General features: G+C 46.6%; 2 protein-coding genes and 4 non-coding genes across 6 annotated transcripts in view; 4 read left to right on the forward strand and 2 right to left on the reverse strand.

The window, feature by feature from the left end:
* Positions 1-3,642: 3,642 nt before the first annotated feature.
* Positions 3,643-10,334, forward strand: LOC137312261 (transmembrane emp24 domain-containing protein 10-like; the record flags this gene model as incomplete). Its single annotated transcript, XM_067978878.1, has 4 exons — positions 3,643-3,769; positions 5,986-6,059; positions 6,666-6,792; positions 9,508-10,334. Coding segments are annotated over 4 exons (543 nt in total), but the record flags the coding sequence as incomplete, so codon positions are not given.
* Positions 10,335-41,519: 31,185 nt separating this feature from the next.
* Positions 41,520-41,591, reverse strand: trnaa-ugc (transfer RNA alanine (anticodon UGC)). Its single transcript has one exon. It is a non-coding gene; the product is annotated as a tRNA-Ala (tRNA).
* Positions 41,592-52,337: 10,746 nt separating this feature from the next.
* trnak-uuu (transfer RNA lysine (anticodon UUU)) lies at positions 52,338-52,422 on the reverse strand. Its single transcript is given in 2 exon segments — positions 52,338-52,373; positions 52,386-52,422. It is a non-coding gene; the product is annotated as a tRNA-Lys (tRNA).
* A 3,176-nt stretch (positions 52,423-55,598) lies between these two features.
* Positions 55,599-55,670, forward strand: trnaw-cca (transfer RNA tryptophan (anticodon CCA)). The gene has a single exon. It is a non-coding gene; the product is annotated as a tRNA-Trp (tRNA).
* Positions 55,671-60,016: 4,346 nt separating this feature from the next.
* trnac-aca (transfer RNA cysteine (anticodon ACA)) lies at positions 60,017-60,089 on the forward strand. Its single transcript has one exon. It is a non-coding gene; the product is annotated as a tRNA-Cys (tRNA).
* A 7,473-nt stretch (positions 60,090-67,562) lies between these two features.
* The window catches only part of LOC137312259 (uncharacterized), a 100,953-nt gene continuing 96,426 nt past the window's right edge, over positions 67,563-72,089 (forward strand). Inside the window, exons 1-2 of the mRNA XM_067978876.1 lie at positions 67,563-68,116; positions 68,608-68,868. Of these exons, the coding sequence (XP_067834977.1) occupies positions 67,563-68,116; positions 68,608-68,868 (815 nt within the window). The remainder of the gene's footprint in view (positions 68,117-68,607; positions 68,869-72,089) is intronic.

A 72,089-nucleotide genomic window follows, 5' to 3' on the forward strand; every position in this document is an offset into this window, starting at 1 on the left:
TTCAGACCAGGATGGGAGCTGCTTCTCTCTCTCTCTCTCTCTCTCTCTGTAAACACCCTGAGGCAGTGAAACACTCTCTGACAAACTGTTCACAGGAACCAACCCATCAGACATGGGGAATAGACAAATACCTGGGACTGGAAATGAGCCTCCCACCAACAGAGCAGAGAGAAGAAGGAAATCATCACACCTTCAAGATCTGGATCGGTTTTGTCTTTGGAGCAGGTTCTGGTTAATTTTACTGCTTTAAAGTTATGTTATGGGACCAGTGAGACTGAGACACACACACACACACACACAGACTGTCCGGTCAGGAGACACGTGTCCCTTGTACAGACATTGGGTTTGAATTGAGCTGAGCTGTGCCACAAATGAATATGGGATTAAAATCTCAAATTCCAATCAGTTTGCTCCCGAGCTTCCCCATGTGTCTGTGTGGTTCCATTACAATACAATTTCACATGGGGGCCCAAAATGGCTTCGGAATTAACACGATTTCTTTCTGAGTTGTCAGTGACCTTTTCAAAAATTAAACTTCAAACTAAGAAAACATTTGGAGGCTGTTTTCACATTTCGGCCCTCTGGGTGCTGCAGGACGCTCCCTGAAAGAGCTTTTAATTTCAATTAAGACCCGAGATATGTCACATTGTCAGCCTCTGAATAATAGTTTGATCCACTTTGTGTTATTTCTGAAAAGTTGCACTTGCAATGAACGAAGGGAAGAATTTGGGCTCGAACAGATGGTAATATTCTGTCGGACGGTCGGTACTGAGGGAGCGCTGCACTGTCAGACGGTCAGTGTGTGTCTCAGTGTCAGCTCCTGTACAATGTCCCAGTGATCCCCCAATGTCCCCTGAATATCCCAGTGATCCCAGAGTAACCCAGACATTACTCACGTGACCCCCATTGGGTCCAGGCCGCGGTGAAGGTCTCAGTCAGTCAGTCCCCAGCGGAGAGAACGATTCTTGGCCCAGGATTCCCCCTCATCCTCCTCCTTCTCACAAAATGTCTCTTTCCTGGATCATCTCCTTGCAGCATTTCATCGAAAAGTTTCCTGAGGGGAGAGAGGGAATTGATTACAACACAAAAGCAAGGGATTAAAAAGGCACAGCAAGAGCCCAGAGCTTCCTCTCCTCCCACTCCGCCTCTCTCTCCCCCTCCCTCCCACTCCCTCTCCCAGTTACACCGACAATCCCTCAGCCCCAACACTGAAACACAAATCCCGGTTCCAAACAAGAGAATCTGAAGAGAGAGAAAAGTTGGGAGAGAGACAGAGAGAGAAATACACTCAGGACAGGCTGGAGGACCCCGGCAGACTGAGAGATTGTCCCCGCCCCTGGGGAGGGTTTGGGACGAGACACACGGCCATCCCCTACCCCCGGGAGCTCCCTGCATCAGCCTTTGAGATATTATGTAAGGAATCTTACAACACCAGGTTATAGTCCAACAGTTTTATCTGAAAATCACAAGCTCTCGGAGGCTTTCTCCTTTGTCAGGTGAGTGTGGGATTCCATAGTCAGAGCACAATGCCTGGTGATTACAGATAATCTTTCCAACTGCCCGTTGTCAAGGCAATCAAAGGAGTCGAATAGTGTTCAGACAGAGAGAGACGTTACATACGGGACTACTGAATATACTGATTGTCCCGTATGTCGTGTCTCTCTGTCTGAACACTATTCGAATCCTTTGATTGCCTTGACTACGGGCAGTTGGAAAGATTATCTGTGATCACCAGGCATTGTGCTCTGACTATAAAGCGGTGCCTTTCATGGAATCCCACACTCACCTGACAAAGGAGAAAACCTCCGAAAGCTTGTGATTTTCAAATAAAACTGTTGGACTATAACCTGGTGTTGTAAGATTCCTGACATTTGTCCACCCCAGTCCATCACCGGCATCTCCACATCATTTGAGATATTAGACTGAATCTCAATGTGTCTCCCTCAGGGACCTGTCCGTTCTCATGTTAATCCAGGGACAGCCCAGGGCAGGACTGGTTTGACCAGGAGACCTGTCTGCTGGAATGAGCCACATTTCAAGGACCTATTTTACTGATTTGAACCCTCACAGCCTGTCTCCCCCTCTTCCCTCACCCCAAACTGAGTCCCCCCACCCTCAGCCTGTCTCCCCCTCTTCCCTCACCCCAAACCGAGTCCCCCCCACCCTCAGCCTGTCTCCCCCTCTTCCCTCACCCCAAACCGAGTCCCCCCCACCCTCAGCCTGTCTCCCCCTCTTCCCTCACCCCAAACCGAGTTCCCCCCCACCCTCCGCCTGTCTCCCCCCTCCCCTCATGACCCAAACACCCCGGGACCTCCGACACATCCCACCCTGCCCGGCGTCCACATTGAAAGAACTAAAGTTGGGGACAGGCCTCTCCCTCCATCCCATAATACCAGGCCGCCCATAGTAACGGTCGCTGGGCCTTGACCCGGAATCCGTTGCCCCTGGAAACCGCACAGGAACCGAGCGACCCGAGAGCGGCCTCAGGCCCGACTCCAGTCCCCGGCCTCAGGCCCCTCCCCGACTCCCAGTCCCCGGCCTCAGGCCCCTCCCCGACTCCCAGTCCCGGCCTCAGGCCCCTCCCCGACTCCCATCCCCGGCCTCAGGCCCCTCCCCGACTCCCAGTCCCCGGCCTCAGGCCCCTCCCCGACTCCCAGTCCCCGGCCTCAGGGGTGGGGGGAGAGAGGGGGGAGGGGGGGAGGGGGGAGAGGGGGGAGGGGGGAGGGGGGGGAGGGGGAGGGGGAGGGGGGAGGGGAGAGAGAGGGGGAGGGAGGGAGGGGAGGGGAGAGAGGGAGGGAGGGGAGGGAGGGGGGGAGAGAGAGAGGGGGGAGGGGGGGGGAGAGAGGGGAGAGAGAGAGAGGGGGGGAGGGAAGAGAGTGGGGGGGGGGAGCTTGTCCCCCCATTCAGTCCGACCATGTCCCCCCATTCAGTCCGACCATGTCCCCCCATTCAGTCCGACCATGTCTGATTTGTATTTAACTCCATTTCCCCCCTTGGTTCCATTCCCTTTAATCCCCTCACCCAACAAAAATCCATCAATCTCAGTTTTGAAATTTTCAATTCACCCCCGGCCTCCCCTTTTCCGGGGGAGAGAGTTCCAGATTCCCACTCCCCTTTGTGTGAAGAAATGCTTCCTGACATCACCCCTGAACGGCCGGGCTCTAATTTTAAGATTATTCCCCTTGTTCTGGACTCCCCCCACCAGAGGAAATAGTTTCTCTCTATCGACCCCATCAAATCCTTTAATCATCTTAAACCCTCGATTCGATCACCCCTTAATCTTCGACACTCGAGGGAATACAAGCCTCGTCTCTGCAACCTGTCCTCGTAATTTAACCCTTTTATCCCCGGTATCATTCTGGTGAATCTGCACTGCACCCCCTCCGAGGCCGATATATCCTTCCTGAGGGGACGGTGCCCAGAACTGGACGCAGTGTCTCCAGATGGGGTCTGACCAGAGCTCTGTCAGCTGTAATATAACTTCCACCTCTTTGTATTCCAGCCCTCGAGATAAAGGCCAACGTTCCATTATCCTTTTTAATGATCTTTTTGTACCTTTCCACCATTGGGAGGGTGGTGTGGGGAGGGAGCTGGGGGACAGTTCCGGGCTGGAGCCAGGGTGTAACCTCTCTGTTTCCCCTCCCCCAGGTGACGGACTCCTCCGGCCACATCCTGTACTCGAAGGAGGAGGCGACGAAGGGCAAATTCGCCTTCACCACTGACGACTACGACATGTTCGAGATCTGCTTCGAGAGCCGCCTGCCCCCGGGTGAGTGAGTCCGAGGGGGGGATCCTGGGGTACGGGGAGGGCTCGGGCAGAAATAATAATAAAAGGGAAAATAGCTCACTGATAAGAAAAAGGGATGAGAACAAAGTCCAGGTCACAAATAGTGTCACAGGTAATATAAATACTTCAGGTTCATCAAAAAATACAGGAAATAATAAAATAACTGATTAAAAAATAATACAGCAGTGATGAAAAACAAGTGTGATATATTTAAGAAGTGAGAAAAACAGCATCAGAACCTACGAATTAAGAGCAGGAGTCGGCCATTCGGCCCCTCTGCCATTTGATAAGATCAAGGCTGATCCGATTGTGACCTCAACCCTGCTTTCCTGTCCATCTACTGTAACCTTTGACTCCCATGTTAATCAGGAATCTATCTAACTCAGCCTTAAAAAGATTCACTGACCCGGCCTCCACCGCTCTCTGGGGAAGGGAGTTCCACAGACTCACCACCCTCTGAGAGAAAAAGTTTCTCCTCATCTCCGTCTTAAATGGGAGACCATTTATTTTTAAACTGTGGTCCCCGAGTTCTAGTCTCTCCCACAAGGGGAAACATCCTCTCAGCATCTACCCCTTCTAGTCTCCTCAGGATCTTATCTGTTTCAATAAGATCACCTCTCATTCTTCTAAACTCCAGTGTGTCCAGGCCCAACTTGTCCAACCTTTCCTCATAAGATAACCCCCTCATCCCAGGAATCAGTCGAGTGAACCTTCTCTGAACCGCCTCCAAAGCAATTATGTCCTTCCTTAAATAAGGAGACCAAAACTGCACACAGTATATTCGAGATGTGGTCCAGTAGGTCTGTTGCCCAAATAAGAGATCTCTCCACAAGTGCAGATAGCATAAGGAATAAAACAAGTGAATCAGACAGTTAAAACAAGTATAAAAGGACTGTTCGCAACATAGCTGCCAGACTGGGCCTGCGGCAGGTGATGAGCAAACCAACACGAGGGAAAAACCTACTTGACTTTGCCCTCACCAATCCACCTGTCACAGATGCATCTGTCCATGACAGTATTGGTAGGAGTGACCACCGCACAGTCCTCGTGGAGACGAAGTCCCGTCTTCGCACTGAGGACACCATCCAACGTGTTGTGTGGCACTACCACCGTACTAAATGGGATAGATTCAGAACAGATCTAGCAGCTCAAAACTGGGCTTCCATGAGGCGCTGTGGGCCATCAGCAGCAGCAGAATTGTATTCCAGCACAATCTGTAACCTCATGGCCCGACATTTTCCTCACTCCACCATTACCAACAAGCCAGGGGATCAACCCTGGTTCAATGAGGAGTGTATAAGAGCATGCCAGGAGCACCACCAGACATACCTAAAAATGAGGTGCCAACCTGGTGAAGCTACAACTCAGGACTACATGCATGGTAAACAGCGGAACCAACATGCTATAGACAGAGCTAAGTGATTCCACAACCAACGGATCAGATCAAAGCTCTGCAGTCCTGCTACATCCAGTCGTGAATGGTGGTGGACAATTAAACAACTAACGGGAGGAGGAGGCTCTGTCAACATCCCCATCCTCAGTGATGGCAGAGTCCAGCACGTGAGTGCAAAAGACCAGGCTGAAGCGTTTGCAGCCATCTTCAGCCAGAAGTGCCGAATGGATGATCCATCTCGGCCTCCTCCCGGTATCCCCCACAGAAGCCAGGGGGTTCAGGGACCCGTGTGGGAGTACGTCGTCCCCGTGGGTTTGGGGGTTCGGGGGCCCGTGTGGGAGTGCGGAGTCCCCGTGGGTTTGGGGGTTCAGAGGCCCCTGTGGGAGTGCGGAGTCCCCGTGGGTTTGGGGGTTCAGGGGCCCCTGTGGGAGTGCGGAGTCCCCGTGGGTTTGGGGGTTCAGGGGCCCGTGTGGGAGTGCGGAGTCCCCGTGGGTTTGGGGGTTCAGGGGCCCGTGTGGGAGTGCGGAGTCCCCGTGGGTTTGGGGGTTCAGGGGCCCGTGTGGGAGTGCGGAGTCCCCGTGGGTTTGGGGGTTCAGGGGCCCCTGTGGGAGTGCGGAGTCCCCATGGGTTTGGGGGTTCAGGGGCCCGTGTGGGAGTGCGGAGTCCCCATGGGTTTGGGGGTTCAGGGGCCCCTGTGGGAGTGCGCAGTTCCATGACCATGGACCAGTAATGTCGGCGGGGGCGCGGGTCCCACACGGGGTGTCGGTGGGGGCCGGTCCTAAGCTTGGTGTTCTCTTGTTCTCAGGCCATTTTCGAGTTCCTGACCAGCTGATTATTCTCAACACCAAACATGGAGTTGAAGCCAAGAACTATGAAGATGTGAGTGTCCGTGCTTTATATCCCCTTCCCTGCGGTAATGTAGAATCTACAGCAGAGGAACAGGCCATTCGGCCCAGTGGCTTCATGCTGGTGTTTATCCTCCACACGAGCCTCCTCCCACTCTGCCCCCATATCCCTCGATTCCTTTCTCCCTCATATACGCATCAAGCCTCCCCTTAAATACTATTCGCCTCAACCACTCTGTGTCGCAGCGAGTTCCACATTCTCACCACTCTCTGTAAAGAAATTCCTCCTGAATTCTTTACTTGATCTTTTCGTGCCTCTCTTATATTTCGGCCCCCTTGTTCTGGTCTCCCCCACTAGTGGAAGCAGTTTCTCCACATTCACCAATCCTAATTTTCAATACCTCTATCGGGTCTCCTCTTAGTCTTTTACAGAGAAAAGAGCCCCAGCCTGCTCAATCTATCGTGACGGGCACGTCCGCATCCACTCAATTCCGGTAACGTCCTTGTAAATCCTTCCCGCACTGCCTCCAGTGCTTCAATATCCTTTCTGTAGTGTGGGTCTCTCAAGTCAACAATGGATTTACTACATCTTTGTCCGATCTTACAGACCGTCTCTCTCTCTCTCTCTCTCCCTGCCCAGATCGCCAAGGCGGAGAAGCTGAAGCCACTTGAGGTGGAGCTGCGACGATTGGAGGATCTGTCAGAGTCGATCGTCAATGACTTTGCCGACATGAAGCAGCGAGAGGAAGAGATGAGGGACACCAATGGTAGGAGCACCCAGCACAGGCTTCAGTCTGCAACACCCACCCCTTCTCCACTTACTGCTCTCGGTCTCGGGGACCCTGTCTCGTTCCTCGGTCAGCGTCACTCACCCCTCCGAGTCAGAAGTTTGTGGGTTTTAGCTCCCTCCACCTCCCGGGACATAAGCCCCTCTCCCCTTCTCTCCCCCATAGCACGAGCCTCAGCTTCATACGGTTATCCAGTCGTCCTGTGAAAGATGCAGTGGGCTCTGCTTCAGGCACTTTGTGGCAAAGCATCCCTTGCCCCAACTGCCCTCCACTAGCCCTCGGAGTAAAGAGGGGTGGTCTAGGGCTTGGGTACCAGGGGCCAGGGGTTAAAAGGACTGCAGGACTGATCCCCAGTGTCAAAGGGACTTTGTTTTTTAAAAAAACGTACATTTATTTCGCCCCTTCCACGACCTCGGGACGTCCCTGAGCACTTAATAGCCAGTAATGTACTATTTTGAAGTGTAGTCACTGTTGCAATTTAGGAAACGGGCAGCCAACTTGTGCACAGCAAGATCCCACAAACAGCGTTGTGATAATGACCAGATAATCTGTGTTTTAGTGGCGTTGGTTGAGGGATAAATATTGGCCAGAACACCCAGGGGAGAATTCTGCTCTTCTCCCATTAGTGGCCGTGGGATCTTTTACATCCACCTGAGAGGGGCAGGCAGGGACTCAGTTTAACGTCTCATCAGAAAGACGGCACCTCCGACAGTGCGGCACTCCCTCAGTACTGCACTGGGAGTGTCGGCCTGGATTAGGTGCTCGAGTCTCTGGAGTGGGGCTCGAAGCCATGACCTTCTGACAAGGGGGCCTTGTCGAGGCAGATAAGATTCTGCATATTTTCATTCCAAGTTTGACTGCAGGATAAGAGCACGTGTGTACAAACTGGGGCGAGTGTGGGCAGGATGGAACACCCGGAGGGGAGGCTCTCAGTAGGGTAGCGGAGGGAAAACACAGAGTCCTTTCATGCGCCGTTAGATGGGGTGCTCCATGGGCTGGAGGCCTCCACTCATCTAAACCAGGGAGTTGGAGTCAGAGGGCTGGGACCTTTCTACACCAGAGGGCAGAGTTGTGGAATAAGTTTTTGGGGAAGGACGGTATAAACGGGGTCCAGAGACAGAAGGGATCATTTGAAGCCCCTGGGATTAAAGGGACAGTGGCTGCATGGTTACAAAATTGGCTACGGGACAGAAAGCAGAGAGTAGTGATGAACGGTTGTTTTTCAGACTGGAGGGAAATATACAGTGGTGTTCCCCAGGGGTCAGTATTAGGACCACTGCTCTTTTTGATATATATTAATGACTTGCACTTGGGTATTCAGGGTATTTCAAACTTTGCAGATGATACGAAACTCGGAAATGTAGTAAACAACGTGGAGGATAGTAACAGACTTCAGGAGGACATGGACTGGTGGAATGGGCAGACACATGGCTGATGAAATTTAACGCAGAGAAGTGGGAAGTGATACATTTTGGTAGGAAGAATGAGGAGAGGCAATATAAACTAAATGGTACAATTTTAAAGGGAATGCAGGAACAGAGAGACCTGGGGAGTGCACAGACACAAATCCTTGAAGGTGACAAATTGAGAAGGCTGTTTTAAGAAAAAAAGCATCCAGGATCCTGGGCTTTATTAATAGAGGCATCGAGTACGAAAGCAAGGAAGTTATACTAAACCTTTATAAAACACTGGTTAGGCCTCATCTGGAGTATTGTGTCCAATTCTGGGCACCACACTTTAGGAAGGATGTCAAGGCCTTGGAGAGGGTGCAGAGGAGATTTACTAGAATGGTACCAGGGATGAGGGACTTCAGTTATGTGGAGAAACTGGGGTTGTTCTCTTTAGAGCAGAGAAGGTTACGGGGAGATTTAATAGAGGTGTTCAAAATTATGAAGGGTTTTAATAGATTAAATAAGGAGAAACTATTTCCATTGGCAGAAGGGTTGGTAACCAGAGGACACAGATTTAAGGTAATTGGCAAAAGAACCAGATTGCGATGAGGGTTTTATTTTCCGCAGCGAGTTATGATTTGGAATGAGCTGCCTGAAAGGGCAGTGGAAGCAGATTTAATAATAACTTTCAAAAGGGAATTGGATAAACACTGAAAGGAAACATTTGCAGGGCCATGGGGAAAGGGCAGGGGAGTGGGACTAATGGGACAGCTCTTTCAAAGAGCCAGCACAGGCACGATGGGCCGAGAGGCCTCCTGTGCTGTAAGATTCTCGGTGGTGGGATTGACCTGTTAGGAAGGGACAGGGTGTCAGTTGTGGACAGAGTGACGCTCCCATGAAAGGCCTGCCATGTCCCTGCTCTCACCTGAGCTGTTCAGCGAGAGTGGATCCAGGATGGGTTTTCGGGGAGGGAGTGACCGTAGGAATCACCCAAAGGCCAGACTCGGAGCAGCAGTGACCCAGGAGCAGGGAAACGGTGCTCGGGGCAGCAAGGTGAAGGGAAGAGGGAGGGCTGCCTTCAGTGAAGTGATCTTAGTGCAGATTGAATCCACTCCTCCAACCTGTTTGATGAGCCCCTCTCTCTCTCTCCCTCTCTCTCCCTACGTGCAGAGTCCAATGTAAGGAATCGTACAACACCAGGTTATAGTCCAACAATTTTATTTTAAAATCACAAGCTTTCGGAGATTATCCCCTTCGTCAGGTGAATGAGTGAAAGGTTCTCAAATCGCATATCTTCTATTAGGCTGGGACAGCATCACACCAATCAAAAGATGTCGTTGTTGTTCAAACAGGCCAGTCACGGTGAACAGCACGTCCCAGTACACTGGAGAACAGCGTCCACGACACCACACAACCCTGCCACGGCAACCTCTGCAAGACATGCCAGATCATCGACACGGATACCACCATCACACGAGAGGACACCACCCACCAGGTACATGGTTCATACTCCTGTGACTCGGCCAACGTTGTCTACCTCATACGTTGCAGGAAAGGATGCCCCGGAGCATGGTACATTGGCGAGACCATGCAGACACTGCGACAACGGAAGAACGGACACCGCACAACAATCGCCAGACAGGAGGGTTCCCTCCCAGTCGGGGAACACTTTAGCAGTCAAGGACATTCAGCCACCGATCTTCGGGTAAGCGTTCTCCAAGGCGGCCTTCGAGACACACGACGACGCAAAATCGTCGAGCAGAAATTGATAGCCAAGTTCCGCACCCATGAGGACGGCCTCAACCGGGATCTTGGGTTCATGTCACGCTACACGTTACCCCACCAGCAAGGGGGGAAAAAAACTTATCTGTTTTTAATATTCTCTCTCTCTCTGCCTTTCGGGTCTCTTTCTCTCTGTCTGTGTAATTTGACACAATGTGTATTCAGTATACTGGGACCGACTGTTTTCCGTGGCTAATCTGTCTGAACACCAACGACACCTTTGATTGGTGTGATGGTGTCCCAGCCTAATACAAGATATGCGATTTGAGAACCTCATTCACTGCTCACCTGGCGAAGGAGATAATCTCCAAAAGCTTGTGATTTTAAAATAAAATTGTTGGACGATAACCTGGTGTTGTAAGATTCCTTACATTAATTGAACCCGTCACTTGCAACATTTAAGAAAACGAAATTAATAAAGGTTACCGTACAAAATATTTTCTGGAGCATCTACGCAGTGTGTTTGTGCCGGTTCAAATGGCACAAAGAGCTGGGGTTTCAGTTTATTTTATAATCCTTGGTCCAAACTCACTCTCCCTGCTTCCAATGTCTTTGCTTCTCGTCCAGATATTAAGATCATCAATGGCGGCTGCAGCACCCAGCATGCAGCGCGGTTCAGATTGTGCCCTATCTGAATCAGTGGAGCCCAGTGCGCAGGCGCAGTAGTGACTCATAATCGGTCAGTGTGTCCTGAGCATGCGCGGCCAGTCGAGGCTGCGGGAGGAGCGCGTTCGGTGCAGGTCAGAGGATCGGAGCAAGAGGCTCAATAAACCCCGGGGCCCGGGTCCGGGCTCAGGCCCAGGCTCAGGCTTTACAAACCCCGAGTGCGGCCCCAGACCCGAATATAAAACAGTGAACATTATCCCCCCCTCACTCCCCGCCGGGAAATGAAGGGGAAATGGGGATCGGTCAGGGAGCGTCTGTAAATGAAGGGGAAATGGTGATCGGTCAGGGAGCGTCTGTAAATGAAGGAGAAATGGTGATCGGTCAGGGAGCGTCTGTAAATGGAGGAGAAATGGTGATCGGTCAGGGAGCGTCTGTAAATGAAGGAGAACTGGTGATCGGTCAGGGAGCATCTGTAAATGAAGGAGAACTGGTGAACGGTCAGGGCGCGTCTGTAAATGAAGGAGAAATGGTGATCGGTCGGGGAGAGTCTGTCAATGAAGGAGAAATGGTGATCGGTCAGGGAGCGTCTGTAAATGAAGGAGAAATGGTGAACGGTCAGGGAGCATCTGTAAATGATGGAGAAATGGTGATCGGTCGGGGAGAGTCTGTAAATGAAGGAGAAATGGTGATCGGTTGGGGAGAGTCTGTAAATGAAGGAGAAATGGTGATCGGTCAGGGAGCGTCTGTAAATGAAGGAGAAATGGTGAACGGTCAGGGAGCGTCTGTAAATGAAGGAGAAATGGTGAACGGTCAGGGAGCGTCTGTAAATGAAGGAGAAATGGTGATCGGTCTGGGAGCGTCTGTAAATGAAGGAGAAATGGTGATCGGTCAGGGAGCGTCTGTAAATGAAGGGGAAATTGTGAATGGTCAGGGAGCATCTGCAAATGATGGAGAAATGGTGATCGGTCGGGGAGCGTCTGTAAATGAAGGAGAAATGGTGAACGGTCAGGGAGCGTCTGTAAATGAAGGAGAAATGGTGATCGGTCAGGGAGCGTCTGTAAATGATGGAGAAATGGTGATCGGTCGGGGAGCGTCTGTAAATGAAGGAGAAATGGTGAACGGTCAGGGAGCGTCTGTAAATGAAGGAGAAATGGTGATCGGTCAGGGAGCGTCTGTAAATGATGGAGACATGGTGATCTCTATATCTTCAGTCATCCAGGGAGCTCTAGCTTTGGATGCCGTTCCTTTCCTCATCGTGAGAATCTGTCTACTCTGCACCCAAACCAACTCCTCCTTGAAGGCCTCCCATTGTTCAATTACTGTTCTGCCTGCCAATTTTTGATTCCAATCCACCTGGACAAGATCCCTTTTTAACTCACTGGAATTTGCCCTCCTCCAGTTAAGAATTTTCACATTTGACTGTCCCCTGTCCTTTTCCATAACTGTTCTAAACCTAATGAGATTATGATCACTGCTGCCCCACTGAAACATGCTCCACCTGCCCCACTTCATTCTCCACACCGAGCCCACTGCTGTACTCACACTCTCACACTCACTCTCTCACACTCTCTCTCACCCTTTCACTCATGGTTTAGCGCCACTGAAAGATGATGCGATGGGTTTGGATTCCAGCACAGGGAGGAGGGAGAGTGTGTGGGACGGGGGATTTTCAGCTTTGAGTAATGAGAGAGGAAATAATGTTCCACAGAAAGTCGAGTTATCTGATCTGAATTTCTATCCTGTACTTACAGTGATAACTTTTATAAACTCCTTTTACAGGGGAGGATTTGCAGAGGGAAACTCAAACCAAAGATCACGTCAAGATCTGACAGAGTCACTCGATTTATCAGGACCTGAATATCATCGGCCTTTGAATGTGGAAGGAGAAATGTTTGTCTGTTCTATCTGTGGGAGAAGATTTCAAACATCAGTGTGAGTGGAAAAGCACCGAGACACACACACCCGAGTGAGAGTGTTCCAGTGCACTGACTGTGGAAAGAGCTTTAACCAGTTACACAGCCAGAAAAAACATCGCACCATTCACAGCGGGGAGAAACCGTACACGTGTTCTGTGTGTGGACGAGGTTTCAACTGATCGTCCAACCTGGAGAGACACAAGGACACCCGGACCACGGAGAAACCGTGGAAATGTGGGGACTGTGGGAAGGGATTCAATTACCCTTCAGAGCTGGAAACTCATCGACGCCGTCACACTGGGGAGAGGCCGTTCACCTGCTCCGTGTGTGGGAAGGGATTCGCTCAGTCATCCGGCCTCCTGACACACCAGCGAGTTCACTCTGGGGAGAGACCTATTAAATGTTCTGACTGTGAGAAGAGGTTTAAATGCAAAAGGAATCTGCTGACACACCAACGTACCCACACTGGGGAGAGGCCGTTCACCTGCTCCGTGTGTGGGAATAGATTCACTCAGTCATCCACCCTGCTGACACACCAGCGAGTTCACTCTGATGAGAGACCTTTTAAATGTTCTGACTGTGCGAAGAGGTTTAAAAGCAATATTGAACTGTTGAGACACCATCGTACTCACACTGCGGAGAGGCCGTTCACCTGCTCCGTGTGTGGGAAGGGATTCACTCGGTCATCACACTTTCTGTCACACCAGCGAGTTCACACTGGGGAGAGGCTGTTCACCTGCTCAGTGTGTGGGAAGGGATTCGCTCAGTCATCGACCCTGCTGACACACCAGCGAGTTCACACTGGGGAGAGGCCGTTCACCTGCTCAGTGTGTGGGAAGGGATTCGCTCAGTCATCGACCCTGCTGACACACCAGCGAGTTCACACAGAGGAGAGGCCGTTCTCCTGCTCCGTGTGTAAGAAGAGATTCATTCGGTCATCACAGCTTCTGAAACACCAGCGAGTTCACACTGAGTGACCTTTAAATGTTCCGACTGTGGGAAGAGATTTAAAATCAGAAACGAACTGCTGATACATCGACGCACTCACACTGGGGAGAGACTGTTCACCTGCTCCGTGTGTGGGAAGAGATTCACTCGATCATCCCACCTTCTGAAACATTAACTTGTTGACACTATTGAGTGACCTTTTAATGCAGTGACTGTGAGAAGAGCTTTAAAAGCAGAAATGAACTGCTGACACATCAACGCATGCCCATTGGTTGAGAGACTGTTCACCTGCTCCGTGTGTGGGAAGGGATTCACTCAGTCATCACACGTGCTGAGACACCAGCGAGTTCACGAAATGAGCAGGTCCAACGAGCCGGTCTGTAACACAGGCCAATGACTCAGTGCAGCTCGTTACCCAGTCACTGGGCTCCGTTATAGCCTCTCCTGTCAGTACACACAAAGAGAAATTGTAAATCTGAAACAGAAAAAACTTCATTGTATCAAAGTTACTTCTGATCATTATTATTGTACAAACATTCTACAGCCTATCCCTTAAAAAGGACCCAATATCAAACCAGTCCCCAGTCCTTGGGCCTGTGCCTATGTTGTGATTTGCACCCGCTTCTGACTGACTTGGTATCAGACGCACTCCCGTCAACAGTAAACGGATGGAGCCGGATCCATAAGAGAAAAATGAGGACCGAGCTCCGCGGTTCTCCCAGAGTGCGGGAGGCGGAGTAACAGCAGCAGACAGAGAGATCTCTCTAAACCAGCCGCTGCCGCCGGAGAGAAGCGAGTCCCGTTCCGAGCCGTGTCTGTCAGGCGCCCGCTGACCCTCTCTTCACTGAAGGGGACCGATTCAGCACCAACTCACACACCCACGATTGGATCATTGAATCACCTTCAACACCTGAATTACATCACCACTTAATCCTCTATACACGAGGAAATACAAACCTTGTCCACGCAACTTGCCCTCATAATGTAACCATTTTAGCCCCGGTATCATTCTGGTGAAACTGCGCTGCATCCCCTCCACGGCCAATATGTCTTTCCTGAGGGGTGTGCCCAGAACTGAATGCAATACTTTAAATGGGGTCTCACCAGAGCTTTCTATCTGGAACATATTTCCACGTCTTTGAATTCCAGCTCCCTTGAGGTAAAGGCCAACATCACATTAGACTTTCAAATTATTTTTTCAGCAGTCCACTGGCTTTTAGTGATTTCTGTACTTCGATCCCTGAATCTCTCTGCTCCTCCATAGTTCCGAGCTTCTCACCATTTAGAAAACACTCTGATCTATATTGCTTCCGTCCAAAGTAGATGACCTTATACTTCCCCATATTGAAAGTTTGAACAGGCTGGGGCTCTTCTGTATAGAAAAGAGGAGGCTGAGGGTGACCTGATATCAGGCTTTAAGATTATGTGAGGGCTTTATAGGTTCGGCATAGACAAGGTGTTCGTACTTGTGGGAGTGGGGACTCCAAAACATTGGGCCCATGAATATCATCCAGTCACTAATGTATCCAATCTGGCATTCAAGAGAAACAGACTTCCCCAGAGAGGCGTTAGAATGTTCAACTCGCCACCACAAGGAGTAGTTAAGGCGAATAGAATGGATGCATTTACGGGGAAGCTGGAGAAGCACATAGAGGAGAAGGGAATATTAGAGTTTGCTCATAGGGTTAGATGAAGAGGGGTTGGAGGAGGCTCGTCTGCAGCATAAACACCGGTATAGTCTAGTTGGGCCGAATTGCCTGTTTCTGTGATGTACATTCGATGTAATTCTATGTAAGCTCCATCTGACACAGTTTTACCAACTCACTGAATCTATCAATTTCCCTTTGTAACTTTATGCTCCCATCTACACTACTCACTGCGCCTCCTAACTCGATGTCAGCGACAAACGTGAGTGTTCGGCTCTCTATTCCTTCATCTCCGTCATTTATACATATCGGAAAAACCTGATGCCCCAGAACTAATCACATCCAGCCAATTTGAGTACATCCCTTATTATCCCGGGCCTCTGCCTCCCACCTTCCAACCAACTCCCGACCCATTTCAATAGGTTGCCTTAAATTCCACGCACTCTCATTTTTGTTGACAGTCTCTTATGTGGTCCCTTATTGGATGCCTTTGGAAGTCAATGTCCATCTAACACCCAGAGACACTCCATTATCGAGCACGTTAGTTACATCTTCAAAAAGTTCAACGAGCTTTGTTAGACTTGACTTCCCCTTTACAAATCCATGCTGGCTCTCTCTGATTACTCCATATTTATCCAAGTGCTCAGTCATTCTTTCCCCAATAACGGATACTGGTAACTTCCCCACAACAGGCGTCAGACTGATAGGCCTAGAATTTCCAACTTTATCTCTCCGACCCATCCGAAATAATGGAGTGACATTGACAATGTTTCAATTAAAGCAACAATTCCTGAATCAAGAGAGTTTTGATCGATCATGAGTAAGCACGTACAAGTTCCTTACCTATTCCTCTTATTCCCCTGGGATGGTAAACATCAGGTCCTGGAGATTTGACAATCTTCAATCTCATTATTTTCTCCATTGCCATTATTTTATTTACACTGAATCCCCTTGATTTATTTACAGTTTTCCTCCTGTCTCTGCTATGTTCGCCTCATCCTTTTCTATGAAGACCGATGCAAAGTAAATATTTAGCAACTCTGCCATTTCCTGATTTTCAATTACAATATCACCTCCATCTGTCTTTAAGGGGCCCACATTACTCTTAGTCACCCTTCTTTCTCTTAATATACCTGTAAATACCTTGATTGTTGTCGTTATTTTCCTTCACAAGTTTTTTCTCCTTTTCCCTTTTTGGACCTCTTCGGGTTTTTCGTTTCAGCACCACAATAAACAAGACTTCGCTGTAAAGTTCAGCTCAATAGTTCTCCAATTTCAGAGCGAGAATTGTCTGAACCCCTAATTTATTTAATGTAACAAACACAAGCACACTTAATCATCGGTGTGTCAACACACTGATGGATACACAAAGATAAACACAGTGAGAAATGCAGGCAGTATCAGGATGCACAGGGAAACGGACAAGGGAAACAGACAAAGATAAAACGGTCTGTGCCTCGAACAGACAGTAACGTGTCACTGATCGATATTAGTGAGACGAGGTGGGGAACAGGTGCTGTGAATTGGTGCTGTGGTTTAGTTGGTGAAAGCATCTGTCTTGTAAACAGGCGATCCTGGGTTCAACTCCCCGCAGTGTTTTGTGTCGCTTATTATTTTTACCTAATTTGTGGAATTCAGCGACAAAGTCACACTTTGGAATTGGTATTTGTTGAGGTTTGAGGAGGAAACCGATATCAGAATGACTGTTCAAAAACACCATTTCATCGCACAGACAGACCTCTCATAGAATGTGTCTGTAACACTTTAATTTAAGGACACGTTCTTGTTTCTGGGCTCGTCGGGGTCAGGGTATAATTCACGATTTATGTCATAGAGGAGCGAATGGTTGTCTCCTCGACCTCCGGATAGCAGTGATAAAGTTCGAGGATACACAGAAGCGGACAGGGTGGTCGGGGTCTGGAACTCACTGTCTGAAAGGGTGGTCGAGGCAGAAAACCTCAACTCATTTCAAAAGTGCATGGATGTGCATTTGAAGTGCCGTAACCTACAGGGCTACGGACCAAGCCCTGGAAAGTGGGATTAAGCTGGAGAGCTCTTTTTCGGCCGTCACAGACACGATGGGCCGAATGGCTTCCTTCTGTGCTGTAGCTTTCTCTGATTCTATGATTCCGTGTGTGGGAAGGGATTCACTCAGTCATCACATGTACTGAGACACCAGGGAGTTCAAAAGTGACGACAGGGGTTGGATTCTGCTGTTAATCCCATCCAGGACTGAACCATGTTCATTCTGACAGTTGGGGTTTGTTTCTCCTGATGTTAATAAGCCCTATAACTGGGCTGGAGTTTAATATTCTGGATATCTGTTAAATAAATCAGCTTTGTTTTGAACACCTTGTTGTAGATTTTGGTCTTTTCCTCCTGAGTGTTTAACGTCACCTGACTGGAGCTCAGAAAGGACAATCTTGGGGGAGGATCGTCCGATGGGAACAGAACTTCAGCCTGGACACAGTCCTTCAGGGCCACACTGAGAGGGGCAAACGACACTTTGGTCTTTCTCGTCTCTCTTCACTGACAGCAAAGTCGCCGTGCGGCGTCCAGTCTAAAAATGACCGTGGTAATTATTCTATGTAGATTTAACCTGTTTGTGTGACTGTCCTGAGTCTACCATTTCAGGCAGGTGTTAACTCATTTAAAATAAACCCGTTTAAAATAAATGGGTTATGAATTGTGATTTCCGTGAAGCCAATGTTCCATTCCTTTATATGATTCATGTGCCTGCTCTCCGACAACAGGGTAAATGGTGGAATATCAGCCCTGCTCAGCCGGCAATGATCACGGTACATTTTCTTGCAGACGAAACACACATTGAAACCCTGGAACTTTGAGGTGATGAATCCTTAGGGAAAATAAAATTAGGGCTCGAACCATCAAACTTTCGCACCAACCGATAGCACCACCGAGACAGGTGAAGAAGTCACCCACTGAACCAGTAACTCATTGAGCTGAACTTTGAGTTTGCAGTGATCAATAGACCAGCTGTCCACAGTCAGTCCAAAATGAATGGTTGAAACTTGCAGGAGTGAAAATCCAACGAGCCGGTCTTCACTCTTAAACCGGCAACTGTGAAGTTAAGAGAAACGTGTGGGAGAAATACTCGATTTCAGCGCGGTGACACTGGGCCAGAGTAAAGCTCAGTTAATATGATCATCGAGTGGTGAGAGGGTGGATTTGGAACTCCTGAGCGACCGCACTGCGCATTTTCCAGATCTGCTTGGAGCACCAATCCCTTCAATTCATCACTTACAGGGACAATTCGATTCTCGGTTTCTTTTCCCTGAGTTTCGTGAAATTTTTAAAAATTGAAAGCGACCAATATCAGAGCGAACCTCGTCACCGACATGCTCACAGATACAGAGCGGCCACACTCTGCTTCAGTGAGTTGAAAACCCAGAGCGGTTTCAAGGTCGAATGCAATTGTAAGCAGGTCATTGAGGTGCCTTTAAAGTCCTGATTGTTTGAACTGAATTTCTTCCGAAAGCGCTTCAGATTCAGGTGGAGTGATTTGGGGACTTCCTTTCCCTCTTCGCAAAAGTTTGAACCGCAGCTCAAGATCAAAAGTCCCGGGCTAAATTCGGGATTCGCCGGGATATGAACCTCGCATCGAGAATTTTACTCCCACCTCAATGAGCCCAGAAACAAGAACGTGTCGTCACATTTACGTGTCACGGTCACATTCTAAACTGGTTTGTCCTGTGCTGTACATTACTGTCTAAATATTACAGATAAGCAGAGCAGTTGAGCTGTCACAGCTGTGACTTTGACTTTTCTCCCTCTCCTCTCGATCTCCCCGGCAACTGCCACTAACCACAATCTTCTATCACACTTCTCCATCAGGAAGTTCCGAACCTCGGGTTTCAAATGAAATAACGCCCATCTCTCCAATCACCGACAGTCCAGAGAGAGTTTCATAATTTCAGCTCCCACTTTGCCCAAATCCTCCTTAAAGTACCGTGAAAAAATTGGCCTTTAGTCAATAATAATATAATTAAATGTTATTATCTTCAGGGGCATTGTTTAAGATTTCACGGCTTTTAAAGATCTGCTGATGTTTAACGAATCGCCTCTTGTTTGGAGGCTTCTGTGTGGGAAAGATCAGGAAGTGATAATTGAGAGACCGAGGATGAAGCTGTTTGATGGGAGCACTGGGGACACAGACCGTGCGCGGCTCCAGTGGAGCAATCGGTCAGCGCGCGTTATTTCTACAATAATTATACACTCGAGAAATGCTGGGGTTGTGAGTTTCAGCGCCATCTAAAGTAGTTGAACCTTCTAAACATTTTGACTGGAGTTCAAGGTACAACCGGTTCCATAACACATCGACTTCTTCATGTCCCCATGTGGGCACTGAGGCTCCTCTGGCCTCCCGTCTTGCAATAGCAGGCGAGAGTTTATTTGTTTATAGGAGGGAGAGGGGGCGATTGGCGAGAGCTGAAATGGTAAAGCGGCCGGCACGACATCTTTAAATCTAAAGAACCAAACACACAATTCTTCTTTCCGTGAAGCAGGGATTCATCGGTTTGAAGTGTCGTGTAGGGAAAATTCAGGAGGCAAATCTGCTGCCTGGTGTCACGGTGTAACGGGTGAAATTATTCAGCTTTCAATTGTTGATCGGCTGAAATCTCGAGAGGCCTTTCCCAGCTCCCGTGTGGAACAAGTTCAGCTTTTGAGCCATTGGGTAAAGTGTATTTTTTAAATTGCTGCGAACGAATGACAAGACATTTTGTACAAACAAGAAGAATTGTAAACTCACGAGTTCGCTGTCCATGTTTCTTACATCATGTTCAACAGAAACAAGGATTCTCCTCAACACGTTGCTGAAAATTGTATAAAAGAGATACTCCCCCAAATTCGATATCGACAGGGAGAATTCTGAGTCCCACCATGAATCTGTATGATGGAAACTAATTTAACAGCGAGCCTGGATAGCTCAGTCGGTAGAGCATCAGACTTTTTGAGGGTCCAGGGTTCAAATCCCTGTTCAGGCTAAAAGTTTTAAAACAGCTGGCAAGTTCTGCTTTTCCAGCGGACCAACATCAGCGAAAGGAGCAAGAGTTGGCCATTCAGTCCCTCGAGCCTGCTCCGCCAATCCATAAATTAATGGCTGATCTTCGACCTCAACTTGATTTTTGACCTATCTCCACATCCCTTGAGTCCCCTCGCACCCAAAAATCCATCGATCTCAGTTTTGAAAATACTCAATGGTTCAGCATCCACAGCCCTCTGGGGTACAGAATTCCAATGATTCACAACCCTCTCAATGAAGAAATTATTCCTCATATCTGTCCTAAATGTCCGACTCCTTATCTTGACATTATAACCCTTAGTTCTAGACTCTCCAGCTCGGGGAAACAGCCTCCCAGCATCTACACTGTCAAGTCCTCTAAGAATTTTATATGTTTCAATGAGATCACCTCATTATTCTAAACTCCAGAGAATATCGGCCCATTCTACTCAATCTCTCCTCACAGGACAACACTCTCACCCCAGGAGTTAATCTAGCCAAACTTGTTAGCACCCACTCTCAGGCAATTGTTCCTCAGGTAAGGAGATCAAAACTGTACACAGTACTCCAGGTGTGGTCTCACCAAAGCCCGATATTGCAGCAAGACTTCCTTACTCTTATACTCCAACCACCTCGCAATAAAGGCCAAGATACTATTTACTTTCCTAATTGTTTGCTGCACCTGCATGTTAAATTTCTGTGATCCGTGTACAAAGACACACAAATCCCTCTGAATACCAACATTTCGTAGTCTCTTACATTTTAAAAGATATTCTGCTTTTCGATTCTTCCAACCAAAGTGAATAACCTCACATTTCCCCACTTTATGCTTCATTTGGCACCTTCTAGTCCACTCACATAACCTGTCTGTATCACTTTGCATCCTCTTTGCGTCCTCCTCACAGCTTACTTTCCCACCTAGTTTTGTATCGTCAGCAAACTTGGATACGTTACACTCGGTCCCCTCATCTAAGTCATTAATATAGATTGTAAATATCTGAGGCCCAAGCACTGATCTTCACGGCACCCCACTAGTTACAACCTGCCAACCCCAAAATGACCTGTTTATTCCGACTTCCTGTTTTCTGTCCGTCATCAAATCCCCAAACCATGTTAATATATTACCCACAATCCCATGAGCCCTAATCTTGTGTCACAACCTTGTGTGGCACCTTATCGAATGCCTTTTGAAAATCCAAATATTCTGCATCCACTGGTTCTCCCTTATCTACCCTGCTATCTAAACCCTCAAAACCTCTAATAGAGTTTGTCAAACACAATTTTCCCTTTCATAAAATCGTGTTTCATGTGCCTAATCGTATTATCATTTTCTGAGTGCCCTTTTACCACGTCCCTAGTAATAGATTCTAGCATTTTCCCTGCTACTATTGTCAGGCGAAATGGCCTGTAGTTCCCTGTTTTCTCTCACCCTCCTTTCTCGAATTATTAAGTGCCCGTTCAAAGGACACTATTATGGGTACAGTAGTGTAGTGATTGTGTGATTGGACTAGCAGCCGGGAATAATGAGCTCAAATTACACCATGACAAGTTGTGAAATTGACTTCAATAAATCTGGTGCTTCATTAGACAGCACCAGAAAACAAACCGTGGGTTGTCATACGAACCCAACTAGTTCAGGGAAGGGCAACTTGCCACATCTACTCTCTGGCCGACTTATGACTCCTGTTCTGTGCTATGTGGTTGACCCTTATGTCTGCAGGGGAGACCAGCACTAGGGACCATAAATATAAGACAGTCACTAATAAATCCAATAAGGGAATTCAGGAGAAACTTCTTTACCCAGAGAGCGGTGAGAATGTGGAACTCGCAACCACAAGGAGTAGTTGAGGCGAATAGCAGATGCATTTAAGGGGAAGCTGGATGAACACATGAGGGAGAAAGGAATAGAAGGATATGCTGATAGGGTGAGATGAAGTAGGGAGGGAGGAGGCTCATGTGGAGCATAAACACTGGCATAGGCCTGTTGGGCCGAATGGCCTGTTTCTGTGCTGTAATTCTATCTATGTAATTCTATGAATAGAGGGGTTACATTTCTTACCTTCCAATCCACGGGGACCTTTCTAGAATCATGGGAACTCTGGAAGATAAAACCAGTGCATCCACTGTCTCTGCAGCCACCTCTTTTAAAACCCTAGGATGTAGGCCATCAGGGCCAATGAATTTGTCAGCTTTTAGTCCCATTAATTTCTCCAGTACTTTTTATTTACTAATCTTAATTGCTTTAGGTTCCTCACTCTCATTAGAACCTTGGTTCCCTAATACTTCTGGTATGATTTTTGTGTCCTCTACTGTGAAGACAGATACAAAATACTTGTTTAACATCTCTTTCATTTCCTTATTCTCCATTATAAATTCTCCTGTCTCTGTCTCCAAGGGACCCATGTTTACTTTCGCTAATCTCTTCCTTTATACATATTTATCAATTTCTTGGTCATCCTTTGCTGATTTCTAAAACTCTCCTAATCCTCAGGCTTACTATTCTTTTTGGCAACATTATAAGCCTCTTTTAACCTAAAATATCATTAATTTCTCCAATTAACCAAGGTTGGACCACTTTTCCGGTGGAGTTTTTAACCCTCAAGAGAATGTAATTTTGTTGAGGAATTATAAATTATTTATTTAAATGTTCACTATTGCTTATCTATCATCATATTTTTAATCTAATTTCCCAAACTACCTTAGCCAACTCAATCCTCATAACTACGTTATTGGTTTTGTTTAAATTTAAGACCCTAGTTTCCAACTTAATGACATCACTCTCAAACTTTCGAACTCAATGTGAAATTCTATCATATTATGATCATTGTTCCCCAGAGGATCATCTACTATAAGATCACTAATTAACCTTGTCTCATTACAAAATACTAGATCTAAAATAGCCTGTTCCCTTGTTGATTCCTCGACATATTGATCTAGAAAACTGACTCGAATGCATTCCATCAACATAAAACAGCTTATCTTGAGTTGCTAACATGATGGGATGACTAATAAGTAGAAGACACGGCCAGATCTGCGAGGTGAATGAGATGTTTGCTGAAAACACAGAGAATTAATGAAACCAAGCCTTCCCTGCAGAGAGCAGGGAGTTGGAAAGAAAGATGCTGGGCATTGAGAGGCGAAGGATTTTGTCGATAGCAGGATGAATAGACAAAAGGATTTCAACTCCCTTCTTCTTTTCTATACTGATAAATATAGACAAAAATCTCATCTCCGGGCTTCTTTCAGATAATGAATGTCTTAATGCTCAAGAGATCACTGATCCAAGCCCATTATCTCCACTCGCACTCTCCTTCCCATCTTGCATATGATGCTTCGCTTTGAAATTGTGCATTTTTTCACATTGGGATTCCATTTGAAGAAAACATTGCTGTGATCAGCTTGTGCTGTTAAGGAGATGGAGTACAAGGAGATACATAAAAGGATAATGATAACAGTGACTGTTCAGACACTGTGAGCTACAGTTAAAGGTCGGCAACATTTAAAGTATCAGGCAGCAGATCTTTTCCAAATCTTGACACAAATGGCAAGAAAACTTAACGTGGACTTTGATCAATGTCACGACTTTCAAATAGCAGACATTTTATACAAGGCAAGAAAGATTTACAAGGATGTTGCCTGGACTGTAGAATTTTAGCTATGAGGAAAGATTGGATAGGCTGGGGTTGTTTTCTTTGGAACAGAGGAGACTGAAGGCAGATTTAATTGAGGTGAACAAAATTATCAGGGTCCCAGATAGCATGGATTAGAAGGACCCACTTCTCTTAGCAGAGAGGTTAATAACCAGGGGCATAGATTTAAAGTGATTGGTAGAAGGTTTAGTGGGGAACTGAGGAGAAATTATTTCACCCAAGGGTTGTGGGGGTCTGAAACTGACTGCCTGAAAGGGTGGTAGAGGCGGACACCCTCATCGCATTTGAAGAATACTTGAACTGCCGGAAGCTACAAGGCTATGGGCCAAGAGCTGGAAAGTGGGATTAAGCTGGATAGCTCTTTTTCAGCCGGCACAGACGCAATGGGCCGAATGGCCTCTTTCTGTGCCATCAATTTCTTTGATTCTATGAGTCTAATTAACAGTAAGCAGGTAGTTCAGTGATCATGAGAACGCTACTGAAGGTAAATAACTGCTGGGAACCAAGCAATGTGTCCTTGTAAACCACAGACTGGGGAAGTTCCAGCTCCAGTGACAGAGATGGATCACTACAGTGTATAAAAGTGACAGGATACTGATGTAAGGGGCAGTTAGGACTGGAGACACCTGAGATCAAGCTCAGGGTGCCTGAGGTTCCATCCAGTGGGATCACCTCATGTACACGGGGGACTGGCATGTTTACTCTGGTACAGTACAGGAAAGAGAATTTGCTCATATATTTCTTAATAATGTATTAAAGTTGCTGACTCTCAGACTTGTTCATTAATAAGACAATGCATTAGTTAGAACCTTCCATCCCTAAGTCTCTCTGCGCCTCTAATTTTAAACTTTGACCATTTAGTTTACATTTCATCTCATTTTTCTTCCTCTGAAAATGCATCACGTCACTTTTCTCTGCATTAAATTTCACCTGCCTGTTTACGAACCTGTGCACATTACAATGAAGTCACTGACACTCCTCTTCACAGTTCCCCACGCTGCCAACGTTGAAGTCATCGAGATTTTCACCTTGTGTCCCACATACCCAAGCTCAGATCATTCTCTATATTGAGAAGAGCAATGGTCCCAACACTGACCCTGGGGGACACCACTGTTTACATCCCTCCAGTCTGAAGAACATCCATTAACCACTACTCTCTGTTTTCTGCCCTTGACACAACTTCCAATCCACACTGCCGCATTCATTTAAATACCGTGGGTATTAATTTTATCAACAAGCCTCCTGTCCGTCATCTTATCAAACACCTTTTCACAATCCATCAACACAACATCCACGACATTCCCTTCATCAGTAGACTTGTGATATCTCAATTAATCCATGTTGGCTGTTCTTAATTAATGTGTTTTTCTAACAAATGTTGAAATGTTTGCTCCACCTCATCTGGTTTCACCTGTTTCAAGCCACAACAGAATTGTCGAGTTTTCTCCTGGAGCTTAAGATAAATTAATTTTTTAAAATGATGCTTCAGTCAATGAGGGATATCTGGACTTCGAACCGCCCATTCAGTGGCGCAACTCCCGCCCCTCACACACTCCGATTGGTTGGAGGACCAACTGTCCGCACAGCCGTCCAGTCAATTTACCATAAGACCATAAGAGATAGGAGCAGGAGGAGGCCATTCGGCCCCTCGAGCCTGGTCCGCCATTTAATGAGATCATGGCTGATTTGATTTTTACCTCAACTCCACTTTCCCGCCCTTTCCCCATATCCTTTGACTCTCTTGCTGATCAAAAATTTGTCTAACTCAGACTTGAATGTATCAATGACTCAGCCTCCACAGCTTTTTGGGGTAAAGAATTCCAAAGACTCACGATGCTCTGGGAGAAGAAATTCCTCCTCATTTCCGTCTTAAACAGGTGACCCCTTATTCTGAGACTATGCCCCCTAGTTTTAGATTCCCCCATGAGGGGTAACATCCTCTCAGCATCTACGCTATCGAGTCTCCTCAGAATCTTGTCTGTTTCAATAAGATCTCCTCTCATTCATCTAAACTCCATTGAGTATAGAACCAGCCTGTTCAATCTTTCATCATAAGACAACCCTTCCATACCCGGAATCAACCTCGTGAACCTTCTCTGAACTGCCTCAAATGCAAGTATGTCCTTCTTTAGAACTGTATGCAGTACTCCAGTTGTGGTCTCACCAGCACCCTGTATATTTGTCGCATGACTTCACTGCTTTTATGCTCCATCCCCCTAGACATAAAAGCCAATATTCCGTTTGCCTTCCGGATTACCTGCTGCACCTGTATGTTGAATTTTGTCTTTCTTGCACGAGGAAACCCAGATCCCTCCATACTGCAACATTTTGTAGTATTTCTCCATTCAAATAAAAAAGCAAAATTTTTTTCCTCCCAAAGTGGATGACTTCACATTTTCCCACCTTATATTCAATCTGCCAATTTTTTGCCCATTCGCTTAACCAGGCAACATCCCCTCGCAGACACGTTGTGTCCTCATTGCAACTTGCTTTTCCAACTATCTTTGTATCATCAGCAAATCTGGCCACAAGACACTCTGTTCCTTCATCCACGTCATTGATATACATTGTAAATAATTGAGGCCACAGTACTGATCCCTGCAACACCCCACGAGTTATATGAAATGCCGATAAATTTCCACTCCTCCTATTGGTCCGGAACTCTCCTTAATCGCCAGGGCGGGATTAATGGTGAGACTGGCGGTCCCGAGGTGCATTTGGAAAATAAACATTCATTGAACCCTTCAGTTGCAACATTTAATAAAACGAAATTAATAAAACTCACTGAAAATTTTTTTCTGGCGTTCACCAAATTCGAGGTGGAGGGGGGGCTTCTATGCTGTGTGTTTGTGCCGGTTTTAATGGCTCGAAGCGCTGGGGTTTCCGTTTATTTTATTATCCTTGGTCCAAACGCGCTCTCCCTGCCTCGACTGTCTTTGCTTTTCGTCTAGATATTACGATCATCAATGGCGGATGTATCACCCAGCATGCAGCGCGGTTCAGATTGTGCCCTATCTGAATCAGTGGAGCCCAGCGCGCAGGCGCAGTAGTGACTCATTATCGGTCAGTGTGTCCTGAGCATGCGCGGCCAGTCGAGGCTGCGGGAGGAGCGCGTTCGGTGCAGGTCAGAGGATCGGAGCAAGAGGCTCAATAAACCCCGGGGCCCGGGTCCGGGCTCAGGCCCAGGCTCAGGCTTTACAAACCCCGAGTGCGGCCCCAGACCCGAATATAAAACAGTGAACATTATCCCCCCCTCACTACCCGCCGGGAAATGAAGGGGAAATGGGGATCGGTCAGGGAGCGTCTGTAAATGAAGGAGAAATGGTGATCGGTCAGGGAGCGTCTGTAAATGAAGGAGAAATGGTGATCGGTCAGGGAGCGTCTGTAAATGAAGGAGAAATGGGGATCGGTCAGGGAGCGTCTGTAAATGAAGGGAAATGGGGATCGGTCAGGGAGCGTCTGTAAATGAAGGGGAAATGGGGATCGGTCAGGGAGCGTCTGTAAATGAAGGGGAAATGGTGATCGGTCAGGGAGCGTCTGTAAATGAAGGAGAAATGGGGATCGGTCAGGGAGCGTCTGTAAATGATGGGGAAATGGTGATCGGTCAGGGAGCGTGTGTAAATGAAGGAGAAATGGTGATCGGTCAGGGAGCGTCTGTAAATGAAGGGAAATGGGGATCGGTCAGGGAGCGTCTGTAAATGAAGGGGAAATGGGGATCGGTCAGGGAGCGTCTGTAAATGAAGGGGAAATGGTGATCGGTCAGGGAGCGTCTGTAAATGAAGGAGAAATGGTGATCGGTCAGGGAGCGTCTGTAAATGAAGGGAAATGGGGATCGGTCAGGGAGCGTCTGTAAATGAAGGGGAAATGGGAATCGGTCAGGGAGCGTCTGTAAATGAAGGGGAAATGGTGATCGGTCAGGGAGCGTCTGTAAATGAAGGAGAAATGGTGATCGGTCAGGGAGCGTCTGTAAATGAAGGGGAAATGGTGATCGGTCAGGGAGCGTCTGTAAATGAAGGGGAAATGGTGATCGGTCAGGGAGCGTCTGTAAATGAAGGGGAAATGGTGATCGGTCAGGGAGCGTCTGTAAATGAAGGAGAAATGGTGATCAGTCAGGGAGCTTCTGTAAATGCAGGAGAAATTGTGATCAGTCAGGGAGCATCTGTAAATGAAGGAGATATGTGATTGGTCAGGGAGCGTCTACAAATGAAGCAGAAATGGTGATTGGTCAGGGAACATCTGTAAATGAAGGAGAAATGGTAATCGGTCAGGGAATGTCTGTCAATTAAGGAGAAATGGTGATCAGTGAGGAATCTTCTATAAATGAAGGAGAAATGGTGATCGGTCAGGGAACGTCTGTAAATGAAGTAGAAATGGTGATCTCTATCTCTTCAGTCATCCAGGGAGCTCCAGCTTTGGATGCCATTCCTTTCCACCTCGTGGGAATCTGTCTACTCTGCACCCAAACCAACTCCTCCTTGAAGGCCTCCCACTGTTCAATTACTGTTCTGCCTGCCAATTTTTGATTCCAATCCACCTGGACAAGATCCCTTTTCAACTCACTGGAATTAGCCCTCCTCCAGTTAAGAATTTTCACATTTGACTGTCCCCTGTCCTTTTCCATAACTGTTCTAAACCTAATGAGATTATGATCACTGCTGCCCCACTGAAACATGCTCCAACTGCCCCACTTCATTCTCCACACCGAGCTCACTGCTGTACTCACATTCACTCTCTCACACTCACTCTCTCACATTCACTCTCTCACATTCACTGTCTCACATTCACTCTCTCACATTCACTCTCTCACATTCACTCTCTCACATTCACTCTCACATTCACTCTCTCACATTCACTTTCTCACATTCACTCTCTCACACTCACTCTCTCACATTCACTCTCACATTCACTCTCTCACATTCACTCTCTCACATTCACTCTCACATTCACTCACTCACATTCACTCTCTCACATTCACTCTCTCACACTCACTCTCTCACATTCACTCTCTCACACTCACTCTCTCACACTCATTCACATTCACTCTCTCACATTCACTCTCTCACACTCTCACTCTCTCACACTCTCACTCTCTCACACTCTCACTCTCTCACACTCTCACTCTCTCACACTCTCACTCTCTCACACTCTCACTCTCTCACACTCATGGTTTCGGGCCACTGAAAGATGATGCGATGAGTTTGGATTTCAGTGCAGGGAAGAGGGAGAGTGTGTGGGACGGGGATTTACAGGTTGAGGCACAAGAGAGGAAATAATGTTTTGTAGAAACTAGAATTCTGAATTTCTATCCTGTACTTACAGTGATTACTTTTATAAACTCCTTTATAGGGTATTAGAAGGGGAGGATTTGCAGAGGGAAACTCAAACCAAACAGCAGGCCAAGATCTGACAGAGTCACTCGATTCATCAGGACCTGATTATCATCGGCCTTTGAATGTGGAAGGAGAAATGTTTGTCTGTTCTGTCTGTGGGAGAAGATTTCAAACATCAGTGTGAGTGGGAAAGCACCGAGACACACACACCCGAGTGAGAGTGTTCCAGTGCACTGACTGTGGAAAGAGCTTTAACCAGTTACACAGCCTGAAAAAAGATCGCACCGTTCACAGCGGGGAGAAACCGTACACGTGTTCTGTGTGTGGACGAGGCTTCAACTGATCGTCCAACCTGGAGAGACACAAGGACACCCAGACCATGGAGAAACCGTGGAAATGTGGGGACTGTGGGAAGGGATTCAATTACCCGTCCCAGCTGGAAATTCATCGACACAGTCACACCGGGGAGAGGCCGTTCACCTGCTCCGTGTGTGGGAAGGGATTCACTATTTCATCCAGCCTCCAGACACACCAGCGAGTTCACACTGGGGAGAGACCTTTTAAATGTTCTGACTGTGAGAAAAAGTTTAAATGCAAAAGGAATCTGCTGGCACACCAATGTACCCACACTGGGGAGAGGCCGTTCACCTGCTCCGAGTGTGGGAAGGGATTCACTCAGTCATCCCTCCTCCTGACACACCAGCGAGTTCACACTGGGGAGAGGCCGTTCACCTGCTCCGTGTGTGGGAAGGGATTCACTCAGTCATCCCTCCTCCTGACACACCAGCGAGTTCACACTGGGGAGAGGCCGTTCACCTGCTCCGTGTGTGGGAAGGGTTTCACTCGGTCATCCCTCTTCCTGACACACCAGCGAGTTCACTCTGATGAGAGACCTTTTAAATGTTCTGACTGTGAGAAGAGGTTTAAAAGCAAAAGTAATCTGCTGATACACCAACGCACTCACACTGCGGAGAGGCCGTTCATCTGCACCGTGTGTGGGAAGAGATTCACTCAGTCGTCCAACCTGCTGACACACCAGCGAGTTCACACTGGGGAGAGACCGTTCACCTGCTCCGTGTGTGGGAAGAGATTCACTCGGTCATCTCACCTCCTGACACACCAGCAAGTTCACACTGGGGAGAGGCCGTTCACGTGCTCCGTGTGTGGGAAGAGATTCACTCAGTCTTTTATCCTGCTGAGACACCAGCGAGTTCACACTGGGGAGAGGCCGTTCACCTGCTCCGTGTGTGGGAAGAGATTCACTCGGTCATCCACCCTGCTGACACACCAGCGAGTTCACTCCGATGAGAGACCTTTTAAATGTTCTGACTGTGAGAAGAGGTATAAAAGCAAATTTAATCTGCTGACACACCAACGCACTCACACTGGGGAGAGGCCGTTCACCTGCTCCGTGTGTGGGAAGGGATTCACTTGGGCATCCAACCTGCTGCAACACCACCGAGTTCACACTGAGAGACCTTTAAATGTTCTGACTGTGGGAAGAGATTTAAAATCAGAAACGAACTGCTGAGACATCGACGCACTCACACTGGGGAGAGACTTTTCACCTGCTCCGTGTGGGAAGAGATTCACTCGATCATCCCACCTTCTGAAACATTAACTTGTTCACACTATTGAGTGACCTTTTCATGCAGTGACTGTGAGAAGAGCTTAAAAGCAGAAATGAACTGCTGACACATCAACGCATGCCCATTGGTTGAGAGACTATTCACCTGCTCCGTGTGTGGGAAGGGATTCACTCAGTCATCACACGTGCTGAGACACCAGCGAGTTCACGAAATGAGCAGGTCCAACGAGCCGGTCTGTAACACAGGCCAATGACTCAGTGCAGCTCGTTACCCAGTCACTGGGCTCCGTTATAGCCTCTCCTGTCAGTAACACACAAAGAGAAATTGTAAATCTGAAACAGAAAGAGATAATGTATAACACTTCATATCAACCACCAGTTTTTCCCTCTTTCCGGCTTTTAAAACAATCTGTTTCACAGTTTGTCAAACCCGAAACAGCCTCTGGGATTTGCTGATTGAGAATTTCAGTGGAAATTGGGACCGTCACTAAGTATCGGAACAAATATCCCCGCTGAGGTTTCGGGATTGTTACTGGTTTATTTATATCAGTGAGTGACCGATTTTAAACTAGGTGAGGGTCTAAACCTAAGGTAAGAGCCTGGGATGGACAAGAGATTCTTCAATGTATCAAGTGAAATTACACTGATTCCACCAACACTGGACATCACATCCCTCAAACATTGTTACCTGTTACTGTATAAAACTGGTGAGGGTGGAAATGAGAAATAACTGAGAAAAACTTCATTGTATCAAAGTTAATTCTGATCATTATTATTATACAAACATTCTACAGCCTATCCCTTAAAAAGGACCCAATATCAAACCAGTCCCCAGTCCTTGGGCCTGTGCCTATGTTGTGATTTGCACCCGCTTCTGACTGACTTGGTATCAGACGCACTCCCGTCAACAGTAAACGGATGGAGCCGGATCCATAAGAGAAAAATGAGGACCGAGCTCCGCGGTTCTCCCAGAGTGCGGGAGGCGGAGTAACAGCAGCAGACAGAGAGATCTCTCTAAACCAGCCGCTGCCGCCGGAGAGAAGCGAGTCCCGTTCCGAGCCGTGTCTGTCAGGCGCCCGCTGACCCTCTCTTCACTGAAGGGGACCGATTCAGCACCAACTCACACACCCACCATTGGATCATTGAATCACCTTCAACACCTGAATTACATCACCACTTAATCCTCTGTACACGAGGAAATACAAACCTTGTCCACGCAACTTGCCCTCATAATGTAACCATTTTAGCCCCGGTATCATTCTGGTCTTTCTGCGCTGCACCTCCTGCAAGGCCAATATATCCTTCCTGAGGTCTGGTGCCCAGGACTGAATGCCGTACTCTAAATGTGGCCTTAGCAGAGTTTATAGAATTCTAACATAACTTCCACCCTTTTGAATTCCAGTTCCCTTGAGATAAAGGCCGACATTCCATTCGCCATTTTAATTATTTTTTGTACCTGTCTGCCAACTCTTCCTGATTTCCCGAAGGATCTCTGCTCACCCACAGTTCCTGGCTTCTCACCATTTTGAAAATACTCTGATTTATCTTGCTTCGGGCCAAAGTGGATGGTCTCACATTTCCCCAGATTGAAACTTTGAACAGTCTGGGGCTCTTTTGTATCGAAAAGAGAAGGCTGAGGGTGACCTGATACAGGACTTTAAGATTATGCAAGGGTTTGATAGGTCAGATGTAGATAAGGTGTTTGTACTTTTGGGAGTGGGGACGTCAGAACTTCGGGCCATGAATATAATAATCATCAATAAATCCAATCTGGCATTCAAGAGAAACATATTTATCCAGAGAGGCGTTAGAATGTGCAGCTCGCTCCCACAAGGAGTAGTTAAGGCGAATCGCATGGATGCATTTACGGTGAAGCTGGATAAACACATGGAGGAGAAAGGAATATTCGGGTTTGCTCATAGGGTTAGATGAAGAGGGGTTGGAGGACGTTCAACTGCAGCATAAACACCGGCATAGTCTGGTTGGGCCGAATTGCCTGTTTCTGTGATGTACATTCGATGTAATTCTATGTAAGCTCCATCTGACACAGTTTTACCAACTCACTGAATCTCTCAATTTCCCTTTGTAACTTTATGCTCCCATCTACACTACTCACTGTGCACCCTAACTTGGTGTCGTCGACAAACCTGGATATCCGGCTCTCTATTCCTTTATCTGCCTCATTTATACAGATCCCTGGGGGACACCACTCATCAAATCCTGTCAATTTGAGTACATACCCATTAACCCTACTCTCTGTCTCCTACCTCCAAACCAACTCCCTCCCCATGTCAATGGGTTGCTTTGAATTCCACATGTTCTCATTTCTGTTAACAGTCTCTGATGTTAAACCTTAACGAATCCCTCTGGAAGTCAATGTACACATAACCCCCATGGACACTCCATCATTTACCACATTAGTTACATCTTCAAAAAGTTCAACTAGTTTCGTTAGACTTGACTTACACTTTATAAATCCATGCTGGCTCTAATCAATTCATGTTTATCCAAGTGCTCAGTCATTCTTTCCCTAATAACAGATTCTGGTAACTTCCCCACAACAGACGTCAGACGAATCGGTCTATAATTTCCTGCTTTATCTCTCCTACCCTTCATATATAATGGAATGACATTTGAAATTTTTCAATCCATGGAACAATTCCTGAATCAAGAGAGTTTTGAACGATCATGACTAAAGCATGTACAATTTCCTCACCTGTTCCCCTTAGTCCCCTGGGATGGTCACCATCAGGTCCTGGAGATTTGTCTATCTTTAGTCTAATTGTTTTCTCCATTACCATTATTTTACTGACACTGAATCCCCTTGATTTATTTTCAGTTTTCCTCGTGTCTCTGGTACATTATCCTCATGCTTTTCTGTGAGTATCAGCAAGTCTGCCATTTCCTGATTTTCAATTACAATATCACCTCCATCTGTCTTTAAGGGGCCCCTATTACTCTTAGTCACCCTTCTTTCTCATAATATACGTGTAAAAACCTTGAAAGTTGTCCTTAATTTCACTCACTAGTTTTTCTCGTTTTCCCTCTTTGCACCTTTTACGATTTTTTTAGTTTCAGCACCACAATAAACAACACTTCGCTGTGAAATTTGCTCAATTAGTTCTTCAGTGTCAGAGCGAGAATTGTCCATCCCTAATTTATTTAAAGTAACAAACACAAGCACAAATATTCATCTGTGTATCAAAGCACTGATGGACACAGAAAGATAAACACAGCCTGAAACGCAGTCAGTATCGGGATTCACAGGGAAACGGGCAAGCGAAATGGACAAAGATAAAACAGTCTGAATCACCAACAGAATGTGACGTGTAGCTGATAGATATTAATGAGAGGAGGTGGGAAATATTCCCATGAATTGGCACCGTGGCTTAGTTGGTTAAAGCACCTGTCCAGTAAACAGAAGATCCTGGGTTCAACTCCCCAGGATCTTCTGTTTACTGGACAGGTGCTTAGTGAATTTGAGAAGCACACAGTGCTGTGTTTTGTTCAGCAGCCAACACGGAACTGATCAGGAGGTCTCTTCAAAAATGCCTTTTCATTATGCAGACAGCCCTCTCACAGAATGTGCCCGTGACACGTTCTTGTTTCTGGGCTCGTTGAGGTCGGGGTTTAATTCTCGATTCGAGGTTCATACCCTGGAGAAACCCTAATTTAACCCTAGACTTTTGATCTTGACGTGCGGTTCAGACTTTTGCTGAGAGGGAAAAGAAGTCCCCAAATCACTCCACCTGAATCTCACGCGGTCTCGGAAGAAGTTCAGTTCAAACAATCAGGACTTTAAAGGCACCTCAATGACCTGCACTTTCATTGAACGAGCTTTGCTTCCAATTGCATTCGACCTTGAAACCGCTCTGGTCTTTCATCTCACTGAAGCAGAGTGTGGCCGCTCTGTATCTGTGAGCATGTCGGTGACGAGGTTCGCTCTGATATTGGTCGCTCTCAATTTTTAAGATCTCGCCAAGCTCTGGGAAAAGAAACTGGGAATCGAATTGTCCCTGTAAGTGATGAATTGAAGGGATTGGTGCTCCAAGCAGATCTGGAAAATTCACAGTGCGGTCGCTCAGGAATTCCAAATCCACCATCTCACCACTCGGTGATCACATTAACTGAGCAGAGAATAAATGTCACACCCTTTATTTTGGAAAAGCAAAACGGTGGGGATTTTTATCATAGCCCGATGCCTTTCGTGTTGGATCAGATGTTCCCCGTTGCGTTACTTTCATCTTCATCGGAGAACCGGTTCGGGCGTTCCTGTGATAAACGGCGACAATTGCCTGTTAATGTTAAATTTAAGATGCAGTCTATAAAATGATGAAATTTCATCACATGCAAAGCACAAAAATCTTATTAAAGTTTTGACTGTCTCTCGGTAACCACGTCAGCATCTCCTTCAGTCTGAAATAGAAAGTTATTGGTTGATTAATGGTGATTAAAAGTCATTCAACTACGAACAGGGTTTAATTAGCTTCATGTAATTATTTATTAAGTTCATAACTCTTGTTAAATTTAATTCTCTGACTGGGAATGGAACCACCCGGTGATGGGAGCATTGAATTTTAACCACCAGTCCATCGGGGAGCTCCCAGGATTGAGCACCGATGACATTTATTTTTCTTTCACTCTTCCGTGATTCATTCAGCTCTGTGTTTATTCTCAGGCCTCTTATCTCTCCCTTCTTTTCAGCTTCTGACTGCGGATATTCCTCTGGTCAAATATGAATAATATAGAATATCTCACAGCCCCGCTATATTTGCTCCTTCTCTGTACAGTTCTGTACAAAATCAAACTGGAGGCAGATACCGACAGTGTCTCTCCCTCACTCCCCACAGGAGCAGCAGGAGATGACACTTTAAACTGCCAGTTGCTTCAAACGATGCCCGATAGACCTGCGTTGCCTTGGAGTTTTCCCAGCAGCTGCATTGATTCGATGCGTGAATTTTGGAAATGGAAACATGTCCATCAGCAGCTTGTGGGAGTATTTTCCCTCACTTTCCATTCCATGTCCATGCCTACTTGCACTTGGTGCTGTCATTGCCTGAACATCACCTTCTGTCCCGATAGTAGTTCGAACAGAAAATGCCATTTTGTGCGAGCAGCTTGTCTGACACGAAAATGACCTGAATTACAAAGGGGCGAGTGGGAAAGGCCGCGTTGGTCTGCTTGTTCACAGCAAAGAATTTTCAGCGTTTCCTTGTGGTTCAGTGTTTAGGATTCGGAGCTTTCATCACCACGGCAACGGTTCGATTGGTGTCTGTCTCAACATCTGCATATTATCCACTCTACCATAAGTGGACTGGACTCAAATTGCTGATTTTTCACTGTGAGGGTGAAGAGACATAAATGTGTGGACATTAGCTACGAATTCATCAGCTGGGTTGCACCTTTGCTTCTCCCCCCGTCTCAGTCTTTCCATCTTTACCCTTCACTGCCGGTGTTCCAGGTTCGATCATCCGTGGCTGTTCAACGAAGCCTGAGAAGTCCATGAGGGAAAAACACAGAGAGTCAGAGACAGAGACAAGGTGGGATCAAAGTATAGGAAGAAATAGTATCAATGTCAAGTTCTGCGAACGGGCAGAATTTAAGATGGAGCTTGGGAGAGATTCCTTCACGTGTCTTGCAATTTTGCAAGAGACCATTGGGCTCCAAATTAAAAGCATGAGCCGCGCTGGAGAGTCTCTCTGAGAGAGGGAATGCGGTTCGTCAACTCCAGTTCATCGTTATTTGAGCAGTAAAAATAACTTTAAGAAGTATCACTGGGAACAGGATTCGAACGTACGCAGGAAATCCCCAGGGGATTCCGAGTCCAACGCCTTAACCACTCGGCCATCGCAGCTACAAACGTCTGTTATGCACGGCTGTAAATCAGAATGTGATCTGTGATACAATGTTCTCTCAGACAGGTGAAAGACCCTGATCCCTGGTCTGTGCTGATTCTCTGACAGTTTACTGGGTAAAGGCCCTGATCCCTGGTCTGTGCTGATTCTCTGATAGTTTAGTGGGATTCATTCTGTATCTCTCAGTCTCTGGTACTGTGTGTGAGTGTGGGATTCATTCTGTGTCTGTCAGTCTCTGGTACTGTATGTTAGTGTGGGATTCATTCTGTATCTGTCACTCACTGATACTGTGTGTGAGTGTGGGATTGATTCTGTATCTTGTCAGCATTGTGTGTGAGAGTTTGTGATTCATTCTTTATATGCAGTCTCTCATACTGTGTGTTAGTGTGGGATTCTTTCAGTATCTGTCAGTCTCTGTTTCTCCATGTGAGTGTGGGACTCATTCTGTATATACAGTCCCCAGTACTGTATGTGGGAGTTGAATTCATCCTAAATATGCAGTTACTCATACTGCATGTTAGTGTGGGATTCATACTGTACCTATCAGTCCCTGGTACTTGATGAGAGTGTGGGATTAACTCTGTGTCTGTCAGTCTCTAGTACTGTATGTGAGTTTGGGATTCCTTCTGTATCTGTGAGTGTTGGATTCATTCTGTGTCTGTGTGTCTCTGGTACTGTATCTGAATGTGAGTTTCATTCTGTATCTGTACGTAATTATTCTCTCAGATTACATTATCGCGTTCAATACTTTAGCTTTAATATCTTAATGTTTGAAGAGTTTTACTCCTTATTTAATTTGTAAATATGGACGAACTTTAGGATTTAATGTTGGAGGTTTTAATCAGATAATTTGTGTGCTTTTTGGACCACTATTAAATCTGTATCTCTGTGAGTACGATTGTGGATGATAATGAATCTTTCAAACTGATAAGGTGACATTTTTGAATTGGTTTGTAATGTGTAGATCAGTCTGTAGAAATGGAATTGATACTGTATCTTTCAGTCTAATATTGTATGAGATTTTTGGACTGGTATATAATGTGTATCTCAGTCTGCACTAATAGAATTGATACTCTATCTTTAAATTTCATTCTGCGAGTGCATTCTGAACTGGTATCTAATTTGCTTCTCAGGTTTACTATATTTCAGTATTTCTCAATCGATACTGTACGTGAGGTTTGGATTTGTAGCAAATGGTACACTTTTCGAATGGATATTTCATGTATTAAAGTCATGTGTGAGAGAGTTCTGGGATAGTATTCAATTGGAATCTCGGGTACATTATTGGGATTCATTCTGTCCCTTTCAATCGGGTACCATGTGTGATTTCTCTCTGGTATTTAATTCGTAGCTGTGTTGCCCTATTGTGAGATTGACACAGTGCCTTTCAATCTGAGAGTGTGATTTTGGACTGGGATTTTTGTATCGACCTGTCAGCGGGACTGAGTTCGGGGCAAATGGAACAGTGTCTGCCTCACCCGCTCTGTTTGAATGTTGGATTGAAAGTGTGTCTCTGGAACTTGGGATCAGTGTGGGACTGACTACTTCTACTGTCTGAGACTGTGGAACTGATGACCTGTCTGTGTCTCTGTGCTCGGTGGGTGATAATGTACCTCCTGTGTGTGAGAAGGAGCTGGCTGCACTCCTCCTTGTGCCTCGGGTGGAGGAAACATCACATTCATTCTGGATCATTCAAGGATTCGCCTGTGGAAAGAAAATGATCTCTTGTAACTCAAGAAATGGTGAGGTTGAAAATGGAAAAGTGATCAGTTTAATATCTCTAATGATCATTTTGAATATCCACAAATGAAAACCAGTGATACAAACAGTGTCAGTGTCTGACTCCACTGCAGCACTCAGCTTCTGCACACCAGGTGTGTTGGGCTGTTTTACAACAATTTAGTGACATCCGGACACAACCCAACCCCTGCACTGATCCATGAATGGGACTACCCGATGGGGCAGGGACCTTTGTCCAGGTCAGGTTTCTAATCCCCTCTCCCATGGGACTAACCGTTCAACCCAAACATAACAGCCGCTGTTTAAATTGTGTCCTTCACATTTCTCACCTGCTGCCTGCAATAGATGCTCTTTGTATAACTCCCCACATCCTTACTGTCCGGCTCTGTTTCCACTCTTCACTGTCCAATAACAATAAACAGGGTGAGACTGGAACTAAACCAGGACCATTCACTCCTGGTTTGGGGAGTGAAAGCAGCAATGGTTTTAATAGCAGGTTCTTCCCATTCTCTCTCCCTTCCCCTGGACACACCCTGTCCACACCCAGCCCGAGAATGACCTCTCCCTTCCCCCCTCTCACTCCATGTTCCGGGACCAGTTCCTGATCCACTCCGCCTCTTACAAACAGCCCCCGGACTCCCCCTGCCCTTCCCCCGGACTCAATGCCGATCTCTGAGCCCATCTGCGGACACGGTCCCGGAGCGATGAGCTGCTGTAACGAGGCTGCTCTTTGCTCCCTTCCCCCGGGGGCCGTGATCTCTCCATTCCCGCCTGTCTGAGCAAAGGAAGTGGGTCTGGGGGAAAGGTCAGAGGGAATGGGCTCCACAGGCAGTGCAGGAACAGGCACCAGAATGGGAAACAGATGGGATTCCACCAGTGCCTAACGCTGGAATCCAGACTGACTTTACAATCTCCAACTATTAAACTCGAGGTTTCCATCCCTGCTGTTTCTCTCGGGCTCTTTTGATGGGAAAGAGTCTTTCAGAGATAAAGTGAGCGGCTGTGGAATGAACCAATGGGTTCTGTTCATTCTTGGCTCCCTTACTGATAAAGTAACGTTTGACTCCGAAACTGGAGGGAGGATTCCTCAAACCAATCCTGGAGAAACGGGGGAGGAAAGTGGGAGTCGGTGTATTTGCTGGGACCGTGTAGGATTAATATCAGGCAGCAACAGTCCCAGTTTATTTCAATCGGAGTGAAACACTCGGTCACTGAGAGTAATACAGAACGGCCCTGAGCTGCAAGATTGCAGAGGGGACAACATGCAAGAGAGGGTTAAATGTGTGACACTGTCCCTGAGAGTGGGATTAATAATGTGTCTGTCTCTGAAATAATATCAGTGAGAGATGAGACTGCATCTTCTGTCACTCCATCTTGGAATAGAAATTGGAATGGAATATTTTCCAATTTGTTACTCTGTGTAAACAGGACATTACAGGTCAGTTTCTCTCTCTCTCTCTTTTGTGCAGCATATGAAGTTGAGATACTGTTACTGAGAGTGATACAGAGACACTGATAGGAAGTGTAATTCTGATACTGTGCCTGTCTGTTTTTATCTCTCTCTAGCGCTGTAAATGAAGGTGGAATATTGTTACTGAGTGTGAAACGGACACACTGATGGGAAGTGTGAGACTGATACTGTGTTTGTTTGTCTGTGTGTCTCTCTCTGTCTGTCTGTCTTTCTCTCTCCCTAGTGCTGTACAAGGAGGCGGGATACTGTTACTGAGCGTAATATAGACACACTGATAGAAAGGGAAAGACTGATTCTGTGTCTGTGAACAGACCTCCGGTGCTATTGGTGAGACGGTCACTGTCCCTTTTACTGTCTATCAACCGGTCTGACGGGGCATTCATCATTCGCCAGTCCTGTTAGGAAAGGTGGAGAGAAACCGTCTGTCACTGTTGAATTTATTCAGTAAGTAGTCGTGTCTGGGTGTTGAGAATGGGATGGAGAGGACACCAGTTACTATTATCCGACAGTCAGTCAGTTTAGCAGGAGAGAGAAACACAGAGAGACTGGAGGAGCCCAGAGCGGATAATTTGTATTTTCATCTTAACCAAACATATCACTGTGTGCGGACAATATAATAATGTAAAAGGAGGAGGACAAGGTGAGGCCCAGACAGCATTGAATCTCATTTCACTATAGACGGACGCAGGACTTGTCCCAGTTGAGGGTTTTGTGTTTAAAGATCACTTCACTAAAAACACCTTGACGATCTGGGGTTACAGACGGACATGACGGGCAGGAAAAGACCAGTTGGTTCATCAATCCTGCCCCACATGCCTGGAGCATTGTGACTGGACACTTCCTACACACACCACCAGCCCCACCCACCGGGAACATGGAATCTCCTGGGAGCGGTTACAAACCAGAAAAAAAACAGAAAAAAGGCGGAGAGAGAGTCAGCACCCACCGCACCAGAGAGAGTCAGCACCCACTGCACCAGAGAGGGTCAGCACCCACCGCACCAGAGAGGGTCAGCACCCACCGGACCAGAGAGAGTCAGCACCCACCGCACCGGAGAGGGTCAGCACCCACCACACCAGAGAGAGTCAGCACCCGCCGCACCAGAGAGGGTCAGCACCCACCGGACCAGAGAGAGTCAGCGCCCACCGGACCAGAGAGAGTCAGCACCCACCGCACCAGAGAGGGTCAGCACCCACCGCACCAGAGAGGGTCAGCACCCACCGCACCGGAGAGGTTCAGCACCCACCACACCAGAGAGAGTCAGCACCCACCGCACCAGAGAGGGTCAGCACCCACCGGACCAGAGAGAGTCAGCGCCCACCGGACCAGAGAGAGTCAGCACCCACCACACCAGAGAGGGTCAGCACCCACCGCACCAGAGAGAGTCAGCACCCACCACACCAGAGAGGGTCAGCACGCACCACACCAGCCGGGAATACATTCCAGATGCTCAGTACTTTCTGGGAAAAGATGAAGCTCCCAACATCCAGACTATTCTTCCCTCTTTGTGGTCGGAACGCCGGTCCGCTGCTTCCCCCAATCTGTGAAACTGGAAATAATCCATCACTGGGCAAGCTGTTCAACCATGAGATGGGAGCCATTGAAACACCGTGGGCGCTCTCCCATTGAATTATATTCTGTGCGGAGCGTTCGGTTTTTCGCGAGGTGAAGAAACTCTTGTCTCTCCTTGTGTGTGAATGTGAGGCGAGTCTCAGATGATATTCTCACAGTTGAATCCAAAATTTTAAATTGAACTTGTTTGGAGACACCGGGGATTGAACCCGGGACCTCATACATGCAAAGCATGCGCTCTTCCACTGAGCGACATTCCCACGGGGCAAAAAATACCTGAGAAATAAACAAGCAGACACTTTAGAAGTGAAGCCGTGAGCTTTCTGCTCCGTCTCTCCAGGACATCGAGATGCCCAGCGGTCCCGCGTGTTCACAATGTTCAACCTCTGCTTCAGTTCACGGGGTTTCTGCTCCTCTTTACTTTGAACTTTCCAAAAAAAAAGTCTGCGGAAATAAAAAAAACCCAATCGCTAATGGTCAGTGACAAGGCTGAAATCCAACCTCTGAATCATAAAGTGAGATGGAAGAATGACAGAGCGTCAAACAGGAACAAGAGCTGGGACTGCTCGTTCGATATTGCACCGTCACACATTCCCCTCAGTCGGCGGCTGCTTTGAGTTGAGCTGTTGAGGGGACCGTGAGATGAAGTCCCGCTCCGGGACAATTTAATGCTTGTGGAGCCTCAGAAGTTGGAACTCGCTGAGCTCAAAAAGCGTCATTCAACTTTCCGTGGGTAATTCTGGTGAAAAATTATTTAGGAAGATGCTAAGAGTTGAACCCAGGACCTCAACACATGCAAAACATGCGCTCGACCACTGAACTAAATCCCCAGATTACAGAAAACTCTCACCAAGGAAAGAAGAACTGATTGTCCTCATTTTATGAGGCCACCCGTGGTGGGTGTGCACTCCACTCTGCATTTTACTGGAGAAATAATCAATTTATATTATGTAACTATCCCCCACTCACTGCATTTTACTGGAGAAATAATCAATTTATATTATGTAACTATCCCCCACTCACTGCATTTTACTGGAGAAATAATCAATTTATATTATGTAACTATCCTCCACTCATTACATTTTATGCCTGAGAGACACCTTGATTTAATGAACCTTCAGTCCCTTTATCTACATGTCTTTTAGACATTATGCTATCACAGCACATTCCTCCCTTAGGTCTGTTCATTCCCACTTTACTGTTGTCAGCATCCTTTTAGTTTTAACTGCAAACTTGACTATAATAACCATCATGCATCCTTCTCGGCCCACCAGCACTTTCTTATTGAACACACGTTACATGGTTCATTCTATATTAATACACAGTACAGTTTACATTTATAGATACATAGATTCACAGTACATTTTGTTCTACTTCTACTATTGATTATAATTATACTAAATTCTATCTGTTAATGGGTTAATCCTTACACGTTGTTCTTCCTGACTCGAAACACCGTAGTTCAATCCTGGATGGGATTAACTGCAGAATCCAACCCCTGCAGTCACTTGTGAACTCGCTGGTGTCTCAGCACATGTGATGACTGAGTGAATCCCTTCCCACACACGGAGCAGGTGAACAGTCTCTCCACAATGTGCGTGAGTTGATGTGTCAGCAGTTCATTTCTGCTTTTAAAGCTCTTCTCAAAGTTACTGCATTAAAAGATCACTCAATAGTGTGAACAAGTTGATGTCTCAGAAGGTCAGATGAATTTGTGAATCCCTTCCCACACATGGAGCAGGTGAACAGTCTCTCCCCAGTGTCAGTGTGTTGGTGTTTCAGATCATTTGTTTTAAAGCCCTTCTCACAGTCAGAACATTTCAGAGGTCTCTGATCAGAGTGAACTCGCTGGTGTCTCAGCAGGTGTGATGACCGAGTAAATCTCTTCTTACACAGGGAGCAGGTGAACGGCCTCTCCCTAACGTGAGTGTGTCGATGTCTTCACAATTTGTATCTGCATTTAGAGCTCTTCGTGCAGTCAGAACATTCAAAAGGTCTCTCCCCAGTCTGAACAAGTTGATGTTTCAGCAGGGAGGATGAATGAGTGAATCTCTTCTTACACACGGAGCAGGTGAACGGCCTCTCCCCAGTGTGAACTCGCTGGTGTGACAAAAGTTGTGATGACAGTGTGAATCTCTTCCCGCACACGGAGCAGGTGAACGGCCTCTCCCCGGTGTCACTGCGTTGATATCTCAGCAGTTCGTTTCTGCTTTTAAAGTTCTCCCCACAGTCAGAGCATTTAAAAGGTCTCTCATCAGAGTGAACTCGCTGGTGTGTCAGCAGGGTGGATGACCGAGTGAATCTCTTCCCACACACGTAGCAGGAGAACGGCCTCTCCCCAGTGTGAACTCGCTGGTGTTTCAGCAGGTCGGATGATCGAGTGAATCCCTTCCCACACACGGAGCAGGTGAACGGCCTCTCCCCAGTGTGAATGCGTCGATGAGTTTCCAGCTCTGAAGGGTAATTGAATCCCTTCCCACAGTCCCAACATTTCCACGGTTTCTCCATGGTCCGGGTGTCCTTGTGTCTCTCCAGGTTGGACGATCAGTTGAAGCCTCGTCCACACACAGAACACGTGGACGGTTTCTCCCCGCTGTGAACGGTGTGATGTTTTTTCAGGCTGTGTAACTGGTTAAAGCTCTTTCCACAGTCAGTGCACTGGAACACTCTCACTTGAGTGTGTGTGTCTCGGTGCTTTTCCACTCACACTGATGTTTGAAATCTTCTCCCACAGATAGAACAGACAAACATTTCTCCTTCCACATTCAAAGGCCGATGATATTCAGGTTCTGATGAATCGAGTGACTCTGTCAGATCTTGGCGTGCTGTTTGGTTTGAGTTTCCCTCTGCAAATCCTCCCCTTCTAATACCCTGCAAAAGGAGTTTATAAAAGTCATCACTGTAAGTACAGGATAGAAATTCAGAACAGACACTTCTAGTGTCTACAAAACATTCTTTCCTCTATTGTGCCTCAAAGCTGTAAATCCCCGTCCCACACACTCTCCCTCCTCCCTCTGCTGCAATCCAAACCCATCGCATCATCTTTCAGTGGCCCTCAACCATGAGTGAAAGGTTGAGAGAGTGAATGTGAGAGAGTGAAAGGGTGAGAGAGTGAAAGGGTGAGAGTGAATGTCAGAGAGTGAGTGTGAGAGTGTGTGAGAGAGTGAGTGTGAGAGAGTGAGTGTGAGAGAGTGAGTGTGAGAGAGAGTGAGTGTGAGAGTGAATGTGAGTGAGTGTGAGAGAGAGTGAGTGAGAGAGAGTGTGAGAGAGTGAATGTGAGTGAGTGTGAGAGAGTGAGTGTGAGAGAGTGAATGTGAGTGTGAGAGAGTGAATGTGAGAGAGTGAGTGTGAGAGAGTGAATGCGAGACATTGAATGTGAGAGAGTGAATGTGAGTGTGAGAGGGTGAGTGTGAGAGAGTGAATGTGAGTGAGCGTGAGTGTGAATGTGAGAGAGTGAGTGAGAGTGAGTGTGAGGGAGTGAGTGTGAGAGAGTGAGCGTGAGAGTGTATGTGAGAAAGTGAATGTGAGAGTGAGTGTGAGAGAGTGAGTGTGAAAGAGTGAATGTGAGAGAGTGAGTGTGAGCACAGCAGTGGGCTCGGTGTGGAGAATGAAGTGGGGCAGGTGGAGCATGTTTCAGTGGGGCAGCAGTGATCATAATCTCATTCGGTTTGGAACAGTTATGGAAAAGGACAGGGGACAGTCAAATGTGAAAATTCTTAACTGGAGGAGGGCAAATTCCAGTGAGTTAAAAAGGGATCTTGTCCGTGTGGATTGGAATCAAAAATTGGCAGGCAGAACAGTAATTGAACAATGGGAGGCCTTCAAGGAGGAGTTGGTTTGGGTACAGAGTAGACAGATTCCCAAGAGGAGGAAAGGAACAGCATCCAAAGCTCGAGCTCGGATGAATAAAGATATAGAGATCACCATTGCTCCTTCATTTACAGACGATCACTGACCGATCACCATTTCTGCTTCATTTGTAGACGCTCCCTGACAAATCACATATCTCCTTCATTTACAGATGCTCCCTGACCAATCACATATCTCCTTCATTTACAGACGCTCCCTGACTGATCACCAGTTCTTCAATTACAGACGCTCCCTGACCGATCACCAGTTCTTCAATTACAGATGCTCCCTGACCAATCACCACTTCTCCTTCATTGGCAGAAGCTCCCTGACCGATCACCATTTCTTCTTCAATTGCAGACGCTCCCTGATCGATCACCATTTTCCTTCATTTACAGACGCTCCCTGACCGATTACCATTTCTCCTTCATTTACAGACACTCCCTGACCGATCTCAATTTCTCCTTCAATTACAGACGCTCCCTGACCGATCACCATTTCTCCTTCATTTACAGACGCTCCCTGACCGATCACCATTTCTCCTTCATTTACAGACGCTCCCTGACCGATCACCATTTCTCCTTCATTTACAGACGCTCCCTGACCGATCACCATTTCTCCTTCATTTACAGACGCTCCCTGACCGATCCCCATTTCCCCTTCATTTCCCGGCGGGTAGTGAGGGGGGGATAATGTTCACTGTTTTATATTCGGGTCTGGGGCCGCACTCGGGGTTTGTAAAGCCTGAGCCTGGGCCTGAGCCCGGACCCGGGCCCCGGGGTTTATTGAGCCTCTTGCTCCGATCCTCTGACCTGCACCGAACGCGCTCCTCCCGCAGCCTCGACTGGCCGCGCATGCTCAGGACACACTGCCCGATAATGAGTCACTACAGCGCCTGCGCGCTGGGCTCCACTGACTCGTGTGTCGAGACACACGACAACGCAAAATTGTCGAGCAGAAATTGATAGCCAAGTTCCGCACCCATGAGGACGGCCTCAACCGGGATCTTGGGTTCATGTCACGCTACACGTTACCCCACCAGCGAACAAATGTTATCTGTTTTTAATATAATGGGTCATTTGCTGGCTCTCTCTGCCTTCCGGATGTTTCTGCCTCTCTCTGTGTTTTTTTTTTCTCTGTTTTTTTTCCCTGTTTGTTTTTTTGTTGAATGTGTATTCGGAGGTTCTGCAGGTAACACCTCTCTGTCTGAACACGGTGATTGCCTTGGCAACGGGCAGTTGCAGGGGCAGTCTGTAAACACCATGTATTGTTGTTCAATATGTATAAATGCGTAGGCTTCAAGGAGATCTTGAAACATTTGCCTGAGGAAGGAGAAAATCTCCGAAAGCTTGTGAATTTAAAATAAAATTGCTGGACTATAACTTGGTGTTGTAAAATTGTTTACAATTGTCAACCCCAGTCCATCACCGGCATCTCCACATCATGACTCAGATAGGGCACAATCTGAACCGCGCTGCATGCTGGGTGGTACAGCCGCCATTGATGATCTTTATATCAGGCCGAAAAACAAAGACATTGGAAGCAGGGAGAGCGCGTTTGGACCAAGGATAATAAAATAAACTGAAACCCCAGCGCTTCGAGCCATTTGAACCGGCACAAACACACAGCATAGAAGCCCTCCCCCCTCCACCCCGAATTTGGTGAACTCCAGAAAAAAACATTTCAGTGACTTTTATTAATTTCGTTTTATTAACTGAAGGGTTCAATTTATGTTTATTTTCCAAATGCACCTCGGGACCGCCAGTCTCACCATTCATCCCGCCTGGCGATTAAGGAGAGATCCGGACCAATAGGAGGAGCGGAAATTTATAGGCATTTCATATAACTCGTGGGGTGTTGCAGGGATCAGTACTGTGGCTCAATTATTTACAATGTATATCAATGACTTGGATGGAGGAACAGAGTGTCTTGTGGCCAGATTTGCTGATGATGCAAAGATAGGTGGAAAAGCAAGTTGCAATGAGGACACAACGTGTCTGCGAAGGGATGTTGCCTGGTTAAGCGAATGGGCAAAAATTGGCAGATGGAATATAATGTGGGAAAATGTGAAGTCATCCACTTTGGGAGGAAAAAAATATTTTGCTTTTTTATTTGAATGGAGAAATACTACAAAATGCTGCAGTACAGAGGGATCTGGGTTTCCTCGTGCAAGAAAGACACAATTCAACATACAGGTGCAGCAGGTAATCCGGAAGGCAAACGGAATATTGGCTTTTATGTCTCGGGGGATGGAGTATAAAAGCAGTGAAGTCATGCTACAAATGTACAGGGTGCTGGTGAGACCACAACTGGAGTACTGCGTACAGTTCTAAGGAAGGACATACTTGCATTTGAGGCAGTTCAGAGAAGGTTCACGAGGTTGATTCCGGGTATGGAAGGGTTGTCTTATGATGAAAGATTGAACAGGCTGCGTCTATACTCAATGGAGTTTAGATGAATGAGAGGAGATCCAATTGAAACAGACAAGATTCTGAGGAGACTCGATAGCGTAGATGCTGAGAGGATGTTACCCCTCATGGGGGAATCTAAAACTAGGGGGCATAGTCTCAGAATAAGGGGTCACCCGTTTAAGACGGAAATGAGGAGGAATTTCTTCTCCAAGAGCATCGTGAGTCTTTGGAATTCTTTACCCCAAAAAGCTGTGGAGGCTGAGTCATTGAATACATTCAAGTCTGAGTTAGACAAATTTTTGATCAGCAAGGGAGTCAAAGGATATGGGGAAAGGGCGGGAAAGTGGAGTTGAGGTAAAAATCAAATCAGCCATGATCTCATTTAATGGCGGAGCAGGCTCGAGGGGCCGAATAGCCGACTCCTGCTCCTATCTCTTATGGTCTTATGGTAAATTGACTGGACGGCTGTGCGGACAGTTGGTCCTCCAACCAATCGGAGTGTGTGAGGGGCGGGAGTTGCGCCACTGGATGGGCAGTTCTGAGTCCAGATATCCGTCATTGTCTGAAGCATCATTTTAAAAAATTAATTTATCTTAAGCTCCAGGAGAAAACTCGACAATTCTGTTGTGGCTTGAAACAGGTGAAACCAGATGAGGTGGAGCAAACATTTCAACATTTGTTAGAAAAACACATTAATTAAGAACAGCCAACATGGATTAATTGAGATATCACAAGTCCACTGATGAAGGGAATGTAGTGGATGTTGTGTTGATGGATTGTGAAAAGGTGTTTGATAAGATGACGGACAGGAGGCTTATTGATAAAATTAATACCCACGGTATTAAAATGAATGGGGCAGTGTGGATAGGAAGTTGTGTAAAGGGCAGAAAACAGAGAGTAGTGGTTAATGGATGTTCTTCAGACTGGAGGGATGTAAACAGTGGTGTCCCCCAGGGTCAGTGTTGGGACCATTGCTCTTCTCAATATAGAGAATGATCTGAGCTTGGGTATGTGGGACACAAGGTGAAAATCTATAGGTGACACCAACATTGGCAGCGTGGGGAACTGGGAAGAGGAGTCAGTGACTTCATTGTGACGTCCACAGGTTCGTAAACAGGCAGGTGAAATTTAATGCAGAGAAATGTGACGTGATACATTTTGAGAGGAAGTAAAATGAGATGAAATGTAAACTAAATGGTCAAAGTTTAAAAGTAGAGGAACAGAGAGACTTAGGGATGGAAGGTTCTAAATAATGCATTGTCTTATTAATTAACAAGTCTGAGAGTCAGCAACTTTAATATCTCATTAAGAAATATATGAGCAAATTCTCTTTCCTGTACTGTACCAGAGTAAACATGCCAGTCCCCCGTGTACACGAGATGATCCCGCTGGATGGAACCTCAGGCACCCTGAGCTTGATCTCAGGTGTCTCCAGTCCTGACTGTCCCTTACATCAGTATCCCGTCACTTTCGGATAAAAGAGGCTTACAATGTTGCCAAAAAGAATAGTAAGCCTGAGGATTAGGAGAGTTTGAGAAATCAGCAAAGGATGACCAAGAAATTGATAACATGGGTGAAAATAGAATGAGGGTAAAACAGAAAGAAATATAAGAATGGATTGTAAGAGTTTCTACAAGTATGTGTGAAGGAAGGGATTAGCGAAAGTAAACATGGGTCCCTTGGAGACAGAGACAGGAGAATTTATAATGGAGAATAAGGAAATGAAAGAGACGTTAAACAAGTATTTTGTATCTGTCTTCACAGTAGAAGACACAAAAATCATACCAGAAGTATTGGGGAACCAAGGTTCTAATGAGTGAGGAACCTAAAGCAATTAAGATTAGTAAAGAAACAGTACTGGAGAAATTAATGGGACTAAAAGCTGACAAATTCTTTGGCCCTGATGGCCGACATCCTAATGTTTTAAAAGAGGTGGCTGCAGAGACAGTGGATGCATTGGTTTTATCTTCCAGAGTTCCCATGATTCTAGAAAGGTCCCCATGGATTGGAAGGTACCAAATGTAACCCCTTTATTCAAGAAAGAGGGAGAGAGAAAAGAGGGAACTACAGGCCATTTAGCCTGACAATAGTAGCAGGGAAAATGCTAGAATCCATTACTCGGGACGTGGTAACAGGGCACTTAGAAAATCATAATATGGTCAGGCACATGCAACTCGCTTTTATGAAAGGGAAATCGTGTTTGACAACTCTATTAGAGGTTTTGAGGGTGTTGATAGCAGGGTAGATAAGGGAGAACCAGTGGATATAGAATATTTGGATTTTCAAAAGGCATTCGATAAGGTGCCACACAAAAGTTTGTTGAACAAGATTAGGGTTCATGGGATTGTGGGTAATTTATTAGCATGGATTGGGGATTGGTTGACGTAGAGAAAACAGGAATCATAGAATCATAGAATCATAGAAGTTACAACATGGAAACAGGCCCTTCGGCCCAACATGTCCATGTCGCCCAGTTTATACCACTAAGCTAGTCCCAATTGCCTGCACTTGGCCCATATCCCTCGATACCCATCTTACCCATGTAACTGTCCAAATGCTTTTTAAAAGACAAAATTGTACCCGCCTCTACTACTGCCTCTGGCAGCTCGTTCCAGACACTCACCACCCTTTGAGTGAAAAAATTGCCCCTCTGGACCCTTTTGTATCTCTCCCCTCTCACCTTAAATCTGTGCCCCCTCGTTATAGACTCCCCTACCTTTGGGAAAAGATTTTGACTATCGACCTTATCTATGCCCCTCATTATTTTATAGACTTCTATAAGATCACCCCTTAACCTCCTACTCTCCAGGGAAAAAAGTCCCAGTCTGTCTAACCTCTCCCTGTAAGTCAAACCATCAAGTCCTGGTAGCATCCTAGTAAATCTTTTCTGCACTCTTTCTAGTTTAATAATATCCTTTCTATAATAGGGTGACCAGAACTGTACACAGTACTCCAAGTGTGGCCTCACCAATGCCCTGTACAACTTCAACAAGACATCCCAACTCCTGCATTCAATGTTCTGACCAATGAAACCAAGCATGCTGAATGCCTTCTTCACCACCCTATCCACCTGTGACTCCACTTTCAAGGAGCTATGAATCTGTACTCCCAGATCTCTTTGTTCTATAACTCTCCCCAACGCCCTACCATTAACGGAGTAGGTCCTGGCCCGATTCGATCTACCAAAATGCATCACCTCACATTTATCTAAATTAAACTCCATCTGCCATTCATCGGCCCACTGGCCCAATTGATCAAGATCCCGTTGCAATCCTAGATAACCTTCTTCACTGTCCACAATGCCACCAATCTTGGTGTCATCTGCAAACTTACTAACCATGCCTCCTAAATTCTCATCCAAATCATTAATATAAATAACAAATAACAGCGGACCCAGCACCGATCCCTGAGGCACACCGCTGGACACAGGCATCCAGTTTGAAAAACAACCCTCTACAACCACCCTCTGTCTTCTGTCGTCAAGCCAATTTTGTATCCAATTGGCTACCTCACCTTGGATCCCATGAGATTTAACCTTATGTAACAACCTACCATGCGGTACCTTGTCAAATGCTTTGCTGAAGTCCATGTAGACCACGTCTACTGCACAGCCCTCATCTATCTTCTTGGTTACCCCTTCAAAAAACTCAATCAAATTCGTGAGACATGGAAGTCGGAATAAAGAGGTCATTTTGGGGTTGGCAGGTTGTAACTAGTGGGGTGCCGTGAAGATCAGTGCTTGGGCCTCAGCTATTTACAATCTATATTAATGACTTAGATGAGGGGACCGAGTGTAACGTATCCAAGTTTGCTGATGAGACAAAACTAGGTGGGAAAGTAAGCTGTGAGGAGGACGCAAAGAGGATGCAAAGTGATACAGACAGGTTAAGTGAGTGGGCGAGAATTTGGCAAATCAAGTATAAAGTGTGGAAATGTGAGGTTATTCACTTTGGTAGGAAGAATAGAAAACAGAATATCTTTTAAACGGTGAGAGAGTACAAAGTGTTGGTATTCAGAGGGATTTGTGTGTCCTTGTACACGGATCACAGAAAGTTAACATGCAGGTGCAGCAAGCAATTAGGAAAGCAAATGGTGTGTTGGCCTTTATTGCGAGGTGGTTGGAGTACAAGGATAAGGAAGTCTTGCTGTAATTATATAGGGCTTTGGTGAGACCGCATCTGGAGTACTGTGTACAGTTTTGATCTCCTTACCTGCGGAACGATACACTTGCCTTAGAGTGGGTGCAACAAAGGTTCACTAGATTGATTCCTGGGATAAGAGGGTTGTCCTGTGAGGAGAGATTGAGTGGAATGGGCCTATATTCTCTGCAGTTTACAATAATGAGGTGGTCTCATTGAAACATGTAAAATTCTTCGAGGGCTTGACAGGGTAAATGCTGGGATGCTGTTTCCCCTCGCTGGAGAGTCCAGAACTAATGGTTATAATCCCAAGATAAGGGGCCGGCCATTTGGTACAGAGAAGAGGAATAATTTCTTCACTGAGAGGGTTGTGAACCATTGGAATTCTCTACCCCAGAGGGCTGTGGATGCTGAGCCATTGAATAGATTCAAAACTGAGAAAGATAGATTTTTGGACACGAAGGAACTCAAGGGATATGGGGATAGGTCGGGAAAGTGGATTTGAGGTCGAAGATCAGGCTCGAGGGACTGAATGGCCAACTCTTGCTCCTTTCGCTGATGTTGGTCCGCTGGAAAAGCAGAACTTGCCAGCTGTTTTAAAACTTTTAGCCTGAACAGGGACTTGAACCCTGGACCCTCAGATCACTACCTGTTTTAAAAGTCTGATGCTCTACCGACTGAGCTATCCAGGCTCGCTGTTAAATTAGTTTCCATCATACAGATTCATGGTGGGACTCAAAATTATCCCTGTCGCTGTCCAATGATGGGGAGCATCTCTTTTATACAATTTTCAGCAACATGTTGAGGAGAATCCTTGTTTCTGTTGAACATGATGTAAGAAACATGGACAGAGAACTCGTGATTTTACAATTCTTCTTGTTTGTACAAAATGTCTTGTCATTCGTTCGCAGCAAATAAAAATAAAACACTTTACCCAATGGCTCAAAAGCTGAACTTGTTCCACACGGGAGCTGGAAAAGGCCTCTCGACATTTCAGCCGATCAACAATTGAAAGCTGAATAATTTCACCCGTTACACCGTGACACCAGGCAGCAGATTTGCCTCCCGAATTTTCCCAACACGACACTTCAAACCGATGAATCCCTGCTTCACGGAAAGAAGAATTGTGTGTTTGGTTCTTCAGATTTAAAGATGTCGTGCCGGCGGCTTTACCATTTCAGCTCTCGCCAATCGCCCCCTCTCCCTCCTATAAACAAATAAACTCTCGCCTGCTATTGCAAGACGGGAGGTCAGAGGAGCCTCAGTGCCCACATGGGGACAGGAAGAAGTCGATGTGTTATGGAACCGGTTGTACCTTGAACTCCAGTCAAAATGTTTCGAAGGTTCAACTACTTTAGATGGCGCTGAAACTCACAACCCCAGCATTTCTCGAGTGTATAATTATTGTAGAAATAACGCGCGCTGACCGATTGCTCCACTGGAGCCGCGCACGGTCTGTGTCCCCAGTGCTCCCATCAAACAGCTTCATCCTCGGTCTCTCAATTATCACTTCCTGATCTTTCCCACACAGAAACCTCCAAACAAGAGGCGATTCGTTAAACATCCGCAGTGACCTTTAAAAGCCGTGGAATCTGAAACAAAACCCCAGACGATAAGAACTTTTAATTATATTATTATTATTAACTTAAGGACAATTATTTTCATGCTACTTTGAGGATTTGGGGAAATTGGGAGCTGAAATTATGAAACTCTCTCTGGGCTGTCGGTGATTGGAGAGATGGGCGTTATTTCATTTGAAAACCGAGGTTCGGAACTTCCTGACGGAGAAGTGTGAGAGAAGATTGTGATTAGTGGCAGTTACCGGGGAGATCGAGAGGAGAGGGAGAAAAGTCAAAGTCACAGCTGTGACAGCTCAAGTGCTCTGCTTATCTGTAATATTTAGAAAGTAATGTAAAATACAGGACAAACCAGTTTGGTATCGGTTATCAAAAATACTAAAAGTCCCGGGTTCAAAGGCGGATTTGTGAAGAGGGAACGGTTTTAACCGCCAGACCGAAATCATTCCACATGAATCTGAAGCGTCTTGGGGAAAACGGCAGTGCGAACTGTTCTGTTCGTGTCATGACTTGAAAGACCCTCCAATTACCGACATTATCTTTGAACGAGTTGTGTAGACAAACCGCGATAGAAGCCGCTTTGCACTCGTCAAACGTGTAGGTGATGATATTGGGGGTGATAAGGGTCGATTTCAATTATTTGAATTCTCTCCATGTGACCCGAAGATTGACGGCAGAATCGAGTTTTTCCTGTAAGTCCTGAATTGAAGGGAAAGGCGCAACAAGCAGGTCGGAGAAATGAAGAGCAGAAACTGTGGGTGAAACTTGCACGAGTGAAAATCCCTGTATGTTGGAAGACTCAGTCCCCAGTGGTGGAGAGGATTGGGATTTCAAGCTGTCTCACAGCTCACACACACACCATTGGCTCATTTAATCACCTTCAACAACTCGAATACATCATCACTTAATCTTCTGTACACAAGGAAATACAAACCTTTTCTCTGCAACTTGTCCGCATAATTTAAACATTTTAGCCCCGGTATCATTCTGGTGAATCTGCACTGCACCCCCTCCAAGGCCAATATATCCTCCCTGAGGTGCGGTGCCCAGTACTCATTTAGTACCTCTGCCATGCCCACTGCCTCCATGAGTAGATCTCCTTTATGGTCCCTAATCGTCCCCGCCCCTCCTCTTACTACCCGTTTCCTGTTAACATGTCTGTTGAAGACTTTTTGATTCACTTTTATGTTTCCCGCTTCATCTTACTCTCTATCTCTCTTATTATCCAGGGAGCTCTGACTTTATTTGCCCGACCTTTCTACCTCGTTGGAATGTACCTTCTATGTACCCGAATCATCTTTTTAAATTACTGTCCAATTATAGTTTTGCCTGACAATCTTTGATTCCAATTTACCGGGGCCAGATCTGTTCTCATCCCACTGAAATTGACTCTCCTCCAATTGAGTACATTTACTTTAGAGTGGACAGTGTCCATTTCCATAGCTATTCTAATCCTTATGATACTGATCGCTGCTCCCTAAATGCTCCCCCACTGACACTTGCTCCACTTGGCCCGCCTCATTCCCTTGAACCAAGTCCAGCAATGCCTCCTTCCTCAGTGGGCCAGAAACGTACTGGTCGAGAAAGTTATCCTGAACACATTTCAAAAATTCTTCCCCTTCTTTGCGCCTTATATTATTGTTATCTCAGTCTATATTAGGATAGTTGAAATCCCCTGTTATCACCACTCTATGGCTTATGCACCTCTCTATAATTTCCCTGAAAATTTGCTCCTCTGTATCCGTCCCACCAGCTGTTGGCCTATAGAATACACCAAGTAGTGTAATCGCACCTCGATTGTTCCTTAACTCGAACTCAGTCCCCAGGAGAAATTCCCTCCTTCCTGGGAACTTTTTGTTAAGCAGAAGTTAGCAGCAAAAAGTGTTCGTGGTGGAACTGAGAAATGTTTAAACAGCCGGCACCCTGTAAAACAGAGCTCCAAGTATCGGTTTAAATAAAGTCCTGAACTGACAGAGCGGCGGGCAGATGAGGATTGAATTAAATCCCAATTCACTGAATCTAAACAAGGTTTAAATAAGTGAACCTGTCAGGAGTGGGATTCCTGAGCTTGTGTGTGAGCTGAAACTGGATCGGTCCCGTTCTGTAAAGACTGAATGGCAGGCGGCTCCCAGACAGGGCTCAGGCCGGGACTGGCAGCTCTCCGCTGGGAACGGCTGGATTGGAGAGCGGGGCTCCTGCGCTGTTGCTGCTGCTGCTTCCGCCTCTTCGAGACCCTGTGGCGGTCGGTACCGATCTCCCTCCTATGGATCCGGCTCCAGGTGGGCGCTGTGGACCTCGTGGCGCAACGGTAGCGCGTCTGACTCCAGATCAGAAGGATGCGTGTTCGAATCACGTCGGGGTCATTGCATTTTCGCAACGTTTCAGTGTCACTCTGTTTTATCGCGGGGCAGTCTTTCAGGGATGGTCTGTTCACTGTGTGTAAAATAATATTTATCACAGAATGAACACACCACAGAAGGAGGCCATTCAACCCATCAATTTCTTACCTGCCTTTTGTAAGACCAATCCCATTGGTCCCATTCCCCGTCCCTTTCCCCGGGGCCCTGCATTTTCCCCTTCAAGTATTTATCAAATTCCTTTTTGAAAGCCACGATTGAATCTGCTTCCACCGCCCTTTCAGGCAGCGCATTCCAGATCATAACCATTCGCTGCGTAAAAAAGATTTTCCTCATGTCGCCTTTGGTTCTTTTGCCAATCACCTGAAATCTGTGTCCTCTGGTTCTCGACACTTCCGCCAATGGGAACAGCTTCTCTTTATTAACTTTATCTAAACCCTTCATGACTTTGAACACTTCTATCAAATCTCCTCTGAACCTTCTCTGCTCGAAGGAGAACAACCCCAGCACGGGGTAAATGCGGTCAATTAACTCCAATTTATTTAACTGGGCATTAAACAAAGTGTGAAAGACTGGCGAGGCGTTGTGGGAACGGAGCTCACTGCTTTAAGACAATAAATCCAATCACTGCGTGGGCGCTGGGTTCAAATCTCACCACTGATAGAATTTCTGGCAATGTTCATTTTGATCTGTTCGCAGAAAACCCGATTGTCGTGCGATGGAGCAGAGGATGTGAAAGAAGCTGAAAGTGGAAGTGCAGATATTAGTTTCATCACAGTGACTGGACACGTTTCCACAGGTTCGGGCCTCTCACCTTAAGATTCTTTCCAGCAGAGTGGGACAGGTGATCAGAGTGACCGGACTCCAGCGGCGCAATCGGTCAGTGCGCGGTCCTTATCTGACAGGACAGGGTCGGGAAATACCGAGGTTGTTAATTCGAGTCTCACCGAGATCAAACAATCCTTTTGCTTGTAAACATTTTGACCGGAGTTGAAGGTATAATTAGTTTGTTCCAAAATGCATCTACTTATTTGTATTGCCATGTGGTTCCTCCGGATTACGCTGTTGCAATAGCAGATGAGATGTTCAGTATTACTTGTTTACAGGGGGGACGCTGCGGTTTTGGAGACACAAACTATGATTTTGATCCATCTACAAATCGTGGGATTTAACTGGAGCTTTAAACCAGCGCCTTAGACCGCTCAGCCAGGATACTTTCCAACCTGCACTTCAGGAGCTAGTTTTACAGGAATAGAATTACTGCAAGCAAGAATTCTCCCCCTCAAGCACCAATGCTCACACGGCAGCAGGATGCATGTGTCCAGTGAGAAACCTGTCTGAAGGAACATTCAGTCTGACAGAGCCGGAAGTCCAGCAGATTGACTTTCGGTCTGAGCAGATGTTGAGTCTCCTCCTTGAGAGAGTTTCGCCAATCCAGCTCAGAGTGGATTAGGAATCATAAATCCGGGTGTGACTGGAGCCACTTGTGTAAGATGAAGTGTCGGGGGCAGTTTCACATCCTTGACGGACATCAATGATCCTGTTGCGGATTTGCTGCAAAATTTCACTTCCCAGCTCCTGATCCGTGAACTAAAACCCAACTCTGGTGGGACTCGAACCCACAACCTTTGAATGTCCCCTTCAATTATTAAGTAGAAGTCCAACACGCTATCCATTGCACCACATAGTCAGTTATAGAATTTGAAGGAGAGTGGGGATCCTGTGCTGTGGTTGAGGCGGTCAGGCTGCTCCTGCTTCCGCCTCTCACATTCCGAGAGCCGGGGCGGCAGTCTGCACCGATCGCCCTCCAATGGATCCGGCTCCAGCCGCTTGTTGTGGGCCTGGTGCAAGAACAGTCGCGTCTGACTCCACATCAGAAGGCTGCGTGTTTTGAACCAGGTTGAAATCACAGCATTTTCACTGTGGCTCAGGGTCCTGCCGACTGATTTTAGATCGGGACAGTGTTTTAGCGATGGGATGTTCAGTGTTTGTGCAACAATATCAAAACTAATTTTGATACATTAATGAGCTTTTTTTCTGTTACTTTCTATTTCCACCCTCTCCAGTTTTATGTAGAAACAGTTAACAATGTTTAAGGGATGTGGTGTGCAGTGTTTGTGGAATCAGTGTAATTAAATTTGATACTTTCATCTGTTCCTTCTCCAACCCAGACTCTTATCATTAGATTTGTACCTTCACCCTGTTTAAAATAGGTTACTCAGTGATAGAAATAAATCAGTAACAACCCCGAAACCTCAGCGGGTATATTTGTTCCAATACCTTGTGATGGTCTCGATTTCCATTCAAATTTTCAATCAGCAAATCCCAACGGGTGTTTTGGGTTTGACAAACTAAGTTAAGTACTTGACTGGTTCCTGGAAATGATCCAGTGGGGATTTCCTTACCGGTACAGATATAGAAATAAATACATTCCATCATTTCACAAATGACAGTTGCATAAATAAATATATCGTGATATCCAACATGGAAAAGCAGCTCTTCATGTTCATAAAAAAAATTTCACATTTTATTGTATTAATCCACTTACGTTTCAATGTAGAACATATATTCAGAGCATCCCTCTAAACTTAAAGAATGGTAAAAAAATTGCGGATTTTACAAACACATAACACGCTATCGTATAAGTAAGATTAAGGCCAACTTTGTGAAAGTTGTATTCTAATTGTCTATATGTTGTTAAGAAAAATATTTCTAGTTGTACATCCCCAACTTAACGGAGAAACTAAGATAAAAACCAAAAGGATTTTTCAAAAACTATTTGGGGCGATATTCTCAGTTCCCCTTCTCCTTTCTTTAATTGTTACCTTTTGTTAATTGTTCATCTTGATCCGTTTGCTTCATTTTTTCCTCAGTCATTGATGGTGAATTTTCTATCCGTTAACGTTCTTAAATATTTGATTTGTTTGTTCCTTTCCTCTTGACTTGTGATTTGTTGACCTCCAGGTTAAAGTGTGAAACAGAAATGTGTTTATATTCAGGCGTGACTCTGAAGTATGAGACCGAGAGGTGATGCCGGATGTGTGACCGAGAGAACAACTGCTGGAGGCGGAACTGTCCGTGACCTAACATACCCCGTGTGGCATTGCACATGGTGGGTCGGATGACAATGTTTTATATTGACTGAACGGCTATGTGTACAACACACAACGGATTTTAATGCTGCTTTAACTCCACAAAGTATAATCACCATAAATGACCAAAGTCTCAGATCAGTTAGAATTGAATTGCTGTTGGTGAGGGGAGTTTGTACATTGGAAGGAGTTTATATATTTACAGCTCCAGGTAAACCTGCAAACCTCCCTCGCCTGTAGGTGACGTCACCATGAGGTTTCGACCTTCCTTTGCGCTTCTGGTCTTCTGAAGTGTGATTGAACCTGACCAAAAGTTTCCTATAATTAGTGAGGAAGGAAGGTATCAGTGTAAATGGGAGATATAAACGTGGATATTTCACTGGGTACCATGGGAACCAGATACACTGCTCATTCCAGTTAATTGTCCAGCAGCAAACAGAAATCATTCTCTTCAACTGTACTCGCCCGAAGGAAAAGGAAACAAACAAAACTGCTCAGTTCTTTGTTTTAGCTTCTTCTGTTGGTTTACGTTCACTCACCGAGAAAGTGACAGAGAGACTGAGAGATTGGATTGGCTTTTTTCACTTTATAATCTATTATACTTTGTACTTATTGTTAGAGACGGTTCCATCCCAACAATCCTGTGCCTGACCTTCTCATTGATACTCAGATGTGTTCAAAATGAGTTTCAACCAATTTTACAAAAGCTGAACAGCGAAAACTGCTCTGAAACGAGCTTCGCTTCGCAACTTTTAATAGAGATTCGGTTGCTGGTTGGAAGTAAAGAAGTTTGTACAATCAGCCCTCTCGAGCAATATCCTCAAAAGGTGTTTCGGACACATTGTATGAGAGGTCCGCCTGTACAGTGCAGGAACATTTACATACTGCAGATCTGGAATCCTTTCTTTGTTGGCTCCGGAACTAATACAAATACCGCTCTGTGTTATTTTGTTGCTTAATTCACAAATTGGGTAAATATCACAGAGGAGGCTGAAGACAAAAAATGCCCCGACCAAACGGGCACTTTGAGCAGCTCAGCCACGGAGCCAAATCAAACTGCAAATTCACCACCTCCTCTCACTGATATCTGTCAGATACCCGCCACTGTCTGGTGGAGTTTGAGGCCGTTTGGTACATTTCTATATATCTTGTCTATTTCGCTGTGTTTACCGACACTGTCTGGATCTCTCGCTGTGTTCATCTCTCTGTGTCAATCTTTGGGTTGATTCTGAATGAAAAATGAAATAAAATAGATCAGCTGGGCCAGTGGCGCAATGGATAACGCGTCTGACTACAAATCAGAAGATTGCAGGTTCGACTCCTACCTGGCTCGGATTTATGCAATTTTCCCTCTGACACTGGGGAACGAAGAATCAAATTTCATAATAAAATATTGTTTATGGTGAATCAGCGAAGAAAACATTCCATTTTCAATTATTTCCGTTCAGTGATGTACAGAATGAAACTGTGACCACAACGTGTTTCGAACACGCCGCCTTTTAAGTTGATGTCCGGCTCGCTAACATTACAGCACGAGGTGTGGGCACCGCACTGATAACCTTCAGGTGTATCCGGTCCTTTCAGACACTTCGTGTGACACAAGAGCTTTCCAATCCCCGCCAGCTCCTGGACACCGAGACTTCCGTTCGAAGCAGCATTCACCGGCAGGACCGCTATTCCGCTCCCTTTGCCGGTCTGCATAAAATCCGATGCTAAAATTACAAAGTAGGACGGACAGTATCTGGAAAACAGTTCAACTTTCAGTGTTCAGACTTTGGTGAGAGCTGTGAACAGGACTTTGAGTAAATATAAATTGGGTGTGGATTAGGAGTTCGCTGTTCTGTTATAAACTGTGGGTGTGTATATATGAGTGTGATATTTCTCTGAACTGTGGGTGTGTATATATGAGTGTGATGTTTAAATATGAACTGTGGGTGTGTATATATGAGTGTGATGTTTAAATATGAACTGTTGGTGTGTATATATGAGTCTGATGTTTATATATGAACTGTGGGTGTGTATATATGAGTGCGATATTTCTCTGAACTGTGGGTGTGTATATATGATTCTGATGTTTATATATGAACTGTGGGTGTGTATATATGAGTGTGATGTTTAAATATGAACTGTGGGTGTGTATATATGAGTCTGATGTTTATATATGAACTGTGGGGTGTATATATGAGTGTGATGTTTAAATATGAACTGTGGGTGTGTATATATGAGTGTGATGTTTAAATATGAACTGTGGGTGTGTATATATGAGTCTGATGTTTATATATGAACTGTGGGGTGTATATATGAGTGTGATGTTTAAATATGAACTGTGGGTGTGTATATATGAGTGTGATGTTTAAATATGAACTGTGGGTGTGTATATATGAGTGTGATGTTTATATATGAACTGTGGGTGTGTATATATGAGTGTGATGTTTATATATGAACTGTGGGTGTGTATATATCAGTGTGATGTTTAAATATGAACTGTGGGTGTGTATATATGAGTGTGATGTTTATATATGAACTGTGGGTGTGTATATATGAGTGTGATGTTTAAATATGAACTGTGGGTGTGTATATATGAGTGTGATGTTTATATATGAACTGTGGGTGTGTATATATGAGTGTGATGTTTAAATATGAACTGTGGGTGTGTATATATGAGTGTGATGTTTATATATGAACTGTGGGTGTGTGTATATGAGTGTGATGTTTATATATGAACTGTGGGTGTGTATATATGAGTGCGATGTTTATATATGAACTGTGGGGTGTATATATGAGTGCGATGTTTATTCATGAAGTGCGGATTGACCGGGAGGGGCAATTCCTCCTGGGGTTTTATTTTCTTCCAACATAATGACACAAAGTTCAATTTGCAGTGGGACGGTAATCGCTCAGTTGGGAGGGCGTTAGAATAAAGATCTGAAGATCTCGGGTTTCACAAGTTTGAGTTATTTTGTTTCTGCCTCTTTGAATCCCAGAATCATTGAATGGTGAAAGCACGGAGGGAGACCGTTCGGCACGTCGAGTCCGTGCTGGCCCTCTGCAAGAGCAATCCAGCTTGTCACAACCCCCCGCCCCACTCCCCCAGTTTACCCGTAGCCCTGCATTTTTTTCCTTTCAAGTACTTATCCAATTCTCTTTTGAAAGCCACGATTGAATCTGCCTACAGCACTCACTTAGGCAGTGAATTCCAGATCTTAACCACTCGCTGTGCAAAAGCGTTTTTCCTCATGTTGACTTTGATTCTTTTGCAATCTCCATAAATCTTTGTCCTCTGGTTCTTGACCCTTCCGCCCATGGGAACAGTTTCTCTCGATCCACTCTGTCTAGAATCTTCATGTTTTTAAAAACATCGACGAAATATCCTCTCAACATTCTCTGCTCTAAGGAGAACAACCCCAGCTTCTCCAGTCTATCCACGTTACTGAAGTCCTTCATTCCTGGAACCTTTCTAATAAATCTGTTCTGCACCTTCTCAAAGGCCTTCACATCCTTCCTAAAGTGCGGTGCCAAGAACTGGACACAATGCTGCAGTTGTGGCCGAACCAGTGTTTTATAAAGGTTCATCATAACTTCCTTCCTTATGTACTCTATGCCTCTATTTGTAAAGCCCGCGATCCTGTATGCTTCTTTAACCGCTTTCTCAATCTGCCCGGCCATCTTTAAAGATTTGTTCACATGAACCCCCAGATTTCTCGGTTCCTGCAGCTCCTTTCGAATTGTGCCCTTCAGTTTATTTCTCCTCTCCTCGTTCTTCCACCAAAATGTATCGCTTCGCACTTCTTTGCGTTAAATTTCATCTGCCATGTTTCTGCCCATTCCACCAACCTGTCTTTGTCCTGTCACTCTCCTCCTCACTGTTGTTGGACTGGAAAAATACGCTTGTGAACACAGATCCAAACCCTCCAGCCTCCCCTCACCTAACCTGATATATATATAATAAAGAATGATTAGCCACTCCTATCCTCACAAAAATTCGATAGTTAAATCGCATGTGTAGCATTTAGGTAGCAGCAAAGCATGATGGGATACTTGACCATTATGGGAGCAGTTCGTAACCCACACTGTAAGAGCTGACAAAGGCAGGTTTGTTGGATTTATGGCCACCCCCTCGATTATCTCCAGAACACACTAAGGAATGTTTACTCAAGGACATTGTTTATCCGAACTAACTCACTTGGGATGATTAAGGGAGAAGCGGTGGATATCTCCAAGGTCACCCCAGCACAAAAGGGAGTGAGGGATGAGCTGCTCAGGACTTGTGAAGACCCCCGCCCAGTCTCAATGTTTGGGACTTATGTGTTTACTGATAAGGGCCCTCCTCAGGAATGTGAGATGTTTAATGTCATGGGACGACCCAAGGTAGCCCCTGACAAATGAGTGGCAGACTATACCACCCAATGAAACCCACTGTAGTTACGTAAACATGTACCCTCACCTTTCACAGCAGGTGGGTGTTGCTTATTGAAAGGTATAAACATGCTTGTAGTGCTGATGTTCCTTTGAGAGTTAGTCACGAGCTTGAGGAAGCTGACCACTCTCCCTTTGTGCACAAAGTTTTCTAATAAACTTTAACTTTGTCAGCAGTTCCGTCTCCGTCTGGTTTTGCTCCAAAAATTCGAGTCTAACAGTTGGTGTCAGAAGTGGGATACTGCGCTGCTGGTCGGCTAACGGATCCTGTATTGGAGGGTACGTGGTATAGTGAAACAGGATAGCCCTGTACTCCAGATGGGGGGTGCCCCTGCATAAAGCCCTCGAGGGTGAGGCCGGTAGCCTATGGTAGGGGCTCGGCTCATCATTGGAGACAGGATTGGCAGTGGCACTTGCCGCAGTATTAAAATTATCCACGTAGTAAAATTCCTCACGGAGACCACGGATTGACGGAATTGACTAGACCTGTAGGTTTATAAGATATAGTGTAAGTGTTTGTTTGCTTAGAGTATAAGTTTATGCCGCTATTCCGATACAGTATAAGGTTGGATTTTGAGAGTCACGTGGTGATCGACACGGACAAGGGTGGTGGTTTATCTCAAACACCGAGCCTGAGCCTGAATTAAGAGGACCAAGTCCCACGTGACGGCCAGGATTCAGTCGGCGAAGGGAACGACAACCACCACAGGATCGTGATCCGGGGACCAGTGAGTGTGTATAAATTAGAGTATAAGGTGATACGTTTGTGCCGATTAAAGTATAAGATTGGAGTAAAATAAATTAAAGTATAAGATAGAGCATAAGGATATACGTAATGATTGACATGAGTAACGAGGGGAAACCCCTTCCTCCGGACGTCCCGGCTCTGCCCACCAGTGTCTCTGTTGTAAAACGAGTCCAAGAGGCTAATTTAAAATATCAAAGTGAAATGATCAGGAATGGATGGAAGGAAACGAGTCCAGTAGTTGATCGAATAGAGTGGTGGGCGGGACACAAGGCTGCTAAACAAATTAATTATGGTACCGTTCTGCTCGCTAGTTGGGCAGATCAGACAGGATATTTAATCGTGGACAAATGGGGGAGGCCGTATTCTCTCCAGGACTTTTTGAGATCTGTACAAGAGGCTAAAGTTCGAGTTTGCAGCCTTTTTGGATCTGGAAGTGCCAGCAACGGAGGAGTTAGACGATTTACAGGAATGTGGGGGGAATGGTTAAGGCAATGGAGGCTCTGCAGCACAAAACGCCGCAGCCTGAGTGCCTCCCGAATACAACCGTATCTGCCCTTCGGCACCGGTACAACCTGGAAATGGGGAGCCGAAACCCCTGGCCCCTGTCCGAGTAAATCCAAACCCAGCCGGAGGGGCAGCAAATGGGGAAATGGGAGGCAGGGGCACATTGGGGGGAATCTCAGCCTTTAACACCACAGGAGAGATCCAGCCTGATCCTTCTCATTCCCGACCTGAAGTGACATAATCCCAATGTCGACGTATGGGCAAAGATACAAAGCGCCGCCCGACATTTTAATCTGTCCATAAAGGACATAAAAGATATCATTGAGGTTAAGTGCCTCTCTGCTGTCTTTGGGGCGTTGCCCCCTTGGGATTTGCAGGTCCCAGCCACGATGGCCGAGTGTGACACCCAATTTGAAGCTCTAAAGACCTGGGTTCAAGATGGATTGGGTAACGGCACTGCCACCTGGACAGAACTCACGGCCCCACGACAAAACCCTGGGGAAGACCCCAGTGCGTATATTGACCGGGTAATTGAACGGTATGAACATTGGGGACAGACCAACGGCATCCCCGCCAACCACAACGATCCAAGATTTATAGATAGCTTAATTCGGGGACTGGATAAACCAGACCAAACAGCGCTTAGGATGGGGGCCAGTCCACAGGCCACTGAGGCAGGGCTTCGGGAATGGATAGTCGGCTTTTCGGGTTCTATCTGACAGACACCCACACTCACCGCCAGGGCCACACCCTATCCGTCCTGCCGTGGATCCTGCACCACACTCGCCCAAAAATTAAAACAGAACCGGTGGTAGTAGCCCGAGAGGATCGTGCCTGCTCTAATTGCCAGGAAACAGGCCATTTATATCGAGACTGCCCCGTGAAAAGGAAACCATGCACCAATCGTGGGCGCCCGGGGCATAGCCAAGCCACGTGTTACGGAAAGGGGGGGGAAGGGAAGGACAGGGGCCCCGGGGAACCACTCAGGGGTCGCAAAGACCAACAAGGGAGGGGGGCGTGTTATCCGACCGTGAATTGGAGGGACTGCGAGCTCTCCTCCTCCCATCTTCCCCTCATCAAGGATTGGACACCACGGCCTCCTCCGTCGGAGGACCGGGGGCCACCCGCCCGTGTCTAAACGTACTGTTAGGAGGCCGGCAGTATTGTGCTCTTTTATACACGGGAGCCTCGGTGTCGATAACCGACTCAGATTTTCCTACCGTAAACAAAAAAATACATATCAGCGGGGTTAGTGGGGAGAGCGTGATCCTTCGCCAGAGCATTCCAACCCCCCTACAGCTATCCTCCGGGCCAGGCTCTGGGAAGATCCCAATAACCAGGGTCTGATTTTGGGAATGGACATCTTGCACCAGATAGAGGCGAACCTGCCTTGAGTGACCACTCACTGCAAATAGGGGGGCCGGGAGGGGGAGGTTTCCCTTTTCAGCAGATTATACCCAACAGTGTGGGGTACAGGTCCTCCGACCGATTGAGCGTGCTTGGGCGGAGGAAGGGATATGGGGGAAAGTTTGCGCAGCTTACCCTCTCGCATGGGCTACCCACAAGCTAGATTGCGGTAGGGCACAGATAGACCCTGTCAGGGTTCACGGACCCTACCACGAGGCTCACCGGCAGTATCCCCTCCGGCCGGAGGCCCAACGTGCCGTTGAGTCATTAGTGGGAGATTTGTTAGAAACCGGGATAGTGATTGAGACCCGTTCCCGGACCAACTCCCCCGTATGGCCTGTGCAAAAGCCAGATGGGTCCTGGAGGCTGACCATAGATTATACGGCCCTGAACAAAGTCACAGATAAAAGTAGCAAACCCCGCTACCATTTTAAACGGCTTCCACCCAGGCCTGTCCATATTTACGGCACTGGACATCCAAAACGGGTTCTGGACCTGTCCTCTGGACGCTGGGTCCCGGGAATGTTTTGCCTTCACTGTGCGGTCCACTCAATATACCTGGACCCGGCTGCCCCACGGATTCCACCATTCCCCCATTATTTTTCACAAGAGTCTGGAAAAGGCTCTCCAACCGGCAATGGTGGATGCCCGCATGCAAACCTCCGCCTGTCTCCAGTATGTAGACGACTTTCTCATCAGAAGCCCTTCACCCTCAGATCATTTAGACGCCCTAACATGTGTCTTGGAGACGCTAATCGTAGGAGGTTTTAAACTGAATCCGACTAAGGCCCAAGAGGAGCTCCCACGGGTTATCTATCTGGGTCAGATCATCTCCCCAGAAGGGAGAACGTTAATCCCCGAGACGGTCCGAGTGCTTTTACAAATGCCGCGACCGGCGACCGTCTACGGCCTGCGGAGCGTAACGGGTTTGTTCAATTACACTGACAGCCAGGATGCTTACTCTGTCGTCCATGACTACTCGCGGCTCTGGCAGCGACGAGGCTATTTGACTACCTTAGGCCACTAAAATAAGCACGGCCCTGCGATCGCCGAGCTTATTCGGGCAGCGAGTGGTCCCACCTTGGGGGTTGTCATTAAGATTCGGGCCCATCAGACGGGGGAGACCCCGGAAATCAGAGGGAACCGGGCTGCGGACTTGGCCGCTAAGCAGGCGGCCTTCACCCTCCCTGTGACGGCTCTTAATTCTGCAGAGGGGAAGCACAAGGGAAAGGACTAGCGAGGTAACAAGTGAGTCCCTCCTAACCGCGTACCTCTCTGAGTCCCCCGAGAATATCCACCTCTGGGTGCAAGAGGGAGCACATCAAGACGCCCAGGGGTTTTGGCGTCATGAGACCCGGTATGCGGTCCCTGGAGCCTTTAGACGAGCCCTGATACAATCCGACCATGAACCCACACACCTGGGAGGGTACAAATTATACTACCTCATAGCTGACACCTGGTGGTGGCCCGGCCTGGCCAGGGAAATCCACGAGTCCGGACGCTTCTGTTTGCCCTGTCTCCAAACGGGAATTGGGGGTCACATACGAGGACGTATGGGACTCGCCCGACGGCCCAGCGGACCATGGACACATTTACAGATGGATTTCATTGGCCCCTCCCTCCCAGTGGCGGTACAGCCATGTTTTTGTCATCATTGACCTTTTCACTCGCTGGGTGGAGGATTTCCCGACCAGGGGGAATACGGCCGAAGCAGCAGCAAAAATCCTAGCCATGGAGGTCATTCCTCGCTGGGGAGTGTCCTACCAGATAGGTTCGGATCAGGGAACTCATTTCACCGGCAAGACAATGAAACAGGCTTTGGCCCTTTTGGGGGTCCGACAGCGGTTCCACATCCCCTGCCATCCTCAATCGTCTGGAATGGGAGAGGGAATGAACCGCACGCTAAAACAATCCATCAGTAAAATCATCCTGCAGACCGGTAAAGGGTGGAACACCGTCCTCCCCGCTAATCTTTGGGGATTACGGGCCACGCCAGCCAAAAGCACCGGCTTTACACCATTCGAACTAATGACTGGACGGGCCATGGTGTTACCCCAAGACGCACCCCCACTGGGCACAGGGGACACCTCCCAGTTCCAAAACACCCTCCTGACATACCTGCGTCTGCTCAGTGAGACCAACCAGGCTAACCATTTCCGGGTCCAGCATTTACAGGAGGCACACTATCTCTCCAGATGTCAGCGTCTCCCTCCTCAAGCTCATTGCTGCAGCATGAACGGATCGGACTGGATTGGAACAGGACGTGTGGAGGGGTTAACAGATGCGTAATAAATCGTTAAGAATAATGCGAATCAGCGCTCTTTTTTTTTTCCAGGACCAAGGTCAGAAGATCGAGTCAATTGTTTAGGATGTTCTGTATCTCTCTCTCTGCCTTACAGGTACACGGGCCGGCCCCAGTACTGCCACCGCTACCGGACATATTGACTCTCCAACTATTGGTTACCCAGGCTGGAATATTTCCCTCCTCTTCATCCTCCTCTCTGTTTCTTTCCCCTTTTCCCAGGTCTATCGGACCCCTCTTCGCCTACCCCGGCCCAGCACTGGTCCCTCAACCTGGGGCACTGGCGACTTTGACACTATGAATTGGTCTGTATCAGGGATGATAGGATTGTTGGGACTGCTGGTTTATGGACGGGCAGCTACTGACTCGGAGTTAGAATGGTGCCGGGACGAGTTTGGAACACACACGTGCTATCTGGATGATAGCCGAGGTGGGTATGTGTTAGTTACGCTACTTAATGTGTGCCATCCCCAGTCCGGAGTTTAGCTTCACCCCGGAAAGTCCTGTACGAATTGGACATGAGGAGCTGGTGGACATACACCAGGACAACACGACCTTTCTTCAAGTGTCTGAAGACATTAGGAACGACGTATGGAACTACATCAACACGTTTGGATATCCAATACCTCCATTGCCCGAACACCTGAGACAGTTACGAGAGAAGGTTGAACATTCCCAGCAGGTGAATTATACCATGGAACAGGGGAGCAAGGAGTTGAGGAAAGACATCATGTGGTGGGATGTCTCATGGGACTGGGGACTAAATGTACAGATTCACCCATGGATCCGACTAATTTCCCATGTTTTGGTCATGGTGCAGTTTATACTGGTCTTTATTCTGCTATGTATGGCATGTAAGAAATGTAAACGGGCTGTGGCAAAACATCTGGCTGGACAGGAGGTTAAAACAGCTGGTGTATGCGCCCCTCCCCCACCCGTGCTTCAGACGATTTCAGCCGCTTGTGGGAAAAATCAAGTGTGTGGGTGAGGAGAGCAGCAGGAGATTGAATCGGGAATGGTTTTAATGTAAATGACTAATTACCCTCTTTTGATGCAGACCCGGTGCCTCGACAGGCGGCCGCCTCGACAGGACTCATGTCGGATCATATGTGACCAATAGAGGATCCCCCTGGAATAGCCAGTGGGCTGGAGAGGGGAGAGGGCGAGTAAATTAGGTTGATTATTATACAAAACCTCAGTCACTTGCGCTCTTGCTTTTCCCTGAATAATCCAATGTCCAACCCCACTGTAAAGGTGTTTTTCGGGGTTTGGAGGGGGGACTGTTGGACTGGAAAATAGGCTTGTGAACAGAAATCCAAAACCTCCAGCCCCCCCTCACCTAACCTGATATATATATATTAAAGAATGATTCTCCACTCCTATCCTCACACACACAAGTAGTTAAATCGCACATGTAGCATTTAGGTAGCAGCAAAGCATGATGGGATACTTGACCATTATGGGAGCAGCTTGTAACCCACATTGTAAAAGCTGACAAAGGCAGGTTTGTTGGATTTGTGTCCACCACCTCGCTTATCTCCAGAACACACCAGGGAATGTTTATCCAAGGCCGAAGCCGACATTGTTTATCCTAACGAGCTCACTTCAGATGATTAAGGGAGGAGCGGTGGATATCTCCAAGGTTACCCCAGCTCAAAAGGGAGTCAGATAGGAAGCAGCTGCTCAGGGATTTGTGAAGACCCTTTGTGTAGTTTCAATGTCTGGGACTTGTGTTTATTGATAAGGGTCCTCCTCAGGAATGTGAGATGTTTAATGTCATGGGACGACCCAAGGTAGCCCCTGACAAGTGAGTGGCAGACTATACCACCCAATGAAACCCTCTGTAGTTACATAGACCTGTACCACATTCTACAGCAGGTGGGTGTTGCTTATTGAAAGGTATAAACATGCTTGTAGTGCTGACGTTCCTTTGAGAGTGAGTCACGAGCTTGAGGAAGCTGCCACTCTCCCTTTGTGCACAAGGTTTTCTAATAAACTATAACTTGGTCAGCAGTTCCGTCTCCGTCTGGTTTTGATCCAAAAATTCGAGTCTAACAAGGCTGAGGATTGATTTAATTGAGGTGTACAAATTTATGTGTGGCCGAGATAGGCTGGATAGGAAGGACCGATTTCCCTGAGCAGAGAGGTCAATAAACAAGGGGCACGGCATTGATTTAAAGTGATTGGTAGAAGGATTATTGAGGAGCTGAGGAAAACATTTTTCACCCAGAGGGTGGTAGGTGTCTGGAATTCACTGCCTGAAAGAGTGGTAGAGGCAGAAACCCTCAACTCATTTAAAAGGTACCCGGATATGCACCTGAAGTGCCGAGACCGACAAGGCTATGGACCAAGTGCTGGAAAGTGGGATTAGGCTGGGTGGCTCAATTTCGGCTGGCGTGGACACAATGGACTGAATGGCCTCCTTCTGTGTTGTAAATTTTCTCTGATTCTATGATTCTAATTAACACGAAGCAGGGTAGTTCAGGGATCATGAGAACACTACTGAAGAAAAGTAACTGCTGGGAACCAAGCAATGTGTCCTTGTAAACCACAGATTAGGGAAGTTCCAGCTCCAGTGACAGAGATGGATCACAACAGGGTATAAAAGTGAGGGGATACTGATGTAAGGGGCAGTTGGGACTGGAGACACCGGAGATCAAGCTCAGGGAGTCCGTGGTTCCATCCAGAGGGCTGATCTCGTCGACACGGGGGATTTGCATGTTTAGTCTGGTATGGGAGAGGAAAGAGAATTTGCTCATATATTTCTTCATGAGGTATTAAAGTTGCTGACTCTCAGACTTGTTAATTAATAAGACAATGCATTATTAAGAACCTTCCATCCCTAAGTCTCTCTGCTTCTCTACTTTTAAACTTTCACCATTTAGTTTACATTTCATCTCATTTTTCTTCCTCTCAAAATGCATCACGTCACATTTCTCTGCATTAAATTTCACCTGGCCCATTTACTAACCCGTGGACGTCACAGTGAAGTCACTGACTCCTCTTCACAGTTGCCCCGGTGCCAATTTTGGCGTCATCTATCAATTTTCACCTTGTGTCCCACATACCCAAGCTCATATCATTCTCTGTATTGTGGTTAGCAATGGTCCCAACACTGACCCTGTGGGACACCACTGTTCACATCCCTCCAGTCTGGAGAACATCCATTAACCACGACTTTCTGTTTTCTGCCCTTTACACAACTCCCTAAACACACTGCCTCATTCCTTTTAATACGGTAAGTACTAATTTTATCAACAAGCCTCCTGTCCGGCATCTTACCAAACACCCTTTCACAATCAATGTCCACAACATCCACTACATTCACTTTATCAGTAGACTTGAGTTATCTCAAATGATCCATGTTGGCTGTTCTTAGTTAATGTGTTTTTCTTACAAATGTTGAAATGTTTGCTCCACCTCATCTGGTTTGATCTGTTTCAAGACGCAACAGAAAGGTCGAGTTGTCTCCAGGAGTTTAAGATAAATTAGGTTTTAAAAATTATGTTTCAGACAATGAGGGACATCTGGGCTGAGACCCGCCCATTCGGTGCCACAACTCCCACCCCTCACACACTCCGATTGGTTGGAGGACCAACTCACCCCTCAGCCGCCCACCCCTCAAGTCAATTTCCGCTCCTCCTCTTGGTCCGGAACTCTCCTTAATCACCAGGGCGGGATTAGTGTTGAGACTGACATCCTGAGGTGCAGTTCGAAAATAAACATGAATTGAACCCGTCCGTTGCAACATTTAATAAAACGAAATTAATAAAAGTTACCGTAAAAATATTTTCTGGAGGTCACCAAAGTGGGGGAGCGCCTGCGCTGTGTGTTTGTGCCGATTTAAATGACACGAAGAGCTGGTGTTTCATTTTATTTTATTATCTTTGTTCCAAACGCGCTCTTCCTGCTTCCAATGTCTTTGTTTTTCGGCCTGATATTAAAATCATCAATGG

Source organism: Heptranchias perlo, unplaced genomic scaffold (genome assembly GCF_035084215.1).
Source record: "Heptranchias perlo isolate sHepPer1 unplaced genomic scaffold, sHepPer1.hap1 HAP1_SCAFFOLD_413, whole genome shotgun sequence".
In the NCBI taxonomy this organism is placed as follows: Eukaryota; Metazoa; Chordata; class Chondrichthyes; order Hexanchiformes; family Hexanchidae; genus Heptranchias; species Heptranchias perlo.